General features: G+C 47.0%; 1 protein-coding gene across 1 annotated transcript; it reads left to right on the forward strand.

Moving 5' to 3' along the window:
- The first annotated feature begins 18,178 nt into the window (after positions 1–18,178).
- On the forward strand, positions 18,179–46,973 carry LOC138295256 (zinc finger protein 420-like). Its single transcript, XM_069233449.1, has 2 exons — positions 18,179–18,543; positions 38,178–46,973. The coding sequence occupies exon 2, from the start codon at positions 38,584–38,586 to the stop codon at positions 40,258–40,260; it is 1,677 nt and encodes a 558-aa protein (XP_069089550.1). The 5' UTR covers positions 18,179–18,543; positions 38,178–38,583; the 3' UTR covers positions 40,261–46,973.
- Positions 46,974–72,089: the final 25,116 nt, after the last annotated feature.

Here is a 72,089-nt window from a genome sequence, read left to right on the forward strand (position 1 = left end):
TCCACAGGATCACATACATTGCATGCAGGTCTGTGGGTGGTCAGGTGGCTTGGCACACCAGGCATTGTGCAGAATTCAGCACTGACTTGTTCCCATGTACTGGGGTCCACAGGATCACATACATTGCATGCAGTTCTGTGGGTGGTCAGGTGGCTTGGCACACCAGGCATTGCTGGACCTACTTTTACACCACAGTATTATTTCTGGGGAGCCACCCCTTAGCTGGGAGTTTAAATGTTCTTTGACTTTCCCTTATGCCCACTGTGTGCAAGTGGGAGTATCTGCTGCCTCTGCTCCACTGCTCTGGTAACTACTATCGGCATCACCAAGGTGGTGGGTCCTGACACATCCGCAATCACCACTGGTTGTGAGGGTGTGATCTGATGGTCATGATGGTAGCTACATGACCTTGCGCCTCCACCGCAGTCCCCACCATCAAGGATCATCCTAACCATTGCGGGCCCGGGACAGCAGAAATGTTCAGCTCCCCTCCTCCTGAGGGGAGATGAGCACTTGGTGGTTTTCTGCCCAAGAAGGGAGAGGTGAAACGAAAGCCATCCTGGGTGCTCCGTCTGAGCGCACATGCACATCACGATGGTTGTGGAGAGAAGGAGTCCTGGGGCGGACCTCCTGTGGATGCCAGTGAGGATCTCCCCTCCAGGTCATGGAGAGAGGGTGTGCCCTGAGGAGCTTGTCTAGGAGCAGTGGTCTGGGCCTCATGTTTCACCTTCTCTCAACAACTGGGACTTCACAGGTCGCCGGGCTGGCTTCGGTGCAGAGGAGATGCCCTGGGGAGATGGAGGCTAGAAGGACCCCTGAAAAGGAAAGACCTGGGCGAGTGCTGCTGCTTGACACACTAATGAGCTCAAACCCCACTACTCACAGGGAGAATTGGACCCATCCTGAGTACAAGACAAAGCCACAGACTGTGCCAGCGTTGCAAGGAACAAACCACAAACTCCTTCTCTGTCTGATCGTAGCAATGTGGAAACTTCGGGTGACTGACCAGACTGCAAGAGCAATAAGCAGCTGGATTACAGAAGATTGTCAGTGTGAGATGGCAGTGAAGAGCCCCCTCTCGCAGATTCAGAGTATCGGCGAGATGAAGGGGGTTGGTCCAATTTCAACTTGAACTCACCCTCATTCACACCCCCAAAGAACACTGAGGTATTAGGTGACAGGTAAAGTCCTAATTGCAACGCGGTCCACACGGACAAAGGTTGTAACACTTGAGCTGACCACAGAGAGACATTAAGAGACAGTGTTCCCGGTGTAGTGGACAGTGAGTGTCCCGGTAGTCAAACCGATTCTGATAAACTGAGGGGCTAATGGTTCAACTGAGCCCCCAGACAATCCAGACGCAGGGAAGGACAAAGGTACTCAATCATAGGAAAAATGGAAAGTTATATGAAAACTCAGCAGAGTGGAAGCACACATCATCTCCATTGGCAGAAACCAAAGAGCATTTTGCTTCAGCAAACCTGAACCTACAAGCCATCAAGGACTCCAGGTCAGCACTGGAGAGCAAAATGGATGAAATCAAAATGGATGCCTCCGTAATTTGCCAAGGTTTGTGCCAAGCAACAGAGGCGCACTGTAGCATGGACAACAGTGTCATATATTGAGGTGAAATCTGACCTGATCTGCCTTACTGAAACCCTTAGATGCCAGGGAGAAAGGGTGGAGAAGGCCAGGGGAGAGCACACAGAAGTGGCCTAGAAGAACATGCACATGGTAGGGATGTTCAAGGGTTTAAAGGGCTCTTCAAGGTCTTAATTTCTATTGGCATGGCAGAAAACGTGGATTCCAGCAGATACTCTCTCAATGTTTCCCTTTTGAGGGGCCGAGTCATAATGTTTTCATGGAAAGAAAATGCAGCAAGATACCTTGCTATGCTGCATGAAAAGGAGAGGGCAGGAATGCAGCATATCTATCAAGATATGGCACATTCCTGTCCTGTCCTTGTGCTGGTGCACTCAGTGCAACCTAGCACCAATGTATGCAGCCTTGCACATGGTGCCTGTGTTACAGGCAGGATTGTTTTTGTGCAAAAAGGACACCTTCCTGAAAAAACAAATCACAGAATGAGGGAACAAGAAGAAGAAATAAAGATATTTCTTGTTGTTGTGCCTTTAGTGGGAAGGTATACAATTCTAATGCATTCCCACGCCTACCAATGTTGGTAAATCTGGGAATGCATCAGAGTGCATGGGTGGATGCGTGGGAACACCCATGGCCCACCCATGTAATGCTTCCACCATGCAGAGTAAAGCAAGAAAGCAACTTCTGCTGTCCTGCGTTATACCAGATGTATTAATGCCACAAGGGCTTCACAAAACATTGATAAATCTGCCCATGAATGTGCATATAGAGCCTTGGTGGTCAGGCCCCACTCAGACCCATCATTGCTTGTTTTCTTAAATATGCAGACAGACATGTTCTTTGGAGAAGCGCGTTCCAGAGACTCCATAATGATTGCTCCTTCACTGTCAAGGAAAAATTCCTCGCTATGCACCTGAATTACATGATCATGTTTCCAGCCAAGCTTTGGATCAGACAAATCAAGACAAAGGCAGCATGGGACTTGGTAGAGGAGCGATCCCCACCCAGTCACCCAGCAGAAGGGAAGGGATCCACCCACCCCCAGAGGCACAGGTCTAGACAATGTGCCAGAGGTTAGGAGAAGCAGACATTTCCAACAAGTCGCGATGAAGAGTTAGAGAGCACCTCAAGTGTGGGGGGAGGAAACGCTGACTGGCTACACATGAGGTCACCATCTGCCTCAACATAAGCTGTGGTTCAACTGAAAATATGGGTGTAATTAGTATCCGATATACATTTGTGACACTGAGATTCTAGTTGAACCTAACTTGCAAGTCTGAAATATGAGGCAAACTCCGGGAGACTGAAGTCTAATGTCAAAGGAGAGAGATGACTCACACTGCCTTGACTGGTAAAGTTATTCTAGTATCTAGGGGAAGTGGAAGACGACTGCCAAGTAAGTCCCAAAGACAATTTTGGTTAAAAGTCCCTACGCGTTTTAGGAAAGAGGGACAGATGCTTCTTGCTGGACGGATTGGGGCGTGGGGGACTAGGGGTAGCCAAGGGCTTTCTGCGAACAGATGGGTGGGGGGTTGGAGCCAACAGCCTTTTCCAGTTTAAAGGGGGTGGGTAGCGGGTAGCTCTAGCCCTGCACAGAGGAAGAGAAGGGAGGGAGAGATGTAAGATGTTTTTAAGGTCTAACTGTTAAACATGCATTTCCTGGAGGTTCAAACAGAGCAGAAAGTGTGAGAGGATCAGACAGCTGCGATGAAAAGGATAGATTATACTCACCCTCTACCCATCCATGAAATGCTGGAGCCACAAAAGTCACTAAATGAACCTCTGCTCAACCCTCTGGGAGATTGGCACCAAGCAGTCAGGTTTAACAACGTGAAGTATTTATGCAGCACACAAACAATAATAAAGGAAAGACACAACACAAGAAAAATCTCAAACCAATATAGAAAAATATATAGTACCTTTCACCAAACACAATGATACCAGAACCATACAAATCCAATGAGTAGAGCCAGAGATATGCAATTTCAACGTTTTAAGTAAAATAGCACCTAGAAGCATAAAATGCCAGCTGCGATTATCAGAAGCAGGCAGCACCCGCAGAAACACCTGAACAGGCACTTAGAAGATATGAGGACAGCAGTCAACTCAGAGTCACAAAGGAGGGTACCGCGAAGTCAGAGTCCAACTCAGCCAGTTGGGCAATGCAGGACGGAGTGCTGGGGACCTGGGCTAGGCTGTGCACGAAGGAAGTCTTGCAAAAGTGCACAGAAGCCCGAGCAGCTGCAGTTCAGGCAGTGCACAGGATTACTGTCTGGCGTGGGGAGGCAAGGACTTACCTCCACCAAATTTGGACAGAAGGGCCACTGGACTGTCGAAGACACTTGGACCCAGCTCCTGTGTTCCAGGGACCACGCTTGTCAGGATGAGAGGGGACCCAGAGGACCGGTGATGCAGAAGTTTGGTGCCTGCGTTAGCAGGGGGAAGATTCCGTTGACCCACTGGAGATTTCTTTTTGGCTTCCAGTGCACGGTGAAGGCAGACAGCCCTCAGAGCATGCACCACCAGGAAACAGTCAAGAAAGCCAGGAGGATGAGGTGCTACAATGTTGCTGGTAGTCTTCTTGCTACTTTGTTGCGGTTATGCAGGCGTCTTGGAGCAGTCATCGATTGATCCTTGGCAGAAGTCGAAGAGTGAAGTTCAGAGGAACTCTGGTGAGCTCTTGCATTCGTTATCTGGTGAGATGCCCACAGGGGAAACCCTAAATAGCCTACAGAGGAGGATTGGCTACTGAGAAAGGTAAGAACCTATCAGGAGGGGTCTCTGACGTCACCTGCTGGCACTGGTCACTCAGAGCTGTCCATTGTGCCCTCACACCTCTGCATTCAAGATGGCAGAGGTCTGGGACACACTGGAGGAGCTTTGGGCACCTCACCTGGGAGGTACTGGTCAGGGGAGTGGTCACTCCCCTTTCCTTTGTCCAGTTTCGTGCCAGAGCAGGGCTGGGGGATCCCTGAACCGGCGTAGACTGGCTTATGCAGAGAGGGCACCATCTGTGCCTTTCAAAGCATTTCCAGAGGTCAGGAGATGTCACGATTCACCCTGGGCTTACCGTCGATACTGGAGAGGGATGGTGAGCGGCCCCGGTTCCTGCAAGTCCTGCTCTGGCCGAGGTAGGGGCGACCCCTTCCGGTAGCCACGGTGCTGCTTGACAATAGTAAGCCACTACAGTCCGTGCCCTCCAGAAAGAGTCCCAGAGGAAAAACCCCAAGGGGGAAAAAACCTTCAACAGGAACTCCCTGAAACAGATGGAGGACACAAGGATTAGAACTCAAGATCCTGGAAATCTGGAAGACTGAAGACAGAACAAGAACGACTGGCGTTCCAAAAGAAAACCAGCCGGAGCGTGACCACCACCGTTGGAGTGTTGCAATGCAATGAGAAGAAGAAAAGGTTCCCCTTATATACCCCTAGACAGGAAGTGATAAACAGGAAGAAGTAACACCACCATCTTGGTTTGGGAAGGAGCCATAACTAAAGATAGAAGACATGTCCCTGTGTAAGAGGAACAAATGCATGCAGGGAAGACGGGAAGTGCACAGCATGCTGGGAAGGAGAAAGAATGCTTTAAAAACTAGGCATGTATACTCAGGAAGGTCTCAAGCGTGTGGCAGGTGAGTGGTGCTATGGAGGGGGGCCCAGGCACCCTAAGACAGAATTAACCTCGCGCGCTGAGTGCAGCAAGGCCCGCAACACAATTCTGGGTCTCCGGCCCTGCCGCGCTTTAAATACCGTGCCGCGACCCTTGACCCGGACCGCGGCTTCCCCCGTGGTTTTGCTGGGTTGCGCCGCAGCGGCTCGCAGCGCAACAGTAGGTCCCCCCCGAGGCCCCGGGTTTGTGAGAAAAAAGACAGAAAAAACAACGGATCAAAAGAGGGGCATGAACCGAAGGTGCATCTTCCCAGGAGCATTCACTCATAGGGTAGCCCTTCCAATGAATGAGGTATTGGAGACGACCATGGAATACCCGAGAGTCACAGATTTCCTGGACCTCGTATTCAGGCACGTTATCAATCAACAGAGGAGGAGGGAAGGTGAATTGTCTGTGAATAGGATCAGGGATGTAAGGTTTGAGTTGTGAGACATGGAATACAGGATGTACTTTCCAAGTCAGAGGCAGGCGAAGACGAACAGACACAGGGTTGATCTTTTGAAGAATCAGGAATGGACCATAATATCGAGGTTTAAATTTATTTTGGGTTAGTCGGAGAGGTAAGAATTTAGAGGAAAGCCAGACCTTATCGTGGACCTGATAGCTCGGGGCCTCACAATGTCTCTTATCAGCCATCCTTTTCATGCGTGTTTTAGTGGCTACAAGATTTGAATGTATGACACGTTGGATACCCCGTAGTTGCCGGACATATGAGGTAATGGCAGGAAGATTGGAAGTTTCTTTCAGAGGAATGGGAAAGGCCCTTGGATGGAATCCATAAGAACAATAGAAAGGGGAGGCTTTCGAGGCACTGTGTCCTTAGTTGTTGTAGTAGAATTCTGCAAGTGGTAAATAGGTAGACCAATTACTCTGCGTAGCATTACAGAAGCTGCGTAAATATTGTTCGAGGCCTTGATTCATCCGTTCTGTCTGTCCATTTGTTTGAGGATGGAACCCTGACGATAAGGCCACCTCTATTCCTAGTGTCTTACAGAATTGTCTCCAAAACCGGGAGATATATTGAGGACCCCGATCAGAGATAATGACTTGTGGTAGGCCATGAAGCCAAAAGATCTCCTGGATAAAGATTTGGCTTAGTTCCTTAGCCGTAGATAGTTTTCTTAATGCCGTGAAATGTGCTATCTTTGTGAAGGAATCAATGGTTACCATTATTACTCGATATCCAACCGAAGAGGGCAACGAGCATATAAAATCAGTGGATATAGTGTGCCATGGACCTGGTGGAACAGATAATGGACGGAGTAATCCTACTGGTTTAGTACGAGGTGTCTTGGCTTGTGCACATATGGGACAGGAAGACACATAATCCTCAGTATCAGCCTTGATGGTGGGCCACCAGAACGAGCGAAGCAGGAGCTCTTGGGTAGCTTTCATTCCGCGATGACCTGCGATGGGGGAGTCGTGGCACATACGTAGGGCTTCCGTCTGGACTATCTTTTTAGGTAGGAACAGGGCTTTGTTGTGATAATAGTATTCCTGGTCTTTATGAAGCTGCGGTCGTAAATTGTTCATCTCCGTTGTTTCAAGGTTGGATTATTCAGACTTAACCTTGTCTAAGAATGTCTGTACTAGGCCAATAATCTTATTTTTTTCAAATAGGGTTTGTACAGGAGAATCGCTACACTCAGGGTAACGACGGGACAGGGCATCTGCCAAGATATTCTGAGAACCAGGGATATATGTAATGTAAAAATCATACTGACTAAAAAAGAAAGCCCATCGAGCCTGTCGGCTATTTTGGCACTGAAAGTTTCTCAAGCATTGTAAATTCCGGTGATCTGTCCGGGCCTCAAAGGGTTCTTTCGAGCCCATAAGAAAGTGCCTCCATTCTGTGCAAGCTGTCTTCAAGGCGAGTAGTTCTCGTTATAACACCGAATAGTTCAGTTCGGAGTCGGATAATATGTGTGAAAGATAGAATACAGGATGCTCTAACCCATCATCATCTTGTTTTTGTAGCAAGGCAGCCCCTATGGCTCTTTCTGAGGCACTGCGACAACAATGAACTGTTTGGTGGTGTCTGGGTGCCGTAGAATGGGGGCTTGAATGAAGGCCTTTTTTAATTCTTGAAAGGCAAACTCAGCGTTTTGGGTCCAGCAAAAACCTTTCCTTAGATTGTCTTTCTTAAGGGTTTGTGTGATATAACTGGTTCTCTGGGCAAAGTCAGCTATAAACTGTCGATAGAAATTGGCCAATCCCAAAAAACACTGAGTTTCTTTGATGGAAGAGGGGGATGGCCAATCCAGAATAGCTTGAATCTTATCTGAATCCATGGCAACACCTACTTGGTTAATGCAATATCCCAAGTATTTTACCTCAGTTTGGACAAATTCGCATTTTTATGGCTTGCAGAATAGATGATGATGTCTAAGTCTATCTAATACTTGGAGTACATGTTTAGTGTGTTGTTCTGGGTGGACAGAGAATATTAGAATGTCGTCCAGATAAACGACCACAGTTTGGTGTAGAAGATCAGAAAAAATAGCGTCCATGAATCTTTGAGATGGAGGGAGCATTGGTTAGTCCAAAAGGCATCACCCGGTATTCATAATGGCCGAAAGGTGTTCTGAAGGCGGTCTTCCATTCATCACCTTCCTTTATCCTTAAAAGATGGTATGCTCCTCTAAGATCTAACTTGGTGAATTTCTTTGCCCCTCTGACGGCTTCTAAGATGTCCTTAATAAGAGGCAGAGGGTATCGATCCTTAGTAGTAATCTTATTTAATCCTCTAAAGTCTATGCAAGGACGCAAGTCTTTCGTCTTTTTTGGTACGAAAAAGAGAGGAGCCCCTGCAGGTGAGGAGGAAGGGGCAATCAAACCACTCTGTACATTTTCCTCTAGATATTCCTTGAGGGTCTTCTTCTCAGGCTCTGTTAGAGAGTACATTCGCCCAAACGGAACCACGGCATCTGGTTCCAAAGGAATGGCGCAATCGTATTCTCTATGGGGTGGCAGTTCAGGTCTTTCTGGTTTCTGGACTACATCTGCATATTCTAGATAATGCCTGGGTACTCCTTGTAGAACGTTAATGGAACATCCCACCTTAGGTGGTGTAAATAAGAGACTCTTCGGGGACCAATAGTTTCCTGCTAAATAACAGTGGTGTAGGCAAAAGTGAGAGGAAAGAGAAATGGTTCTAGTTTCCCAATTAATGTAGGGATTATGCTGAGTTAGCCATGGAATCCCCAGGAATCTTAACGTGATGCGGTGAGGATATTAAATCGAAAGAAATGTTTTCTTGATGTTTCCCGAATTGTAGACATAGGGTAGGAGTGGTATACTGGACAGGTCCCGAGGCCAAGAGTGAACCATCCACCGTGTGGACTTGTTCTGGTAATTCCTTAGGGATTTGCAGAATCTGTCTTTCCCTGGCCCAGGTCTCGTCTAGGTAGATACCACTGGCTCCACAATCCAGCAAGACCAGTGCTCTTTCTTCACGGCCGTCTGTTAAGTGTAGGGTAACAGGTAAGAGGAAAAGAGCAGTTCCTTCTTCCCTTGAGGAACAGATGGAAGGTATCTCGAAATATCCCGTCCTCACCCTTCTCACAGAGGACAGGAGTTGGCGTTTCCCAAGGGCTTGGCTGGACGGACGGGACAGGTACGAAGTAGATGACCAGCAGCACCACAATAAAGGCAAAGTCCTTTTCTTCGTCTGTTTTCCTGCTCACTAGATGATAATGGCCCTCGTGCCATGACAATTTGCATAGGCTCTTCACCAGTAGCACCCTTAGGTTCAGAACGAGTCTCCTCGGAACGATGAGGAAGGGTGCGGGACGTCATCGAGTGTGATGGTATACTACTTCTCTTCTTCTCCACCCTTCGCTCATTTAAACGATATTCTATTGCTAAGGTCTGATCCATTAAACCCTTGAGATTCTCCACTCTGGCGGAGTGCACTAGTTCGTCCTTAATGTCATCCCTGAGACCCCTGCGAAACAGGGTCACCGAAGTACGCTCCACCCAGGAAGTTTCAGCTGTCAACTGTCTAAATCGTGCGATGTATTGTAAGACGTCCTGATTGCCTTGTTGAATATCGCATAGAGCTTCCTCTTCTGAAGACTCCAGTCCAGGACGCTCAAACATTTGTTTAAAGGCAGCGACAAAGCTTGAATAATTAAACAGGCTAGGGTCGTTGCTTGTCACCAAAGGGGATGCCCATGCCAAGGCTGGTCCAGATAGGGCGCTGATCAAATACCCAACCTTGGTCTTGTCTTGCATGAACTGTGAAGGACGTAATGCGAAGTAGACTGTCAAGGCATCCAGGAACTCTCGCAATTTGTTAGGGTCCCCAGAGAAGCGAGGCGTGGTTGCGGAGACAGTAGGAACATCAGTGGCTCTAGAGGTGAAGGCTTGTCGAAAGGCCGTATTCTCGGTACATAGCTGTTGAAGTTCTTGGGCCTGTTGTTGGATCGTCAGGAGCAAGGTTTGACTTGTTGGTTCTGTACTCATCACGGGATTCTCCATGGTTCCGGACAGCGACTGGAGTTTTGGGCGTTGCAATCTGTCACGATTCACCCTGTGTTTACCGTCGATACTGGAGAGGGATGGTGAGCGGCCCCGGTTCCTGCAAGTCCTGCTCTGGCCGAGGTAGGGGCGACCCCTTCCGGTAGCCACAGTACTGCTTGACAATAGTAAGCCACTACAGTCCGTGCCCTCCAGAAGGAGTCCCATAGGCCACAAACCTATGAGCACTGGGTTCCTGGCTAGCAGGATCCCAGTGACACATATCAAACACACTGACAACATAGGGTTTCCACTATGAGCACTGGGCCCTGGCTAGCAGGATCCCAGTGAGACAGTAAAAACACCCTGAGATATACTCACAAACAGGCGAAAAGTGGGGTAACAAGGCTAGAAAGAGGCTACCTTCATACACCCTCTAGACACTACACTAGGCCAGGGGTCCCTAAGTGGTTCGCATTCCACTTTCTTAGTATATGGTTTGTGTTACCCCTAGGCATATTGCATCCTACAGCGTTTGCACTACTTTTCTAACTGTTTACTTACCTGATTTTGGTTTGTGTGTATATTTTGTGTATTTTACTTACCTCCTAAGGAAGTATATCCTCTGAGATATTTTTTGGCACATTGTCACTAAAATAAAGTACCTTTATTTTTAGTAACACTGAGTATTGTGATTCTTGTGATATAGTACTATATGATATAGGTGGTATAGTAGGAGCTTTGCATGTCTCCTAGTTCAGCCTAAGCTGCTCTGCTATAGCTACCACTATCAGCCTAAGCTGCTAGAACACTAATAATCTACTAATAATGGATAACTGGACCTGGCCCAAGGTGTAAGTACCATCAGGTACCCACTATAAGCCAGGCCAGCCTCCTACAGTGTGGTACCTCTGTTCGCTGCCTTCTCATCTGGTTCTTGGCCAACTATGTGTAAATATTTCAGTGAAGCTTTACCTGAAAATGCTTCTCACTGGCTGGAGTTGCGTTGAGACTCCACATACGCCACAGCTAATGCTAATTCTGAACTTCGACTGAGGCACGAGCACAAGCAGTGTGCTGGACCACGGCAAACTATCTGGGAGAGCACTGACGATCTTCAGGTTATTAATCCCCTATCTCATCATCAATTGAAGCTTCCTCCCCAGGCCGGCCATTCACCTAAAAGCAGGATGTCTACAGGGGCGATGGTATTCCCCCGACCTCCTGGAACACCTCTTGGTGCTTCCTGGTGGACACAGAAACCCCGGCAGGTGTCCCAAAAGGAGGGGGGGTGGAAGAGAAAGAGACAAAACACTGCCACGTCTTGCCGGTCCAGCCAGGCACCCTGTATCTTTGGGGGGGGGGGAGGTCGTTGTTGACAGAGTGATAGTAGAGTTAGGGCACTCAACTTCCTTGAAACTAAATCTCTCTTTCTGATATGGGCACGGGAGCGGTAGAAGAACACCAGGATGCTCCAGCACTTTTCTTGGATAATAATAACTGTTGGCACAATTACTAACAGTGCATTACCAAAAACCCAAACTGAGTACCATAACAATAAGTACTGCAACACTAGGGCTGGCTTCACAGAGATTCACTGTTGCACACTACAATTAGAACTGTGGTTGCACTTATCATGCACAAGAAAGACAAACAAGGGCATTAATTATATCACATATAACTTTCCTGAACGCATAGGGTTAAACTAAAAGGAACAAAAACAATCCAAGAAATACAAATGTCCACTCTGGGTTCAAACAGTTAGGGTGGTTTCACTGGGTGTGTGAAAAACCCTTCAAAAAGCTAATTCCTCAAACCTGAAACACAGGCATGAATAACACATTTTAAATACAAGAGTTATGCTGTTAGAGAAAGAAAAGTCACGTAAATGCTCTTTTAAAATTGCACTGTCACTTTTTGTAGTACTTGAGCTCAAGCAGATTTCCTGAAGAGCTCAAGCAGATTTCCTGAAGCACATTTAGGCAAGTAACTACAATAATAATGTAGAATGTTCAGAAATGCATTTGTCTCTTCAAGATAAGCAATCTGCCAAAATACGAGGTCTGAAATACACCAGCTGTTCTAGGAAAGCGCGGCGCTCAAAGAACAAACTCCCTGGAGAATACTAGTCACTTAGCTGCAGTCTTTTCCGGTGTGCTGGAGGAATGCCTGGTGTCAGCTGGTACAGGAACGAAGAAAAGGATTGCCTCAAAAGTCCTGAATACGAGGATGACAGCAGGGGCTGGACTGCCAAGTCAGATGCTGAGATCAGGAAGCAAAACAAAGCCAAGCAGGGAGGCAGGCTTCACTCTGCTATTTATGGCCAATCAGGAAAGCATTTGAGAGGAGTCACCACGCCCAATTAGAAGCACATGTCTATACCTGCTCACACTAGCAAACAAGCATTGGTAAAAGAAGCATTGATAAAACCAATTGTGTAACACATCACATTATGTTTACTTAGAAACATGAAGGTTTAAGCAAGGACAGAGATATGATTTAACCCTAATCCCTGGGGATGCTGACAGATAACACAGGAGGCACCTTGGGGATTCCTGACACTCACCAATAACTACGCCACACACAGAGAGTAGTTTTACACGTCTTTATTCATCAGCGTTTAAAAGTGAACCCAACATCTAAACCTGCATTCACTTCACTATGTTCTAATGCATACCACACAGGTCTACTGAGTTCATTAGGAGCCAAAAGGGTTTTGTAATTTCTAACTCACACCACACTACACCTAGCAAGTAAGACAGGATAGAGCAGACGCTCAGGGGAAGCAGAATAAGTACACTGCCATGGCAGTTTGTCCAGACCTCACATACATCAGCCTGAAGGTGTTTAGGCCGCCCTGCCAGATCAAAAAAACAAATTTGTAAGTGACGATCCACCAGAGTGCCTGCTCCATCAATAGGGGATGATAGAGGCTCTGTGCTGACTCAAATTTCTCCATACTGGTAGGACCTCGCACCAGCACAATGGACCAGAGGAAGGGATTCCCCATCGTGAATGTTGTCACTAACATGCTGCAGGCTTCACCTGCCCAAAACAGTGAGAAAAAGGTGGGCCATTTAAACTTCAGTCACTGCATCTGTGATTGCTCACTCAGAGAGGACAAAAGCTGCAATCATATGGTAAGAAACCCAGAGTGTACACCACGAACAGGTAAATACCAGTGCCTGAGAGAGACTGACGTTTACATGGGTTAAATAGTACAGCAGCACAATTTAGGCTAAACCCTTACACGTCACAGAAGCACAATATTTTGTATGCCTAACTTTCTTAACATGAAGTATTTAAACATACTACTGACGTTCATTCACTGTAGAAAGTAGAGATGCAGATGTGCGTATATTAGTGTTTAGTTTAAACATGGAGACTTATAGTTCTTGTTCATTTACACTTGCTTCAGATTATACTGCATTTATTTGAAAGCACATTTATTCACTTTTTGCAGTTATTCTGAAGTTATATATGCACATAGAATCATGTATTTGAACTGCACATTGAAATGCTTGACTAAAGTTAACAAGACTAAAGGCCTTAATTTTGAAATGCAATTTGCTTGCTTTGTGTATTCTTTCTTTTGCAGGTGCGTGTAGGAAAGTACCATCTTGCCTGGCATGTTACCCCCATTTTTCACTGTATATATGTTGTTTTAGTTGTATGTGTCACTGGGACCCTGGTAACCCAGGGCCCCAGTGCTCATAAGTGTGCCTGTATGTGTTACCTGTGTAGTGACTAACTGTCTCACTGAGGCTCTGCTAATCAGAACCTCAGTGGTTATGCTCTCTCATTTCTTTCCAAATTGTCACTGACAGGCTAGTGACCATTTTTTCCAATTTACATTGGCTTACTGGAACACCCTTATAATCCCCTAGTATATGGTACTGAGGTACCCAGGGTATTGGGGTTCCAGGAGATCCCTATGGGCTGCAGCATTTCTTTTGCCACCCATAGGGAGCTCTGACAATTCTTACACAGGCCTGCCACTGCAGCCTGAGTGAAATAACGTCCACGTTATTTCACAGCCATTTTACACTGCACTTAAGTAACTTATAAGTCACCTATATGTCTAACCTTTACCTGGTAAAGGTTAGGTGCAAAGTTACTTAGTGTGAGGGCACCCTGGCACTAGCCAAGGTGCCCCCACATTGTTCAGAGCCAATTCACTGAACTTTGTGAGTGCGGGGACACCATTACACGCGTGCACTACATATAGGTCACTACCTATATGTAGCTTCACCATGGTAACTCCGAATATGGTCATGTAACATGTCTATGATCATGGAATTGCCCCCTCTATGCCATCCTGGCATTGTTGGTACAATTCCATGATCCCAGTGGTCTGTAGCACAGACCCTGGTACTGCCAGACTGCCCTTCCTGGGGTTTCTCTGCAGCTGCTGCTGCTGCCAACCCCTCAGACAGGCATCTGCCCTCCTGGGGTCCAGCCAGGCCTGGCCCAGGATGGCAGAACAAAGAACTTCCTCTGAGAGAGGGTGTGACACCCTCTCCCTTTGGAAAATGGTGTGAAGGCAGGGGAGGAGTAGCCTCCCCCAGCCTCTGGAAATGCTTTGTTGGGCACAGAGGTGCCCAATTCTGCATAAGCCAGTCTACACCGGTTCAGGGACCCCTTAGCCCCTGCTCTGGCGCGAAACTGGACAAAGGAAAGGGGAGTGACCACTCCCCTGACCTGCACCTCCCCTGGGAGGTGTCCAGAGCTCCTCCAGTGTGCTCCAGACCTCTGCCATCTTGGAAACAGAGGTGCTGCTGGCACACTGGACTGCTCTGAGTGGCCAGTGCCACCAGGTGACGTCAGAGACTCCTTGTGATAGGCTCCTTCAGGTGTTAGTAGCCTTTCCTCTCTCCTAGGTAGCCAAACCCTCTTTTCTGGCTATTTAGGGTCTCTGTCTCTGGGGAAACTTTAGATAACGAATGCATGAGCTCAGCCGAGTTCCTCTGCATCTCCCTCTTCACCTTCTGATAAGGAATCGACCGCTGACCGCGCTGGAAGCCTGCAAACCTGCAACATAGTAGCAAAGACGACTACTGCAACTCTGTAACGCTGATCCTGCCGCCTTCTCGACTGTTTTCCTGCTTGTGCATGCTGTGGGGGTAGTCTGCCTCCTCTCTGCACCAGAAGCTCCGAAGAAATCTCCCGTGGGTCGACGGAATCTTCCCCCTGCAACCGCAGGCACCAAAAAGCTGCATTTCCGGTCCCTTGGGTCTCCTCTCAGCACGACGAGCGAGGTCCCTCGAATCCAGCGACACCGTCCAAGTGACCCCCACAGTCCAGTGACTCTTCAGCCCAAGTTTGGTGGAGGTAAGTCCTTGCCTCACCTCGCTGGGCTGCATTGCTGGGAACCGCGACTTTGCAAGCTACTCCGGCCCCTGTGCACTTCCGGCGGAAATCCTTCGTGCACAGCCAAGCCTGGGTCCACGGCACTCTAACCTGCATTGCACGACTTTCTAAGTTGGTCTCCGGCGACGTGGGACTCCTTTGTGCAACTTCGGCGAGCACCGTTTCACGCATCCTCGTAGTGCCTGTTTCTGGCACTTCTCCGGGTGCTACCTGCTTCAGTGAGGGCTCTTTGTCTTGCTCGACGTCCCCTCTCTCTTCAGGTCCAATTTGCGACCTCCTGGTCCCTCCTGGGCCCCAGCAGCGTCCAAAAACGCCAAACGCACGATTTGCGTGTAGCAAGGCTTGTTGGCGTCCATCCGGCGGGAAAATACTTCTGCACGACTCTCCAAGGCGTGGGGGATCCATCCTCCAAAGGGGAAGTCTCTAGCCCTTGTCGTTCCTGCAGTATTCACAGTTCTTCAGCCTAGTAAGAGCTTCTTTGCACCAACCGCTGGCATTTCTTGGGCATCTGCCCCTCTCCGAGCTGCTTGTGACTTTTGGACTTGGTCCCCTTGTTCCACAGGTACCTTCAGACAGGAATCCATCGTTGTTGCATTGCTGATTTGTGTTTTCCTTGCATTCTCCCTCTAACACGACTATTTTGTCCTTAGGGGAACTTTGGTGCACTTTGCACTCACTTTTCAGGGTCTTGGGGTGGGTTATTTTGCTAACTCTCACTATTTTCTAATAGTCCCAGCGACCCTCTACAAGGTCACATAGGTTTGGGGTCCATTCGTGGTTCGCATTCCACTTCTGGAGTATATGGTTTGTGTTGCCCCTATCCCTATGTTTCCCCATTGCATCCTATTGTAACTATACATTGTTTGCACTGTTTTCTAAGACTATACTGCATATTTTTGCTATTGTGTATATATATCTTGTGTATATTTCCTATCCTCTCACTGAGGGTACACTCTAAGATACTTTGGCATATTGTCATAAAAATAAAGTACCTTTATTTTTAGTATAACTGTGTATTGTGTTTTCTTATGATATTGTGCATATGACACTAAGTGGTACTGTAGTAGCTTCACACGTCTCCTAGTTCAGCCTGAGCTGCTTTGCTAAGCTACCATTATCTATCAGCCTAAGCTGCTAGACACCCTATACACTAATAAGGGATAACTGGGCCTGGTGCAAGGTGCAAGTACCCCTTGGTACTCACTACAAGCCAGTCCAGCCTCCTACAGTGCGTTCTCATGATTTCATAGCTAGGAAAGGAAAATTGTTAAATAATTGATAGTAAGGCTTGAGAAGAGAAATATTGGCAAGACTGTGCAGATGTAATCAGCTGAAGAATGGTTCTATTTATTGTATATCAGCAACAAAGGGATGTTCAAGGTTACAGCAGCTGCCCAACTTCTGTGAGATGGAAAGGTCCTGGTGATGTGGCCATTGCACAATTTGTAACACCATTGGTCACTGGATGGGTGGAGAAGAGTTACAGATATTGTTGAAGTATCTATGCGTTTTAATTAATGCATACAAATCACATTATTAATGTATAATATTGCCTCTGAGTCCTTAATAGAATTGAAAAATTGTGACGCAACAGATCGAAATTTTGATATTCTTTGCTATTCACTAAGGGATTTCCGAGTAGTATCTTTACGAGTGCGGAGTCTCCGGTTATAAAAAGATAGGTCTATGTGCAGAGACCCTGCACTCATAAAGATTGTAAGGTTAAATAAGAGTTCAAGGGCCAGATGTAGGTATATCCTGAATTGTTGCTCGCAGATAGCGGGTCAGAGCGACTCGCAGTTTGCGAGTTGCAATTCAGGATGCTGTCCCTGACACCATCTGCGACTTGCAAGGGGGTCTCAAAGGCCCACCTCATAATATTAATAAGGAGGGTTGCAATTTGCGACCCCCTTGCGACTCACAGGGATGGTGGTCTGCTGGAGACAGCAGACCACCATGTCCATGAATACTTTTAAATAAAGCTTTTTTTTTTTTCTAATGCAGCCCATATTCTTTAAAGGAAAACGAGATGCATTACAAAATGAATTTCAGTTTCATTTTTTCAGAGCAGGCAGTGGTCCACAGGACCACTGCCTGCTCTGAAAAAGTGTTTTCCAGGCCATTCACAAAGGGGAAGGGGTCGCCTGGGGACCCCGTCCGTTTTGCGAATGGGTTACCACCAGTGTGACACTGGTGGTAACTGTGATTGCTTTGGGATCACGTTCGCTGTCACAAAGCAATGCAGCATCGTGCTGCGACTCGCAAATAGGAAGGGGAACACCCCTTCCTTTTTGCGACTCGCAGTCCCGTTTTGCGAGTCGGTAACCAGGTTACTGACTCGCAAAATGGGAATAGAGCATCGCGATGTGGGTTTTGAACGTCGCAAACAGCGAAATTCACTGTTTGCAACGTGAAAAACCGTTGCTACATCTGGCCCCAAGTTTACATTCGTGAGTCAGGCTTTCCTGAAGCATCCCAGATGTTCTACGTGTTCTGTATGTACTGCGTTGTGGTTTAATGTGATTAAGCTTTTTTAAGTTTTGTTTTCATAAAAATGAAACCTGCGGGATGGACATTCAGTTCTTGTGGAATTGTTGGGCTCTGGGCTCCGCCTCCCCACACTCCCTCCTGGAGATGCCTTGGACTCCCTGCCCTCACTCCCCAGAGCTTCCAGCCTGCCATGGCGGCCCCTTTCATAATAAGACTCACCTCAGGACTCCGGGGTACAAGGCCCCAACCACCCCCGCTGTGCACCAGTAATACCTGCTCTCCCCAGGACAGCCTGAGTCGGTTCGGACAATTCCCAGTTTAAAAAACATAGAGCTGCAAGGCAGAAAGGAGAGATAAAAAGAGGAATTTTCCAAATTGAAACGTACATTTAGAATGCGGATTTATACTTAAATTATTTTATTAATTAATTGATATAAAAGAACAAAAATACTATAAACAGTGCACACAGGAAGAGGACGCGCACACTATCCCTTCCAATCACATCCTCCCAGAACCAGGGCAGCCATGTGCTGAAACCGGAAGTGAAGTCACTGAGGGAGGCGGGCGGCGGCAGTGTCACGTGACTACAGCAGTAACAGAGCGTTGATGTACTAAGCCTGGAAGTGAAGTCACTGAGGGAGGCGGGTGGCGGCAGTGTCACTGACTGCAACAGAGCATTGATGTGCTGAGACCGGAAGTGAAGTCACTCTGCGAGGGGAGGGCGGCGGCACTCACGTGACTGCAACAGTACCTGGGCGTCCACGTGCTGAGACCGAAAGTCAGGTGCGCCTGAGAGGGGCGGGCCGCGGCGCCAGTGGGCGGAAGTTCTGTTCCTTTTGATTGGAAGCCGGAAGTGAAGGGCCCCATTTGCCGAGACCGGAAGTGAAGTCCCATGCAGCAGGCTTTATCCTCCCAGCTCTGAGAGACTTGGGGAGTCACAGATGAGGCTGGTGAGTAATGCTCCCACTCATTCATTGGTTGCTGATGCTGCTGCCCCTCCTGTTCATTGGTTGCTGGTCTTCGTGCGCCTCCTGTTCATTGGTCGCTCATCCTGTCTGTAGCCAGTGGGTGTGACTCCTCAGATAGTGTCAGTCCCAAGCAGCAGGCTTTACTCTCCCAGCTTTGTGAGGCTTGGGGAGTCACGGATGAGGCTGGTGAGTGATGTTCCTGCTGCCCGTTCATTGGTTGCTGGACCTGTTGCGCCTCCCGTTCATTGGTTGCTGGTCCTGCTGTGCCTCCCGTTCATTGGTCGCTCATCCTGACTGTAGCCAGTGGGGTTGACTCCTCAGATAGTGTCAGTACCAAGCAGCAGGCTTTACTCTCCCTGCTCAGTGAGGTTTGGAGAGTCTCAGATGCAGAGGGTTAATGTGCCTCCTGCAAATAAAGTCTAGCAGCTTATTTCAGAACAGTATATTATGTGGATAGCTCAGTGGGCTGCTGCTTATATCATAGAGATTTCTCTGTTACTTGTGGTCCCGTCGCATCCAGGGCTGAGGTTGGGGTGGAGGCTGTCGATCATTTAGAAATCATTATTTTAAAATCACCTGCTGCCGAGTTCGAGCTTCTTGGGGCTCAAATGACTGTAATTTTGCATATGCATCTGTTTCCATGGATTTTAGTTGCAAAAAAGTGTCAATCTAAGTGCCACACATTTAGCAGGTGCATCTCACTTATACGTACACTGAAACTATGGAAATGTCACACACAAGCAATCTGAAACCTTGCAAGATATGTTTGGGGGCCTTCTGCCCTGCAGGTGTAATGGGGGTCTCTGTTATGGCCATGGACCATGGTGTATTAGGCACCCTTACCACTGATGGAAACATCTGAGGAGGCAGAGGCCTCTGTTCGTTCCCGTGACAGGAAGCACAGTAGGAAGGCACTCGGTCCAGCTCTGCAGCCTCGTGGCAACCAGACAGCACTTTGTGTGTCTGTATTTCTTTTTCCACTCTCTGGCTCTCTTCCATGTTTCCTCCATCTCTGTGTTCAAACCCTTCTCCTATGAGCATTGATCCCCACTCACCCTGTATTTTGACAACTCCTGATGTGCTCCTCTGAAGCCCTTGGCTTTTACTAGAGCCCAAGTCCGAAAAACAAAGTGGGGGCAGAGATTAACCAAATGCAACCCAGATCCCTCAATTTATACATGTATTTTTTAAAGCTCTGCAACAAAGGAATTGGCAACAACAAGAAATGTGGCAGTAAATCTGTTCTGCTTAGTTGGTTGCAGAGTGTGCATTATAAAATCTTATGTGATTAAGGCGACTATTGCAGAGATCTTTATGTGCCAACTAAATCTCAGGTAATAATATCAGTGATCAGATAACTCTAGAGGTAAAGTAATTGCTGGTGATCTGTGTTTTTTTTCTAGTCCCTGTTTTGAATCAAAGTATCATAGAGCGTTAATATGTCTCCTTCCAAGCACATTATGTAACAAACAAATTACAGATTTTTATTTCACCGGTAAGTGTGTTACTGCTTTTAACACAGAGATCCTATTGTTACTTGCAGTTTATAAATTGTAATACTTCTAATATAGTGAACTGAGCTATGAAGGACATATGGCTCCTACAACTTGTAACCCTCACTGTCTTATGTAACACATCCCACACATTGATTTACTCACATATGATTTATTATTAATGTATAATTTGTACGTATTATGTAAAGCTCTCTGACACCCTGCATTGGGATGAGTAGCACTATAAAAGAAATACAACAAAACAGTGGTATTTAAACAGTTATGTGTGTAGCTACTGGAACAGACCAAAACACCTGCCATTCTTACAGTACATGTATATGTCTTGTGTAGAGGGACTGAAAAAAGTCGAAAGCATGCCTCATAACTACCTTAGAAGTGAGAATCTGTGGGCCTTTGTCTCCTCTCCATTGCATTAGCTGTGAGGCTCCTGATAGCTCACAGCCAGAATACTCCAGCAAAAATAAGAAGCCTGATTAACTTTGCCCTTTGTTATGGGCCGAGCTGGAATCTGATAAGCCCACTGCCTGCACGTTGCTGCTATAAGCTAATAAAAGACAATGTGCAGGTGTTGCTGATTGTGTCCCAGTGACTGAAAATTACACTAGGACATGTTTGCGTATTTCTCCGGGGCCCAATCTCTTGGCAGGGTGGACGCCATCCACCTGTGAAAAAAGTGGATAGACACCATCTACCCACGTGTACTCTCGACTTGTGCCCAGTGTGTACTTATATATGCACTATTTGTATGACGCAGACATAGCCAAAAGGTTTTGGAGCCCAGTGCAGGATTAAAGGCAAAAATGCAATCAGTGAGTGATTGAAGGGAAGCTGGGTTCTGAGAGAGTAGGCGGACTGTTATTTTGTTGTAATAACAACATGTAATGGCTGAGGGTGAGTGTTAAATTTGCTAGCAGTCGCGCCAAGAGTTTTCAATTCTATTAAGGACACGGAGGCGAGGATTATGCTTCTCTTCCTTTACTACTCAAATTTCAGCAGCCAATCAAAATACAGAAAAAGTTAACTATATTTCCCATCATGCTTTACACAACATGATCACCAATCATCAGCCTCCCACCCTATTAGAGTCCATAATACTAAGGAGAACTCCTCTTTCTTTGCTTCATGAAACTGCATCATAAACCAAGAACTTGGAAAAACATCCACAAAGGAAAATCAACTGCCTGAAGGCGATCGTTCACCACAGATAGTATGTCCCACCATGATTCACTGGAAAGGATTTCCCTGTTGCTCCGATCCTAGGAAAAAATGGAGAAATAATAATAATAGCATGGTCATCCTAAACATCAGCTTTATAACTCGGAAGGGCACATTAAAACATATCCAAATATAGTCTGCAATTAACATATTGCCACTTGAAACAGCAAATAAATCCTTGGGAGGGATAATCCTTGCCTCCGTGTCCTTAATAAAATTGAAAATTCTTGGCGCGACTGCTAGCAAATTTAACATTCTATGGCAAGACCGGAGGCTCAGATTATGCTAGTTCAAAGCTGCCTGAAACACTCTAGATGCAAAATCACCTACTGGCTTGTAATAAAACTGCTTTAAAGTAGAGTCCGAGGCCCAGTCAGCTGATTAATATCCTGCACAGACACATCCAACTGTACAGATTTTGATGCCATCGCACCCCGAACTGAGTGCCCTCCAAATAAATGCGTATCAATACAAGCTTCAACCATTACAAGGCGCAACCACCTAGCAATGGTAGCTGCAGAGACAGGTTTAAAAGGCTTACGGAGTGAAATCAGCAATTGACCCGTCAGATTCGACCTGAGTAATCTAGTACACTTTTCATATTCTTTTAAACAATTGACAACACACAACTTTTAAAAAAATGGGAATGCAAAGTATCCTATACTTGTAGACATTGTCTTAGTCCTTCTAAAGATCGAAAAAGAAACACCTTCCGGTGTAAAAACTCTACCTGCAAGATCCAGAGCCTTCACGTCCGAAGATCTTCGACAGGCTGCCAAGCATAAAAGCATTGCTAACTTTGCTGACAATTGCTTCCTTGACAAAGCTGAATTGTCTGGCCATCTCTCAAACAAGTTAAGAACTAAGTTCACGTCCCAAAAGAACGTATACTTGGGAGAAGGAGGATTGGAAACTCTCACACCCCTAAGAAGCTTAGTCACCACGGGGTGCATGCCTGCTGGAATGCCTTCGACCTTGACATGGCCAGCAGAAATGGCTGACCTAAAAGTATTTACCGACCTGTACGACCATCCTTCCTCTGCTTTCTGCGACAAAAAAATCATGATTTGGACAATCCCGGCTGTCACGGGATCCAAATGTTGTTCCAGGCACCAACCCGTCCAAACTCTCTAAGCAGAGAAATACGCCTTCCTAGTGGAGGGCGCCCAAGCCCTATTGATACATTTTTCAGCAGACCGCGAAATGCCTGCCAAGTGCCACTGTTGCCTGAAAGCCTCCAAGCCATCAGCTGCAACTGCCTCTCCAGTACTAGAGGATGCCTCTCGCCCTGTGTACCCAGAAGCATGTCTGGAGACCAAGGAAGGTATAGGGGAGAGTCGCACGCCAGTTCCAGAAGTAACGGGAACCAAGGCTGAGCTCTCCAAATCGAAGTGATCAGGATTACATCTGCTCTCTGCCGCTTGATCTGAGTCAACACCCTCGGAATCCTGGCGAAGGGAGGAAAAGCATAATTGAGGGACCCGGCCCAATTCCTGAAGGAAAGCATCCATGGGTCTAGGCAACGGATCCGGCCTCCAACTGAAAAAATCTTCGATCTGGTTGTTCAGACATGAGGCAAAGAGATCTATCTTGCATGGGCCCCACAGTTGCTGCATCAAAAGGAATAATTGGGGCAGGAGCTTCCAGTCGCTGTAATCTCTGAGGTACCTGGAATTCCAATCCGCTACGACATTGATCTGACCCGGAAGATATTCCACGGTTACCAGAAGTCTGTGTTTCAAACAGTAATGCCAAAAATCTTTGGCTATCTCGGCCTGGGCAAGTGACCTGGTGCCCCCCAATTTGTTGATGTACCTGACTGCTGAGATATTGTCCTTCCGCAGAAGAATGGAACACAAAACCTTCTTGGGCGATAGAGTCTTTATTGCAAAAGACCCCGCTAACAACTCCAGGCAATTGATGTGCAACTGATTTCCTGCTGAGGCCATCTCCCCCTGTCGAGATGTCCCCGCATCTTGCCCATCAGCCCCAAAGGGTGTCATCCGATTCTATCACCGTCTCCGGCTGGGGGCTGAATATAGCTCTGCTATTCCACGCATCGACGTGCGTTAACCACCAATTGAGCTCCAAGCAAACTTTGTCCGTCAGAGGAACCAAATCTGAATAGGTCAAGCCTCTCGGAAGATGGCGGATCTTGAGTCTCTGTAACGTTCTGTAGTGAAGAGGCCCTGGAAAAATTGCCTGAATTGAAGAGGCCAGCAGACCCACAATCTGAGCGATTTTCCTCAGGGACAATGAGGTTTTGGCTAATGCCACCTGAAGCTCCTTCTTGATGTGCCGAAGCTTGGACTTGGGAAGGACCAATAGTGACCTCTCTGAATCGATCACCAAACCTAAGAATTCTACAGTCCTGGATGGAATAAGCATCGATTTCTTTTCGTTTATGACAAAACCCAGGCCTTGAAGGGAGATCCTCGTGAGCCCGTGTTGCTTGAGGAACTCCTGGGATTGCGCCATGATCAGAATATCGTCCAGATAAATGATCAAGCAGGTCCCTTTCTCCCTCAGGTGTGCAACCACAGGCTTGAGCAGCTTGGTGAAACACCAAGGCGCAGAAGAGAGCCTGAAAGGCAGGACCCAATACTCCATCCAACTGCCCCTCCACGTGAACTAGAGGAAACAAATGTGAGGGTGCCAAATGGGAACAGTCAGATATGCATCCTCAGGGATGTGGAATTCCTATCGCCCGACGCCCGGGACATCTTGTTTGGGGTCAAGGGCAACAAGATTTTATGTTTACTTTGTCCTTGGGACAAGTAGACCCAACCCTCTGCAGCACAAACCCTTTGGCCGCCTGTTTACAGAGAGTGGAACTCTTTGCAGTTGAGGTAATGTGTTTCCAAAAGATAATGCTATTCGAACTTGTATTTATGGTTCATTATTTGAAAACCTTCATTATTAGGGTGAGTGCTGTAAATAAATGTTTTAATGTCACACTTCACTACTGACGTTGGTTCAAGTACAAAAAAAAAAAAACGTGTATACACATGTTTGAAAAGTTTAGGCTATGAGGCTAAGTATAATGCTCCCAGAATGCTCTCTGATTATATGCAAATGAAGTGTCATTTAGTAAAATGTTTTGATGCATGCTAGTATTTCCCAAAAATATTTCTAATGGAAAATCAGCGTAACCATTTTCAACACGATTATGGGAAGCATGAAAATAAACAAACACTGACAAAGCCAACTGATCTGACATATTTTTATAAGTCTTTTAGTTTCATCAATGCGTGTCTTGTTTTGACATGGCTTTTGTAACACTTTATTGTTGTGGGAGCTACCAGGTCCTCAACATTGTAACAAACACTGGCAAAAACCCCCCAAAACGTTTTTGAACTCTAAAAGCACATGTTGCCACCAGTGGCATAACAAAGGCCCCGCAGCCGCCCTCCAGGGGGCCCCTTCAGCACAGCACCTGCCCTGAGTGAGTCTGGAGAGGGGGCTCCTCCATGTTCTTTGCAAAGGGGCACCCTCCAGTTTCATTACGTCACTGATTGCCACTGTAGTTCCTGACACTGAACAAAACTACTTTGTGTGCCAATATGCTCCTTGTGGAAGAGAAGAATGCGATCACTCACAGTAAAGCCAGCTGAAAGAGAGAGAAATAGAAGTTTAATAAAAACAAAATGTCTTTGTTAACACCAGACCTAATTAGGGACCAAGACCCACATGTAGGTAGCTTTTTGCATGTCGCAAACAGCGACTTTCGCTGTTTGCAACGTGCAAAAAGCACATTGCGATGCACAAACCCAGTTTTGCGATTCGGTAACCTGGTTACCGAATCACAAAACGGGTTTGTGACTCGCAATTAGGAAGGGGTGTTCCCTTCCTAATTGCGACTCGCAGTGCAATGTAGGATTGTTTTGCGAATGCGGGCGCAAACCAATCTCAGTTTGCACCCATTTCAAATGGGTGCTAATACTTTCACAAAAGGGAAGGGGTCCCTCTGGGACCCCTTCCCCATTGTGAATGTCACTGTAAACATTTTTACAGAGCAGGCAGTGGTCCTGCGGACCACTGCCTGCTCTGAAAAAATGAAACGAAAACGTTTCATTTTTCGTTTTTGTAATGCATCTCGTTTTCCTTTAAGGAAAACGGGCTGCATTACAAAAAAAAAACTGCTTTATTGAAAAGCAGTCACAGACATGGTGGTCTGCTGTCTCCAGCAGGCCACCATCCCTGTGAGGCCGCCATTCGCAAGGAGGTCGCAAATTGCGACCCACCTCATGATTATTCATGAGGTGAGCATTTGCGAAGCCCTTGCGAATCACGGATGGTGTCAGGGACACCATCCTACATTCGGATTTGCGACTCGCAATTTGCGGGTCACAAATCTGAACCTACCTACATGTGGCCCCAAATTCTTAAAGAAAGTCACAAAAGTGCACCCATGGTATATGTCGTACCCCTATAAAATATTTGTGAACTGTATTTTAGCATGGGTAAATACGCATGTGTAGATTTGCTCATGTGAAAATCTATTGAGCATTTGCAAGTTCATTTTCCCTCCAGCCACTTTCTTCCCAACCATGGAAGAAGTTCTAATTCTGCCATTGTCAGGAGTAAATGTCCAACCTTTCTTATTATGGGAAAATTTTAGAGAGAAGCTGGTGAAAATCTTTAAAACATGCAGGTTAGTAGGTTTGCAGACTCAAAGGCATTCCAGCCCTGGAACTATTGCTTACTGCTTCCTCCAGCCCCAGTATGCAGATCTGCAGAAAGGTGGAAAAATAAGGAAATTGCTACAGTAGGGATTGAAACTGCTAGTATTCAAGCCCTACTATGGTAGTAGCCATGGCATAATCAGAGAGGCTATTATCAGAGCTCTTACATAATGAGATTGCTGCTATAATTTGGCGCCACACTACATGGCACCAAAGGGACAAGTAGATCTTTTTACAGGACAAGTAGATTTGAGAAGCAACCTGTCCCGTGGACAAGTAGATATTTTAATAAATTCCACACCCCTGATCCTTGAGATCTAATCGCATCAACCAGTCTCCCGTCTGAAGAAGATCTGGTAACAGATGAAGACCCTCCATTTTGAAGTGCCTGTAGACGATGAATGAGTTGAATTCACGTAGGTTTAATACCAACCGATGCCCTCCTCCTCTTTTTTGGACCAGAAAGATGTTGCTGCAGAACCCAGAAAGTTGGGGTTCGCAGAAAGCAATCGCTCTTTTCTGAAACAAAGCCTGAATCTCGGAGTCGATCACGCTGGTGTCTTGTAGGAAAACATTGAGAGGAGGAATACTCTCCTGCTGTGGAGTCTGAAAGAACTCCAAATGGAAACTCTGAACGGTCTGCAACACCCATGCATCCTGAGTCACACAACACCAGTTGTGGAGGAAATACTGCACACGATCCCCCAACTGAATGAGAGAACAATCTTGAAGTCTCACCTGCGGACAAACTTGACTGGATGTTGGCTCTTGAACCACCTCTCTGTCCACATCGACGAAGGAAACAAGAGTGAGAGGGGAAGAAAGCGCCTCCTGTGGCATAATCATGGCCTCGACTGAAGGAGCCTCGCTGGGATCCTTGGAAATTCAAACGACCTGACGAGCAGCCCCTGCCTCACCCGTCCCGTCCAAAAAGGGCCGAATGGAAAACCTTTTTCAGGTTTGCCAGCGCCTTATCTAGGGTAGTAAAAGTGGTCACATACTTGGCGATGTCCTTGACAAACGTGTCGCCAAAAAGACGACCTTCCGCCAGGGGACCTGCATCCGCAGCCGCTAACTCCGTCAAGGCGGAATCAATTCTTATAAGGAGAGACTTGCGTCTTTCTGTTGATATGGCGCAGTTAGCATTACCTAACAAACAAATCGCACTCTGCGCCCACTCAGCCAGAGTACGAGGGTCAATCGGAGCGCCAGTCTCCTTAGCTCATTTCCCAAATCTTGGCCAGAGCACCTGAAAGGTCCAAAAGTTTGTCTTGACACAAGCACCAAGCCCTGTCAATGCCTTTTTTGGGATCCTTGGCAAATTTCTTAAGGAAAGTAAGCATGCTGGGATCAATGTCCAGCGTCTCCGCCACCTTGTCCGGATTTTCCGGCCTAGGGCACTCAGCCCGCAACCTATTACGCACCTCCTTGTCGAAGCCTTTCCTTAATTTATCATGGAGATAATCTGCCACGGCCTGCTCCGGGGCCCAATCAGCAGAGTGAGGATGAATAATATCCTCTGGGTTAAACTGAAACAGATTGGAAGGAGACTTAGGCCTTTCCTTGGTGTGAGAAGAACCCGACTTCCTAGCCCTCTTGCGCTTATGCAAGGAGCTAATGGACTGAGAGGAGTTGGAAGTGGCTGTGTCTGAAACAGACGAAACTTCAACCTCAAGAGGCGATCCTTTGGAAGAAGACGGAAGGGAGCAGTACACGCGATCTGAAGAAGACTGGGTCAGAGCCGATATGGCTCCATCATGAGACCCCGATGTGGTTTTGAGATTTCGGTTTAGCTGCAACTGAAGTGCCTTCGTCCGTCAACTTGTCATCTGTCAAGGGAACCAACCCCTGCTTCTTGACAAAGCACTCAAATTGCTGCGTGAGGGGCTTTAAAGCTGCCAAAACAGCTTGGTTGATTTTTTTGCCATATGGAAACTGCCAAAGCCCTGCTAAGAGACTGCTGCACTGAGGCATTAATAACCTCAGACAGGCCTTCTCCCAACTGAATACCGAGGGCTTCCTCATAACCTTGCCCAAATTCCTCCTCCTCAAAAGGCAGCCACTCGGTCATTGTAACCCAATGCACTGCGTAAACAGGCAAATATCAACCCATGTCGGACACTGAACTAAACAAGGGGGGAGCCACCACAGGTGCAAGAGGAAAAAATTCCTAACAGGGCTCCTCAGCCACCGCTGTTACAAATTATTGCAGCCCCCCAAATAAGCTATGAGGGCGTCAAGGAGAGCCTCTATCTGTCAAAATGAACTTTCCCGTAAATGTGCACACCGCTAGGAATGCAGGGCTTGCTCCATTATTTCAGCCAGAGCCAGGCGTCTACACCGATCACGGGCACGTCAGGAATGCGCAAAACAAGCGAATCCGACGTGCTGTCAACGTCCGGGAGGAGGAGAAACGGACAACGGAATGCACGTAGCCCAATCAGTAGATCTAGTAGGATTTGGGCTACACTCTCCGAACCGGACCGCACTAGGGAAGGCACGGTCACGCGCTGAAGCGTGAACTAAAATTTAGCAGGGGGCCCAGAGGACCAGGGAACCCAAAATAACCAAGGCAAACTCACCTGCAAGATCCGGGGAACCAGGCGCGTCAAGGGACGCGGAACCCCGCCCACTATGGAGAAACCTGAGGGAAATGGATACAAAGCCAAGAAATAAATCACAAAGGGCGCCGCAGCAACCAAACCGCGTGCGCCGCTGAAACCAAGATCCCCAATACAGGAATCCCACAAACAAGAACGAGTTATAAAGAGATACAAAAAGTGAGTACTTACCTCGCCGAAGAGCAGCAAAGAAAGAGGAGTTCTCCTTAGTATTATGGATTCTAATAGGGTCGGAGGCGGATGATTGGTGGACATGTTGTGTAAAGCATGGTGGGGAATGTAGTTAACTTTTTCTGTATTTTGATTGGCTACTGAAATTTGAGTAGTAAAGGAAGAGAAGCATAATCTGAGCCTCCGGTCCTGCCACAGAATTAAGAGCCACTGGAAGTGATGAACCTGGCAAGCAGATATGTGCATGTGTTGGTTTTTATGGCTTTGTAGATGCAGCTGGTTTTGAAGATGGTGGAGGCGGTGCTGTTGGGTAGCCTGTGACAAGTTGAAATTATTTGATTCAAACAAATGTAATTTAGATCTAGTGGTTAAAAAAAAAAAAGAATTAGTGAGACAGCAAATAGAAAGAGAAACAGGTTTGAAAAAGCATAGCAGATAGAGAAACCAAGCACAACAAGCATTCACAATGCCAATAGGTCTGGTTTTACAAGAATGTTGTATGGCAGTATAAAGCATTACAAGTATATAGCATGTGAATGAATGTGTACATGTATGGAATCTAAGAACTGTAGGATAATATTGGAGCAGGTTAAAAGGTACCATTGCACTGTCACGCCAGCCCTAAGAATACATGTGGGTTAATGAAGTTAGCAGACACACAGGCACACCGAGTGGCTCCCCCTCTGCCTCCCACTGCCCCGTCCCTCCCTGCTGCCTCCCTCTCTCCCACACTCTTCATCTTTCTCTCTGTTTCTGCCACTTCCCCTTTTGTTTCTTCCATCTTTATCTTTCATAACAAAGGTAGAATCATTCTTCAAACCAATCCGAGTGTTGAGGTCTGTGAGTTGTAATGGACACAAGGACGTATCAAGTGACAGGCAGTGAACAGACCCCCTGGGTGCTAGACATGGGGACACAAGATAGGTGTGTGTGCAGGAAATTGAGACACAAGAGGTGTGGGTGCAAGAGATAGGGACACGAGGTGTGGTGCAAAAGATGGGGACAGGAGAGAAGTGTGGGTGTAAGATGGGGATATGAGAGAGGTGTAGGTGCAAGAGATGGGGTCACAAGAGAGGCATGGGTGTAAGATGTGGACACAAGTGATCTGTGGGTGCAAGAAATAGGGACAGGAGAGGTGTGGGTGTAAGAGAGGAGGACATGAGAGAGGCACTAGACAGAAGTCACAGGCACCTCTGCGGGTCCCTTGTTCTCTGCTGTGACTCACCTCTAGCAGACCGGGGGACATTTGACCCCCAGAAGCATATAGGGCACATATATTATACACTGCATGTAAGAAAAATCTCTCTGCTGTGAAGCCAAAGCTATAAAAAGTCCAGGTCTCGCACTTAATTGTGTCACATTCTCTGAAAAATGCAACAATGTGTGGCATCATAGCAAATTATAATACGTGGCACCTCACTCATGGTGTCATAAAAGCACAACACAGCCCCTGAATCAGATATCATCCCTGAAATGACAAAATAAGACCTGTAATTTGCAGTTACAGTAGTTAATTTTACTTGGTGACTCAGACTTTTGTTTACAGCACCGTCAGCGTTGTGTCTGTTAATTGTTTGGATCAGGCCTTCTTTACTCTTCCATTACTAATAATGCTGAGATGACCCTGCGTTCTTGTTAGTCAGTGTCTTGATTAATCCTGTTTCTGATGACATTCAAAGTTACTTGGTTAATGAGAACACCCAGCAGATATATTATTGATAGCGCCTAGACAATGCAACAGCCTTTCTCCCAATAACAGCCGTCCTATTAAAGCAGTATAGTCCATACACTGCCTCATTAATATTATTGACAGTCTCTCTGTTCTGAATTCTATAAATATAAAACTTTATTTTGGCATCCAATGCCATAAAAGTCACATAACACACAATGAATAATACATTAAGAATCATACATTGTGCTTTAAAATAAATCAAAACAATGCACAAGGAGCAATACAATCAAAAGGAAAACAGTCCCAAAATCCAATATGGGGGCTGGAAAGTGCAAGTAGGACTACAGGGGCATAGGAGCTAGGCAATCTTGACCAGTTTCCTTCTGATGCTCCACATTCCTCCTAGGAATTTGGCAACTGCAAAGGCAATGTACAGACACGAGTCTGATTTTAAAATTCTCATGGCTGCTGCATGATCTCGGGTCCCCAGCTGTTTGCAGGTTGGAGCAAGCCATTTCCTGCGTATGTGAGTGTAAGATGGACATACGAAGAAGACATGGGCGATTGACTCATGGGACATGACTTATTGCTAGGGGCCCTACTCTGCCATCTATTAGTAAAAGTTTTAATAGGGAGGGATCCAAATCTAAATTGCATATAAATCTTCCTGTCAGTCAGATCTAGAATGCTATCCAAGTAAGGTTCTAGCAGCCAGGTAGACTTAAAGTCCAGAAACTCACTAGTTAGTTGCCCTGATGAGAGCGAGCGGTATTCAGAATGGATTACCCACTCCCAATAACTAGATTTCACTCTTTCTTTAGTCTGTGGTGATCCTGTGTATGAGGAGTTCAATGAGTCTCCCATCCCAATGGCAATCAATGATGACTTGACTAGGTTGATCCACTTGTTCTTGTTGGATGTATCCAAAGAATACACTTCCCTGAACGCGGTGGCATAAGAGGAAAGTTCAAGAGTTGCCATGATTCTCCTCCAAAACAACAGCGGTTTAAGAGCAACTAATGGTTTACAGGCCAGATCCAAGTGCAAAGGAAGAAGCGGGGTACTAGGGAGCAGGGAGGTGAGCTTTCTCATAAATGTGTTTTCTAAAAGGGTAAGCTCCTTTACATCCTCGAAGCCCCAGGGTTTAGTCCCGTAAAGTGCAGCGCTGACAGACTTCATCTTCTAGATCTGGAGAGCAGCAGCCATTGGTCGTGTAGTGGATGCATGGTGCTCCCTGTTTTGGTTTTCATTAATGACCGAGCTGACAAAAATCTCTGGAATGCACTTTTTAGGCCAAAGAAGGCACTATGCAAAGTTCCTAAAATGGGAGATTAGCATGTTGAAAGCACACGTTTAAAAATAGTCAAAATCAATGAAATGAAAATGTACCAAAACGATTCTCCACTGCAATATACACAGCAAATATATGTATCTATATTATAGTGCAAAGCAAATAACTAATAAAAAATGCATCACTGTAGGACCTGTCAGGTGCTTCATCTTTCTCCTGCCAGCAAGCCGATGGCCCCGTTCGACTGCGAAAGAGAAAGAGAGATCTCTACCCTCACGGGAAACCTATGTCAGGCATCTGACGTCTGAATCCTGACTGAGGTCTCTGAATCCCTCACTGTCGCACTGGGTCTCTTTTATATCTTAAAAAACCAAAGAAGGAGCTATATGGAAAAACCCCTCCTGTTGCACAAGAAGTATTCAAACATGCTAGCTAGTTTAGGTATGCTTTGAAAATAACACATTGGGATTTGGGCACAATCCCATGATGTCAAGTAAAAACAAGGCCATTCCCTGCCGTCTGAGTACATTCTTATCAGCCAAAGCCCTTGGTGAGAAAAAGCACGAAAACAGACAAACAACGTGGAAAATCACTGGCAGCCTTTAACATGGCAGTGTCTAATGCTACAATAAAGTCAATAGGCAGAATTAAGTTAAGGCTAAACTGAACACAAAATGGAGTCTGTAACTGGTGAACACTAGACAGCTAGGCCAGGTGCAAAGTGGTGCAACATGCATCAGTGGTCAAAACACCCATTTCACTACACTCCCTCAGAATGATGCCCACCATCTGGCTAAATGTTAATGATATAGAATTAATATGAGTTTTCCTGAACATTGAGTCTGATATGTTGATCCCCAGATATTCGAAGGTGTTAACTCGTTCTAATTCAGATCCACCCAGGTAAAGGTTCCCCCTATATGATCTGTGTGGGTTAATAACCATTAACTTGGTTTTGGAGGTGTTAATTTCTAAGCCTCTCTTGGAGCAGAAATCGTCAAATCGATTCAGCAAGGATTGGAGGCCCATCAGGGTTTTAGATACTATCAGGTTATCATCTGTGAACAGAAGTGTCACATTCTTTTTGTTGCCTAGGGCTGTTGCATCAGAGGGCTGCGATGTGAGGTTTTGGACGACCTGGTTCAAGTATAGGGAGAAGAGGGTTGGAGCTAGTACACAACACTGCCGAACTCCCCTGACCACCTTGATCGGATCGGTGAGGTCACCCTGGTTCCACCAACATACTTTTGCAAAGTTGGCTTCATGTAATCAAATGATTATGGTCAGGAGTCCTGGAGGCATTCCCATCTCGTTGAGGACCTCCCAGAGTTTATCTCTAGGGTCCAGGTCATTGGATATAAGGAGGATGTACTCAGCCCATTTCTCGATGTCGTGGAGAAAAAGGTCGCCGGGAATGCCATCAGGTGCCAGCAGCTCTCAAATGTACTGTTATTTATTGCATCTCGGATGTCTCCCAGGGTAAACAAACCATCCCAATGGATGGTATTCGGCTGGGGTGGAAGTAAAGGGGTAGAGGTGGTTGCAGATTGGCTTTCGACATTATAGAAGGAGTCAAAATGTTGGAACCAGTCTGAGGGCTGGATATTATTGCCAATTGTGGGAACTCCCCTTTGGTTTCTTTTGCTTACCATAAGCCAAAAGGATTTAGAGTCCCTGCGTTCATAAGCGGCCCTCTTTCCTCCTCCCAGTTCTTCCTGGCCTTGTTCTGCATCTGCCTATACTGGTTCCACAGAGTCCTAACTCAGGCAACATCTTATTGCTTAATTGCACTAATTAGGTTTGTTCGGGCCAACCGACAGTCTCGATTGAACCAGCTATCTCCCTTGCGGGTAGAGCGCTACGAGTATTGTGGGCAGCTGGCATGGTTAGTAGCAGTTCCAGTCTTTTGAAGAACCCATGTACATCTAGTAGAGAGGAACAGTTTCCCTCTTCCATCGTGGATATCAATGCTACAGAGTGTGTCAGAGTTTGATTGATGGTAAAGAGAATGTCGTCTCGCAGGACAACCTTGCTCCATCTTAGTCGCCGTCTTCTGTTCTCAGCCTGAGCCACCTTAGTTACTTTGGTGGTAGTTGTCGCCTTTCCCCAAGGGGGTTCTAAACTGAAACAGAGTGGATTGTGGTCACTGTCCATTTGGGTCCGGACTACCATGTCATCTACCAAATGCCAGTGTCTGAGGTCCATCAGAATATAGTTGCTGTGACTCTTCCCCTGTGTGCCAATTAACGTGTGGGCGGCATGTCTGTCGGATTTAGTTCTTCCATTGACTGCCCTCAGGCCTTGGCTGAGGGTCAAGGCATTTAGTTGCAGGGAAGCCTGGTGCCACTTCTTAATGGGGGGAGCTCAAGCCTAGGTATGTGCCATAGGTTATCTTCTTCCAGGAAATCGCCCATATTATCCAGACCGAGGGGTTCGAAAGTGACATTGAAGTTCCCCGCTGCGATGGCATGTTTGGAGGGTCTCTCATCCAATTGGGTCTCAAGAGACTGCAAGGTGGCAGAGTGGTCTGGCCCCCTTGTCCCCCTAGCATAGATGTTGAATATGTTAGTGACAGTGGTCCCAGATCCCTTGAGACTGATACAAAGAATGTCAGAGATGCCAATAGGTAGCAATTTCACTACACACTGTAGTGCGATTCTTACCCATATTAGGAGGCCCCCCGATAAACAACCCACCTTACTGGAAATAGCAGGTATATGGTAGTTTGCATAACCAAGTTTATAGGCAGGTTCGATTAGCCAGGTTTCCTGAAAAATACATATGTCATATTGATCAATAAAAGTATTCCAGTGAGGCAATGGAAGTTTGGATTTAATACCTGCCACATTCCAAGAAACAATGTTTGCTTTCCGCCCGGTAGTCATAGAATTAAGCAGTGGGGGAAGATTTGCCTAGAAATCTAGGGAACCTGTGGAAAGTCGACAGGCTTCCTTGGTGGCTGGTGCAACAACATTAGGTGGGGCAGTGGGGGCCTTCCTGTCTCTCTGGTCGGGCATGTCCGCTGTGTAACTGATAGTGCAGAGACAGTTGTCGGAGCTTACACAGCTATTGAGTCATCGTAGGAGGCCTGTGCCTCTGGCTCTAGGGGTCAATCAATCTTAGAACAAACAGTGCCATCGTCTAGAACATCATGAAGGGGTGACACACAAAAAGAAATGGGTGGATCGAGTTTAAACTGTACAGTAGACCCATCCGGGGGATTGGTTCTTTGATCTAGGGCCACTAAGTCATAAGCTAGCTGCCCATTTTTTTAAAAGAAGCTCAATACAGTCGGACTGTGAACTCAGACCTATACCATCTGGCCCTAAGGATACCTTTTCTAATTACTGAGAGACATCCTCTACTATGTTGAATCCAATGGGTGACTTTGTTAATCAAGAAGTCTCCCCTTTCTCTCCCCCGAGAGATAAGTTTAGGTACATTAGTCATAAAAAAATTCCGAGGAGGGGGGGTGGTGGTCCTGGCAACGTGTATTCCACTAAAAGACGAACCCTGCTTAGTTTAGGGAGTGTCGTGTTGGGACCTTTGGAAATTAATTTGACACACCTGCAAGTGTTTTGGAACCCATGGTGTGGGCTCCGACTGCATGCTCGAATCTCAACTTTAGGAGGACGCTACCAAAAAAACAATGATACTCGGGTGTGGAAAGCGAATGCTTAGCAAATAGAAGAGATGCCGAAGGGTCAGACAGACTGGAGTGAAAGTCAACCATCCTAGAAACCAAAAAGCGAGCGTACTCACATATTCTGAGCGGTCTGACTCCGGAGACCTACCCGACGGCCGCACTCCTGGAAGTGACAGGATGGCAGCGGTCGTCGGCCAAAAAGGTCTTAGCAAAGGGTGTCGGCTAATCGAGGCGTTAAATCAGGGCACGTCAAAGATAGTCCCACCCCTAAATATTCAATTGAGAAGGATCATTGTGTGTATAAAAGGGGACGTCAAGGGCTGAAATGCCGGTACAGTTCGTCACATACACAGAAGCGCAATAGTCAATACTACAACGTAAAACTGAAGGGAAGAGTTACAAATTGTGATTCAATATCGGCATTATCAGAAATGTCAAAAAAATAATCAGTTCTGCCCCTAAAGATTCAAATGGGAAGGATATTTATATGTGTGAAAAAGGGGGCGTCAAGGGCTGAAATGCCAGTGTGGCTTGTCATATATACGAAAGTGCAACAATCAATACTACAGCGTAAAACTGGAGGGAAAGAGCTACAAATTGTGGTTCAATATTAGCACTATCAGGAGTGTCAAAATGCAAGGTGTTTCGAAGATAATATCGATAGAGAAATGTTAACGGGTAGGTCAATAAGGAACAAGCAGGTGAGTGGGTATTAAAGGGAAAAAAAACATAAACAATGATTATCAACGCTCCTCCAAAGTATGTCATTATTTTGCCCCTTAGTGTATCCTTTAGATGGGTAAAGGAACAAGCAGAGGAGGTGGGTATAAAAGGAAAAATAACATCATGGCTGGTAACAATGTTGAGGAACTAGGAGCAATTAAAGAAGCTCATCAATGGTATATCATCGTTTAACCCCTTAATGTGGGTCTCTGATTTGAAAACCCATTGTTGCTCTCTATCAAATAAACTTTTAGAGCCATTAGGTAAGCGAGCCGGGGCCTCAAGTATCACCCACCATAAGTCATTGGGGCTATATTTGGTTTCAAGAGAGTGAACACTCAATTTTGTTGTTGACCTGCCACATCTTATATTACTACAATTCTCGTTGATTCTGATCGTGACTGGTCGTGTGGGCATTCCTACATAACGCAACTGGCAAGAACATGTGATCACATAAATGCAATTATGTGTGTTACAATTGCTATGTTTGAAAAGATGCCATCTGCCAAAAGGGTGTAAATCTTGGGATTCTATACGAGTGGTCAGTGAACAAACATTACAGTTCCCACATGGGTGGTGACCTTGTACCGGTAGGAGTTGCCACAATGTCGTCTGTCTAGATTCTGATGTAGATGTCCTAGGACGAGTATGGATTACTATGTCTCTAATATTTTGCATCCTTTTGAACGCAAACAGGAGTTTTGGAATGACCTCAATGGTCTGCATTTCCCCAAGGAGCCCTGTCCTAAACTTAGGAGGGTAAGGAATTTTTATTGAGGTTTTTGTTATACCTAGCATGACAGCACATTTACACAGTGTCACAACACTATTTTGTGTCTATTGCACTTTGATTACACATACTATAGAGATATTTTATTGTTGTGTTTGTTTCTTTTTTGTCCACAGGTTCTCACCTATTTAGGCCTTGAGCTGTGTAGCTTTTGAAGTAAGTTACACTTGCTCTTTAAAATGTAGTTTAGGGCTTTTAATAGAGCTTAGGAGTTATGTGTTTTGGTCCTAATGAAGCGCCATATGATCCGTTTGGACCCTCAAGGCGTGAAACATATTGACCCTATATTCTATCTAGTAGGAAAGTGTCCCTGTTAGTTCCCTCTTTTTTGGATGATTAGAGTGGTGGAGCATTATTCCTTACCCACTCTTTTGTGGTTTTTAATCTTAACCAAGATCCTCAAATTCTAAATTAAACTATTTTTGTTGAGGTCCTTGAGACAATTTTATCTTATTCTTTTCCTCTCCTTCATTTCTAACAGTGGGTTTACCTTACTCCTACTGTATCTGTCACATCACACACTCTAAATTTAAGATCCCTGGCAAAGAGCCCCCCTGTGGGGCCCGTCAGATATTGCAGCACCAGTCTGACTAGAGCTAGCCCTATGATGAAGCATGACATCCATTGGATGTGTGAGGGCTCTTGCTTCTAATTTTAGAAGCATCTTGAGGACCCGTGTTCTTGTTCTTCTCTCTTTTAGGAACACTGTACCTTATTGGTTTTCATTATAATTAGGGTGGCTGTACACAGGACCTTGTTAAAACTCCCCGTCCCCCCATTGTTTGACTGGCTCATTTTTCCTGTCCTGGTCCTGCCCCAGGCTCCCTGATAGTATAAAGGAGTTTTTTGCAGCAGTTGCTTATGTTCCTTGTCATGACTGTGATGTTCTGTATTGCATGGTCCATTTACTGGAAAAGGCTCCATGTTGTATTATTTGTAAGGCTGTGTGATAATAGAAAGCATTCCCTGGATAAGAAGGGAGACGTCTTCTCTCCATGGATTTAGCACTGTAGTGTGTCATGGGAAGAGGGTCTCATTCACTGAACAAGGAACCCTCTCTGGCATTTTGGTTACTCCTTGAGCCCACACCCCTCGATAGAAGGAGATCACAGAAGTTTAGGATGCACTTACTCTGCCTGTTGCATCTTTGCAATGAAAGTGTAATCTAAACTTTCTTCAGCGCACTTATCTGTATGGACAATTAAATGTCTCTTTAAATGCCAATAGATTTTTGTAATGGACTATCCCTTTCACCTGATTCACTGTTTTCTTTTTCTTAATTTAACAGGTGAAATAAATGCAGTAATAAAAAAAAGTTAAAGCCATTAAACATCACTCGTGTAGGAAGTGATGTAAAAAAAAGTATACTTGGAAATCTCTTCCTTTGAAGGCTAATGCCTCTCCAAAGCAAAACAGCAGAAAACCCAAACTGGCCAATGAGGTCTGTACTTGGCTCTTAGGCATTAGATGATATACATTGAATACATAACACACTGACATTACGGAAGCAAGTCTGATGAGGTGCTCATTACGATGAAGAGCTAACATGGTATCAGGAAGAACACACAGGAGAGAACCTGTATGATTATCAAGAATGTGGCAAAACATTTATTAGACAGAGCAAGAGCGAGTGCCACTTCAGAAACATCATACTGGCGAAAAGCAATATTGATGGACTGAAAGTGTTCTTTGCAATGAAAGACGTAATGCAGCATCAGAGTGTCCACGTAGAGGAGAAACCATATAAATGTACAGAATGTAATAAAGTGTTCCAAAGGAAGAAGAATCTAAAACTGCATCATCAAATCCACGTTGGTGAGAAGCCATATGAATGTACAGAATGTGACAAGGCGTTTGTTACCAATCGACACCTAATGCAACATCAGAAAGTCCACACCGGGGAAAAACCATATGAATGCACAGAATGTGGAAAAGCGTTTATAACAAATGTAGAGTTGAAGCGACATCAAAAATTCCACACTGGAGAGAGACCTTTCAAGTGCACTGAATGTGAGAAGGCATTTTTTATAAAGTCACATCTAACACGACATCAGAAAGTCCACACCGGGGAGAAACCCTATGAATGTACAGAATGCAACAAGGCATTTTCTACCCATGGAAGCCTAACACAGCATCAGAAAGTCCACACTGGAGAGAAACCATATAAATGTACTGAATGTAACAAGGGATTCATTACTCATAGAAACCTAGCGCATCATCAGAAAGTCCACACTGGAGAGAAACCGTATGAATGCACTGAATGCGACAAGGCATTTATTACCCGTGGAAACCTAATGCAACATCAGAAAGTCCACACTGGAGAGAAACCGTATAAATGCACTGAATGTGAAAAGGGATTTATTACAAAGCAACAATTAATACACCACCTGATAGTTCACACTGGAAAGAAACCATATCAATGTGCTGAATGTGACAAAGCATTTATAACAAATGGAGAGCTGAAGCGACATAAAAAAGTCCACAGTGGCGAGAGACCATACCCATGTATGGACTGTGACCAATCATTTATAACAAATGGAGAGCTGAAGCAGCATCAAAAAGTCCACACTGGAGAGAGACCATGCCAATGTACAGAATGTGACCAAGCATTTATAACAAATGGAGCACTGAAGCGACATCAAAAAGTTCACACGGGAGAGAGACCATATCAATGTACAGAATGCGACAAAGCATTTATAACAAATGAAGAGCTGAAGCGACATCAAATAGTCCACACTGGGGAAAGGCCATTCAACTGCACTGATTGTGAGAAGGCATTTACTAGAAAGTCATATCTAGCCCAACATCAGAAAGTCCACACAGGGGAGAAACCATATGAATGTACTGAATGTAACATGGCATTTATTACAAGGCAAAGGTTAATATTACATCAGAAACTCCACACTGGGGAGAAACCGTATGAATGCACTGAATGTGACAAATCATTTAGAACAAATAGTGCTCTAAAACGACATCAGAAAATCCACACTGGGGAGAAACCATATGGCTGTACTGAATGTGACAAAACATTTATTGAAAAGAAAAGTTTAAAAATACATCAGAGAGTCCACACTGGGGAGAAGCCATATGGCTGTACTGAATGTGACAAAGCATTTACTGAAAAGAAAACTTTAAAAATACATCAGAAAGTCCACACTGGAGAGAAACCATATAAATGCACTGAATGTGACAAAGCATTTATAAGACGTGGAGAGCTGAAACGACATCAGAAAATCCACACTGGGGAGAAACCATATAGCTGTACAGAATGTGACAAAGCATTTATTGAAAAGAAAAGTTTAAAAATACATCTGAATGTCCACACTGGGGTGAGGCCATATGAATGTGACAAGGCATTTATTACAAGGTGACTTTTTATAATACATAAAAAATCCACGTGTGGGTGAAAAGCCATATGTATGTACAGAATGTGACAAGGCATTTATTACAAGACAATGTTTAATAATTTATCAGAAAATTCACACGGGAGAGAAACCCTATGAATGTACACAGTGTGACAAAGAATTTGTTAGAAAGCAAAATTTAATGCAACATCAGAAAGTTCATACAGGAGAGAAACATATTGATGTATTGAATACCACAATTCACTCATAACAAATGGAAAACTGAAGCATCATCAGAAAATCCACATGGAGAGAAATCCTATGTGCGTATTGAATGTAATAAAGTCTTCCACAGGAAGAATAAACTAATGCAGCATCAACAAGTCTACACGAGGGGGAAACCATATTAATGTACAAAATGCACCAAGGGATTTATTGCAAAGGAAATTTTTAAATGACATCAGAATGTTCAACAGAAGAGCGGCTATATAAATGTATTGAATGTGACAATGCATTCATAAGAAATGGAGAGCTAAGGCAACATCGAAAGTCCACACTGAAGACTGCACTGAACGTGGCAAGGCATTTATTAGCAAGGGAGAGTTAAAACAACATCAGAAAGCCCCCACTGGGAACAACCTGTATGAATGTATAGAATGTGACAAGGCATTTAACCGAAGGGAACGATCAATGTTTGATCAGAAAGTCCACACCGGGGAGAAACCGTATTACTGCACTTACTGTGACAAGACAATTGTTAAAAAAGCACTGTAACACGAACTCAGAAAGTTCACCCAGGATAGAAATGATATGACTGTACTGAATGCAACAAAACAGTTATTAGAAAGGCACAGCTAATGTGCCATCAAATACCCTCCCCAACCTGTTGATAAAGCTGTAAAAAGTCTGGGGGTGTGGCTTGATAAAACATTTACAGCGGAAACTGGGCCATTAAACTCTTGGCCGGTGGTTTTGGGATCTTGCGCGTGCTGCGTAAGATTTTTCCGCTACTTTCTCAGATGGCGAGGAGGCTGGTAGTCCAGGCTCTGATTCTTTCTCACCTTGAATACTGCAATTCACTTTACCTGGGCACGACTAGGGCAGCCACTCGGAAATTACAAGTGGTGCACAATGCTGTGGCATGCATCTGACTTGCATTTCTCAGGCTTGAGTCAGCCAGAAATGGTCTAACAACTCTTCACTGGGTACCGGTCATCCAGAGAATTGAAGTTAAATCATTCTGTACTGCCCTAGAGCTCTACGTGCTTGCAGTCCAACCAATCCTGCTTCAGTTGGCTAAACCCCTATACGACAAACAGGCCACTCAGATCTTCAAATTCACACTTGGACACTGTTCCTTCTGTTAAAAGAGCCAGAAGCGGCGGACTGTCTTTTAGTTCTAATGTAACAAAGCTTTAGAACTCTCTTCCCCTGGCCATCCGATCCATTGATAATGATTTGGAGTTTCTGAAGGTTCTCAAGACCTTCCTCATTAAAAACTGAATTCCAATAGGTTTCTCTGATCTTGGCGGGGCATTTCTTTTCCTCAGCCCGTGCTGGGATGCCTACGGGTCGCCACACGCTCTATTAATCCTGTAACATAACATGTAAGTCCACACAGGGGAGAAAGTCATGACATGAAGTACGCATATCACAGCAAATGTGTCCAGGCATTAGTCAAAACAGAAAGACCTAACACAACATCAAAAAGCCCATGCTAGAGAGAAGCTAAATACCTGTACTGAAAGTGACAATTGTTTGTCAGGGGCCAGCTAATACACTAACAGTAATTCAAAAGAGAGGAGAAAGTCCTCACGGTGGAGAATGCATATCACTGCACTCATTGTAGCAAGGTTTCCTTTACAGAGGCAAAACAAATGCAACATTAAACAGTCATTACTACTGGAATACCTGTCCTCCACACAGGAACGACACATAGGAATATACTGAATGTGACAAAGGGTTGTATGACGCAGCCACACATGCCTTTGCAACGCATCCTCAACACATATGCCTTTACATTGCATGTCTTTACCATGCAAAATGAAGAAAATGTATGTATGTCACAGGTAAGTATAGAACTTAAAATATAGTGTGTGTGTATATCTATATCCATAATGTATATATATATATGAAATGAAATCTATATACATAATCTATAAATATATATATGAAATGAAATGTAGATTTATATAGCGTGGCTTATCACCCGCCAGGGGCACAAGGTGATTAAGTGATTTGCCCAGAATCACAGGACATTTCACTGACGCCAGGGCTCGATCCCGGATCTTCAGCTCGGGGGGGGGGGAGGGCGGTTGCTCGGACTGCTGTGCTACATCCTCAAGGTAGTTATAGTTAGGACCTAGTTTCTGTAGGAAAATCATTTTTTTACATGGTTGTTGTATCTTGGGCGCCATTTGACAAATCTTCATGACATTTTCCAAAATAAGGTGTCCTCTAGGGTCTTGTACATGGAAGGTTTCGGGGAGATTCATCAAGCGGGGGTCATAAAAAAGGGTGGGGGGCTAATACGTGTGTTTGCTGTGTTAATTCCTATAGGTATTTTGAACACGACTACAGCCCAAACTTATAGACTGAATTACACCACATTTGGCAGAAAGGTAGCTCTTGGTCCAGAAAGCAAACTTTTTGTTATTTAGTTTAAATCTGTCCAGTTGTTTTCAAGATATTAAAGGAAAAAGAAATGTGTATTTTTTAGAAGAGCTAAGCACAGATCTCATGGTGAGATCAACCAGGAAGTGCTGGGACCCAAACTGGGACCTATGTACACAATAGCACATATTGAATTGTATTGTAGTGAATGACCACTTTTGAGGGTCACAAAAAGGAGAACATATAAAGGGTGATTATAGATTTTTGTTACGATCATTCATTGGCCATATCATATTAATTTTAGGAATTGTGGTGTGTTCTAAGTTCATTTTTTCCATATGAAAAGGCCTTCTGGGATTTCATGAATCATGTTTGATTAAAAAGAAAAACAGTTTCTCATGATTCTTCCATAGAGGTTATGGAAGGTGCTCCAGAAACTAAAACAAGAGCATATTTTCTGTAAATTCACACTATCTTTTGCAGCCATATGAGTTTGAAGTCAGACATTCTCTGTAAAACATGTACTTCCAATAGTAGCAGCCTGCCATTTGGTTCCTCTGTGTTCTACTGCAGCCTTCCAGAGTGTTCAAAAGAACAACTAAAGCTAAATTTATTTCTTATAAAAAAAGAATGGCACACCTTAAGCCATCTTGATCGAATCAAACTGGTAAAACGTAAAACACTTAATTTAGAAATAAATAAAATGACAGGCTTCTTTTTGTCATAGAACATATGATACTGTAGAAAGAAAAATTAGGACACATTTTACTTAAGTTCTCAAATATCTTTCTCTTCCGTTTCATTAAAACATTGTGACATGCAGACCGAAACATGCACTTTCAACACTAGCAGCAGACTGCCAGTTAACTCCCTCGTGATCAGCAGCTTTACTGCAGTGTTCTGATGAGCAACTAGAGTGCTAACTTTCTGAATTTATGTGAAAAGAGTGGCATGGGCTGAAATCCATCTTGATGGAAACGAAGTGGAAAACTAGAATCATTTTCGACCGAAGGAACTTTAGTAACTGAGGAAATTGGGGAGCTTCACAACAAATAAGTCTCCAAAGATGCCCTTCAGAGAAAAAAGAGCACAAATGTACCCCAAGAATAGCCCAATGACAGAAGTGTGCAACAAACTTAATTTGTTTTTTTTAACAGTTTTATGTAGAGCAAACATGACCTGAAGGTATTGGAGTTCTTTACAAGTGCATCAGTTACTTTACACAAAAACACATTGATTTTGGTTTTAGGCATGGGGAGATTAAAGCCCTCATTATAACAATGGCGGTAAAAAACGCCTACCGCCGCGGCAACAGTCACCAAAAGACCGTCGGTGTGGCTACCAGCCATCTACCATAATATGACCACAGCTGGATTTCCGCCAGAAGGATTGCGGCAATCCGGCTGTGGCCATGCCGGCGGATAGCGTTAAGGTAGACCACCGCGGGCCGTATTATGAGAATAAATATTGCCTGGCGGTGTTCTGCTGGCATACCCTGCTGTTGGCAGCAGCGCCCCGTCCCTTCTCCTGCCGGAGGACCACCTGGACACAGGTAAGTGGGTGCTCCGACAGGGGAGGGGGGGTATTGTGTGTGTGTATGCCTGTGCATGTGTGTATGCGGGTGTGTGTTGCATGTTGTATGTGTGCGCATATTTTGGGGTGTGAGTGCGTGTATGTTGAGTTGTGTGAATGCATGTCTGTGTGTACATATGTAGTGTGTGTGTGTGTGTGTGCATGGATGAATGTGGGAATGGGTGTGTGTATGCGTGTGTGCATATGTGAAGGGAGGGGCAGGTATGAAGGGGATCTGGAGAGGAAGGGGGGTAACCTGTGGAGGGGGAGAGGGTTGGGAAAGACCCCTATAAGTGATGGGGAATGGATTCCCTGTCACTGATAGGCGGGGTCATAATCCTGCAGGCGGGCAAGTGACGGCCGGTGGGCTGGAGATTGAAGTCTCCAGCCCAGTGGCCGTTACCTCCATGGCGGTCGGTGTGGTACATTGGCGGTCTGGCTTCAGCCAAACCGCCAATGTTATAATATAGAGGAAAGTACCGCCAGCCTGTTGGCAGCACTTTCCTCCATATTACCGCCGACCGCCGGGGTCATAATGATACCCCTAAGCGATTTTCCCAGAATCACAGGATGTTGAGCTGATGCCGAAACTTGAACATTTTTCCCCCATTGCAAAGTCTGCGCCTCTGGACATAATGCCACTTCCTCTCCCCTAAGTGTACCATATAATCAAGTGATAACTGGATAAAAAAAACACAACGATAGCAAATAGTTTAAAAGTGCTTTGTTGCTATTTGAGATCTCAGAAAATGTCCTCATTTTAGTTTTTTAGAGCTCTAACCATAATTTGTATGGGAATAAGACCCTCTCATTTTTATAACTTGCTTTATGTATTAGTTTTGATTACATCAATATGACGCCAGACATGCCACACTTTTGTAATAATAAATACCACAAAATAAAGAATGTTAGCAATCTATTAGAATAATGTTGGGAGGCAGAGGTCAGGGGCACGGAGTTGAATAGAGGGCAGGGAGGAGGGTGCAGAGGAAAAAAAGGGGACTGCGCTAGACAGGCGGGAGGGGTAGTGACAGCACACTGAATCATGGAGGGCAGGGGCAAAAAAAACAACCACACAGGACAGGCAAGAGAGGCTGTGGCAATATAACAGACAACTGAGGACAGAAGGAAGAGGCAGTGGCAGTACAACCATAGATGCCAACATACCAAATTCAGGCAGGAGACTCCTGATGTTTTTAAGCCCAAAAGGGCTTTATTTTAACCTGCCTAAAATCTCTTCTTTTTCAATATGTCAATGAGGAAAATCAATTCCACGTGTACCTAGTCACTCTCAGTACAGCCATTTACACAACCAGGGTGTGTGAGTGGGTGTTTAAGTGGTTGTATTGGTGAGTTAGTGGCTCTCAGAGGCTGTATGGGTGAGTGACTGGGTGTGAGAGTGGTTGTATGGGTGAATAAGTGGGTGTGTGAGTGGCTGTGAGGAGGTTTATGGGAAGTGAGTGGCTGTGTGAGTGGCTGTATTGGCAAGTTGGGTGTGTGAGTGGCATGGATCAGTGAGTGTGTTTGTGAGTACTTGTATGTGTGTGTGAGTGGTTATGTGGGTGTGAGTGGATCCATAGATGTCATGAGTGATGCCATGAATTATGTCCCTGACCATGTCATGAGTGATGTAACACCCTAAAACCACCCTTGTCACACCAATACCCCTACCCACCCTAAACATATGAATGTCACCAAATACCCATGCCCACATCTAAATCCTAATATACTTACCTGCAAAATACTTACATTTTCATTGTGAAGACATATGCATGGGAAAGGCATATGCTCTGTTAAGGGTGTGTGGTAATTGTATTGTGTGGTAACTGGTGAGTTGTGAAGGTCAGTTCCTGTGACAGAGCAATTATTACAAATGGGCTAGTAATGCAACATCTGGAAAATCCACCGCGGGAAGAAACTGAAGCAATAAATGCGACCTGGTGCTGTTCACGTAGTCCATATTGGCAGAAACAACTTTTTCTTGCAAAGTGTTTTTTCACAGGCGGAACCTAATGTGTCAACATGCATTCCATGGTGAAACTGTCCTCAGTGCGACTAGACATTCATTACAAAGGAATAGCTAACGCTTGATCAGAAATGATCTGCCTATTTACTCAGTTATGTGAGATTTGACTGCAAGGCCTTTTAGGGCTCATCCACAGTTTTGGAGAAATTTGTAATAATAAAGTTCAGAGCGTTTCTTATCCAGGATCTTATCTTCAAGCTGTTTATGGTTAGCATTTTATTTCTCTCATTAACAATACTGCCCAGGAAAGGACAGGTGAAGTTTTGGTGTTGGTATGAAGTGAGATGCCACTGGACTTGGAGGTTTGCAGCCTTGAAGTATGTGTACATCAGGTTTATGCTTTAATGGTGGACAGGAGCTGCCACCATTATACAGACACTGCAGGACAGTTTGCTGGACAACCTGTGAATAAGAGGCCTCTAGCTAGAACAGTGATTACAATCTCATGTATCACATGTAGGCAACAATTGTATTATTTCTACTTCTGTACAGTGTATTTTATAACATGCTGATCTGTAATAAAATAAACTTCTGCTGAAAGTACAGACTCAATGATAATTGAACACTAAAATGTATTAATGTGAAGATCTTTTTATATGTCATATACAATATAGAAAAAGGAGAAAATAGTTACTTGTCATATAACAGTGAACAAGTAAATTACAGAAATAAGCATAAACATGGTAAACAAACTAAAATGAATGCACTGTCTGACAAATACAACCCAAAAAGTAGGAAATATCTGGAATAGTAATAAGCCCATTGAAGCACAAACCTTATGGTGTTAAGTAGTGTAAGAGCTTAACAAGCATCTTGAGCCCTCCATAAGGGCGGATGTATAATAAAAGGGTGAGAGAAAAGAAACCTCTATTGTAAGCAGGGGAACCAGAAAATGTAAGAGAAACTTATAACTTTAAGGGTAGCAAGGGGGAGGGTGCATGAATGGGAGCGAAAAGTGGTCATTCAGGAGAGATCGTGGGCTGGGGATACGGGGAGTACGGTGTGATCGAGTTGAGGCCTACAGGAGCTCTCAGGCCTACCATTCTTAACTTCAAGGAGAGGTGGGGAGATAACACCTCTGATCTGGCATGGGGACTTATGAGCAGCACAGTGGACCAGGGTGAAAGGGGGGAAGAGTTGTCTACAGTCAGCTCCTTAAACTGCTTTGGGGCTTCGGCAGAGTCGTTGGGCTTCCTCCCAATGTAGCGCAGTGCTTTCTGCTCCCCCCCCAAGCCCCAATGGATAAACGATCTGTGTCATTGGAGAGATGTCAGTGTATGGTGAGAAGTTGCTTAGCTAGCAGGAGAGCAAGATTGGCAAAGCATGCCCGCACTTTCTGATTCTTCCCCTTAGGGAAGATACCAAAGACTGTGGCGTCTCAAGAATTCAGCGTTGTGAGTTATGTAACAGTGTTCAGTGTGGTAATTATTGCATGCCAGTAGTTGGCTATGCTGGGACAGGACCAAAGCATGTTGGAGGTCGGCTGCGGGGGCCTGGCACGTACGACAGGTGAGACTGGCCCCACAGAGCATACAGCTCAACCGAGGGGGTGTGAGATACACTTAGTGCAACCCCATTTATTGAATATTTTTGAAGCATACATTTAATGAAATTGCTTGATGGGTGGTGACTTCAGTGCTCTAGCCTATTTGGTGTTGTGTAACAGTTGCTCCAAATCTTCTTCCCAGACCTGATGAAGATGCGTTGAAGGGATCCCTGTATGCTCCCTATGTGATTTATAGAGCAATGTTACTAGGTGACACCCCCTCATATAGTGTATAAAGTGTGTACCACAGTATGAGTGGGGGGGTGGTTGCCCACTGCACCCCCACTGAGTTCAGATCATTGCAAGGAGCTGCCCTTGTAATAGAAATTGGTCCGGGGGGATGGCATAATCCAATCGTAGCTGATCAGATGTCCTGAGATGGGCGTCTTGGAAGAAACCACCCACTGTATCAAGAGAGCGATTGTGTCACGCTGTCAGTTGGTTGGCTGTAAAGTGTCCCAGGGATCCTGGGAGATCCTGGAGAGTGATAACTGGGCAGTAGTGGAGTACCCATCTGGTGAGTTGGGTGACTCTTGTGAGGTACTTCCAGGCCGCCCACACATAAACGAGCCAGGGGCAGTGGAAGTTAACAGTAGGGAACTGTAGTTGGCAGAGAATATGCAGGGGAAGAGGCCCGTCTCAGCACTCATCTCATATAAGTTCACACCTGCCAAACACTGGGATACCCACTGAAGCTGTGTTGGCAGGTAGTAGGACTGAAAATATGGGCACCCAAATCTATCCTGTCCCACAGGTTACTAGTTTATTACTGGCCACCCTGTGTCATTTACTATCCCACAGTAAAGCCCCCAACATCTGATCTAGGACCTGAAAGAATTGTCTTTTGAGGGAATACCAGTACCTTGATGAACTAGAGAAGGCGGGAGAGGACAATCATCTGAAAAAGTGTGATGTTGCCTGTGAGGGCGAGTGGCAATCGCTTCAGAAGCATGTTTGGGACGTGAGGGCCGTAAACTCTCAGTGCAAGTTGCCCTCAAATAGATCCTGCTGCAGATGATATAATCTAATGCAAAAGTACCTGACCACCACAGTCATTCAGGTTAAAGGCTCTCCACCTAGGCTTATGGCCTTTGGGGGTGCATCACAAAGCACTGCACAACACCAGACCAGAATACCTCAACAGACGGCTCTCCTACACCCTGACCCGAAATCTCCGCTCTGCCAACCTCGCCCTTGCAACCGTCCGCAGAACTACAACCGGTGATAGATCATTCTCGCACCTTGCCGCCAAAACGTGGAACACTCTTCCCACCCACCTGCGCCAGACCAAAGACCTCCTTACCTTCAGGAAACTTCTTAAGATCTGGCTATTCGAGCAGTAGCAGCACCCCTCTCACCTCTTCCTCCCCCCTTCCTCAGTGCCTTGAGACCCTCACAAGTCAGTAGTACGAGTTACAGGTTCCTGATTGATTGATTGATCCCGCCGGAAAGGAAAAACACATTGTAGGAAGTTGATTCTGTATATACTATCTCAAAGTGAGAGATAGTGTGCACAGAGTCCAAGGATTCCCCTTAGAGGTTGATAGTGTCAAAATTAGATAATACTAATGCTCTATTTTGTGGTAGTGTGGTCGAGCAGTAGGCTTATCAGAGGGTAGTGTTAAGCATTTGTTGTACACACACAGGCAATAAATGAGGAACACACACTCAAAGACTTAACTCCAGGCCAATAGGTTTTTATATAGAAAAATATATTTTCTTAATTTATTTTTGGAACCTCAAGATTCAAATTTGAGGTAAGTACATAAAATGCAAGGTACTTCACACAGGTAAGTATAGAACTTTGATTTAAAACAGTAGTACACACAGTTTGGGTTAAAATGGCAAATAGCTATTTTAAAAGTGGACACTGCAAAAAATCACCAGTTCCTGGGGGAGGGAAGTAAACGTTAGTTTCTCAGGTAAGTAAAGCACTTACACAGTGAGTCTCCTGGGCATAGGCAGCCCACCGTTGACTCTGTATATACTATCTCAAAGCGAGAGATAGTGTGCACAGAGTCCAAGGGTTCCCCTTAGAGGTTGATAGTGGCAAAATTAGATAATACTAATGCTCTATTTTGTGGTAGTGTGGTCGAGCAGTAGGCTTATCAGAGGATAGTATTAAGCATTTGTTGTACACACACAGGCAATAAATGAGGAACACACACTCAAAGACTTAACTCCAGGCCAATAGATTTTTATATAGAAAAATATCTTTTCTTAATTTATTTTTGGAACCACAAGATTCAAATTTGAGGAAAGTACATAAAATGCAAGGTACTTCACACAGGTAAGTATAGAACTTTGATTTAAAACAGTAGTACACACAGTTTGGGTTAAAATGGCAAATAGCTATTTTAAAAGTGGACACTGCAAAAAATCACCAGTTCCTGGGGGAGGGAAGTAAACGTTAGTTTCTCAGGTAAGTAAAGCACTTACACAGTCAGTCTCCTGGACATAGGCAGCCCAACGTTGGGGGGTTCAAGGCAACCCCAAAGCCACAACACCAGCAACACAGGGCCGGTCAGTTGCAGAGGTCAAAGGAGGGCCCAAACACAAAGGCGGCTATGGAGAACAGGGGTGCTCTGGTTCTTGTCTGCTAGCCGGTAAGTACCTGCGTCCTCGGGGAGCAGACCAGGGGGGTTTTGTAGAGCACTGGGGGGACACACACAAGCACACAAAACACACCCTCAGCGGCACAGGGGTGGCCGGGTGCAGTGTGCCAAGTAGGTGTCATATTAAGAACAATGGAGGGACCCAGGGGTCACTCTGGCGAAGCAGGCAGGGCACAGTGGGGCTTCTTAGGCCAGCCACCGACTGGGCTAGGATGAGGGCCACCTGCTGGTCACTCCTGCACTGGTAGGTGGTTCCTCTCGGTCCTGGGGGCTGCGGGTGCAGTGCTTGGTCCAGGCGTTGGGTTCCTTTGTTACCAGGCAGTCGCGGTCAGGGGGAGCCTCTGGATCCTCTCTGCAGGCGTTGTTGTGGGGGTGCAGGGAGGTCGACTCAGGGTGTCCACGTCATTGGATTCGCCTGGGAGTCCTCTCTGCAGTGTTTGTTTCTCCAAACTCGTGCCGGGGCGTCAGGTGCAGAGTGTGAAGACTGACGCTTCTGGCGGGAAGGGAGAGTCTCTTTAAAGTTGCTGTTTCTAGACAGAGCCGTTGTCCTCAGGATGTTCTTGATCCTTTAGGTGCAGGTTAGTCCTCTGAATCCTCAGAGGTTGCTGGTCCCGCTGGATGTGTTGCTGTGCAGGTTCTTTGAGTCTGGAGACTGGCCGGTAGGGCTGGGGCCAAGTCAGTTGTTGTCTCCGTCATCTTTGCGGGGCTTTCAGGTCAGCAGTCCTTCTTGTTGTAGGTTGCGGGAATCTCCTTTCCTGGGTTCAGGGTCGCCCCTAAATACTGAATTTAGGGTTGTGTTTAGGTCTAGGGGGCAGTAGCCAATGGCTACTGTTCTTGAGGGTGGGTACACCCTCTTTTTGCCTCCTCCCTGTGGGGAGTGAGGCACATCCCTAATCTTATTGGGCGGAGTCCTCCAAAACAAGATGGAGGATTTCCTAAGGAAGGGGTTACCTGAGCTCAGGACACCTTGGCTGTCCTGGCTGGAGGGTGACTCATTTTTTTTCTCATTATCTCCTCCGTGCTTGCCGCCAAAAGTGGGGCTTTATCCGGGGGCTGGGCTTCTATACTAGCTGGAGTGCTCTGGGGCATTGTAACATGAAGCCTGAGCCTTTGAGGCTCACTGCTAGGTGTTACAGTTCCTGCAGAGGGACGGTATGAAGCACCTCCACCCATTGCAGGCTTTGTTTCTGGCCTCAGAGAGCACGAAGGCTCTCACCCCATGGCGTCAGAAACTAGTCTCAATGGCAGGCTGGCACAGACCAGTCAGTCCTGCACTGAAGGATTGGGTAAAATACAGGGTGCATCTCTAAGATACTCTGTGTGTGCATTTTTTTAAATAAATGCAACACTGGCATCAGTGTGGGTTTATCATTCTGAGAAGTTTGATCCCAAACTTCCCAGTGTTCAATGTAGCCATTATGGAACTGTGGAGTTTGTTTTGACAAACTCCCAGACCATATACTTAATATGGCCACACTGTACATACAATGTCTAAGAATAGACTTAAACGCTGTAGGGGCATATTGCTCATGCAGCTATGCCCTCACCTGTGGTATAGTGCACCCTGCCTTAGGGCTTTAAGGCCTGCTAGAGGGGTGACTTACATATGCCACAGGCAGTATTTTGTGTGCATGGCATCCTGAGGGGGATGCCTTGTCGACGTTGCCTTTTTCTCCCAACCAACACACGCAATCTGCAATGGCTGTGTGCATGTGTTAGGTGAGGGGTCCCTTAGGGTGGCAGAACACATGCTGCAGCCCTTAGGGACCTTCCCTGGTCACAGGGCCCATGATACCACTGGTACTTTTTACAAGGGACTTATCTGTGTGCCAGGGGTGTGCCAATTGTGGAAACAATGGTACATTTTTAGTGAAAGAACACTGCAAAAACAGCCACAGCAGCAGAGAACTCTTCAGCATCGTCAAGGAGTTCTCCAATGCCAACGCCGTCACGCCCTCACAGGATTTGTGCGAATCCCTCGCCACCTTCTTCCACCGCAAGATCAGCGACCTTCACGACAGCTTCGGACACCAGACCCAACGAAACACCACCGAACCCGCACCCCCGACCATCACCCTCAACAACTGGACCCACATCAACACTGAAGAAACCAAATCCACCATGAACTCTATCCACTCCGGCGCCCCTTCGGACCCCTGCCCTCACTTCATCTTTAACAAAGCCGACGACATCATCGCCCGCACCTCCAGGCCGTCATCAACTCTTCTTTTTCTTCTGCTACCTTCCCCGAATGCTGGAAACACGCCGAAGTCAACGCCCTACTAAAGAAACCTACGGCTGACCCGAGCGACCTGAAAAACTTCCGCCCCATCGCTCTCCTGCCTTTCCCAGCCAAGGTAATAGAGTAGACCGTCAACAAACAGCTGACCACCTTCCTGGAAAACAACAACCTGCTCGACCCTTCACAAACCGGATTCCGAACCAACCACAGCACGGAAACCGCCCTCATCTCAGTCACAGACGACATCAGAACCCTGATGGACAATGGTGAAACAGTCACCCTCATTCTCCTCGACCTTTCGGCTATCTTCGACACCGTCTGTCACCGCACCCTAATCACCCGCCTCCGCTCCACCGGGATCCAAGGCCAGGCCCTGGACGGGATCGCCTCCTTACTCTCAAACCGTTCCCAAAGAGTTTACCTCCCTCCGTTTCGCTCAGTACCCACCGAGATCATCTGCGGCGTACCTCAAGGCTCATCACTCAGCCCGACACTCTTCAATGTCTACATGAGCCCCCTCGCCAACATCGTACGCAAGCACGACATCATCATCACCTCCTACGCCGACGACACCCAACTTATACTCTCCCTCACCAAGGACCCCGCCAGCTCCAAGACCAACCTACAAGAGGGTATGAAGGACGTCGCAGATTGGATGAGGCTCAGCCGCCTAAAGCTGAACTCTGAAAAAACGGAAGTCCTCATCCTCGGCAACACCCCGTCCGCCTGGGACGACTCCTGGTGGTCCATGGCCCTCGGCACCGCACCGGCCCCCGCAGACCACGCCCGCAACCTCGGCTTCATCTTGGACCTTCTTCTCACCATGACCAAGCAAGTCAACGCCGTGTCCTCCGCCTGCTTCCTCACCCTCCACATGCTCTGCAAGATCTTCCGCTGGATCCCCGCCGACACTAGAAAAACCGTGACCCACGCCCTCGTCACGAGCCGCCTGGACTACGGCAACACCCTCTACGCTGGGACCACAGCCAAACTCCAAAATCGCCTGCAACGCATTCAAAGCGCCTCGGCCCGCCTCATCCTCGACGTACCCCGCAACAGCCACATCTCCGCACACCTGCATTGGCTCCCAGTCAGCAAAAGGATCACCTTTCGACTTCTCACCCACGCACACAAAGCCCTCCACGACAAGGGACCGGAATACCTCAACCGACGCCTCAGCTTCTACGTCCCCACCCGCCTCCTCCGTTCCTCTGGCCTCGCACTCGCTTCCGTCCCTCGCATCTGCCGCTCCACGGCGGGTGGGAGATCTTTCTCCTTCCTGGCGGCCAGAACCTGGAACTCCCTCCCCATCAGCCTCAGGACCACCCAGGACCACTCCGCTTTCCGGAGACTCCTAAAGACCTGGCTTTTCGAGCAGCAGTAACCCCCTCTTTCCCCTAGCGCCTTGAGACCCGCACGGGTGAGTAGCGCGCTTTATAAATGTTAATGATTTGATTTGATTTGGTGCTTGGGCCTGGTTAGCAGGGTCCCAGCACACTTCTTAGTCAAGTCAGCATCAATATCAGGCAAAAAGAGGGGGGTAACTGCAACAGGGAGCCATTTTCCTGCACACATAACTCCACCCCCCCCTCCCCCCCCCCCCACACAATTGACCCTAAGACAGCTACCTCTTTGAAGCACTGGAAAAACTAAGAAATCAAGTCCACGTCGGTGGCCACATCATGAAGGTGTAATAACAGGTCGTCAGCATACCATGATACTGCCTGAATGGTATCATCTAGAGAGGCAACCCAATGATGGTCCTCTAGCTCAAGATGGTGAGCCAGTGGCTCCATAGCTATGATGAAATGGAAATGGGGCAGCCCTGTCGAGTTCCCCTGGTTGATGGAAAAGGGGGTGAGATCAGGCAGCCTACTCGTGCGCCTGTGGTTGTGTATGCCAGGAGATGCTGACAAAGACCTGCCACCCCAAGATAAAGAATCTTTGGCCTTCCATGAGACATGCCACTTGTGGATAACAGAGGGCGGCCGGATCCATGATGTGAAAGAGGCATCTGATATTGTTGGACGTGCTGCAGCCCGGGAGGAAACCATTTTGGACTAGCTATACAATGTTGGGTAATATCTGGACATAGCGTTCGGCCAGCCCCTTACCAAGTATCTTATAATCAATGCCCAAGATGGCTTCGGACCGATAAGAAGAGAAAAGAGTAGGATTTCTGTCAAGTTTCAAGGAGGATATTAGACATTCCTGTAGTGAAGCACGGAGTGTACCTGTAGTGAGTGCTTCATTCTAAAAATCGACAAGCCTGCAGGCAAGGTAAGCTGAGAAGCGGTTGTAGTACTCAGAAGGCCATTTCTTTCTTTCTTAAAACTTTATTTCGGCCACCAGGCACATGAAAGTACAACAATACACATACAAAAAATATAAATATGACAATAACAAACAAGCTAATTGCAAACAAATAAATTAAAACATAAATAAAATCTATGACGATGGTACACCCCCTATAGGCATGTTAACTTAAAAAAGTAAAACAGTAAGTTCAGGGGGCACCGTTGCGGTGTCCAGCCTCTGCAGGTGAAAGTAAAATGTTTGTCCTGAGAAGCCACATGGCTCCAAGAAACTTAGCAACGGAAACGGCTAAAGGCTGTTGGGTGTCCTTTCTAAGGATTGGGAGAGCGATTAAGTAGCTGTGAACACCTATGAAACTACAGGCAGGGGCAAGCCATTTCCTGCGAGGCACTGTGTAGGCTGGACAGGCAAATAAAACATGGGATAAGTTTTCAGGGGGAGCATTGCATGCTGGACAAGCAGTCGCTCGCCCAAATTGACCACTTACAAGTAAAGGATCTTAATGGCAGAAACCCCAGACGAAACGGAAATAAAGCTTTCTGCCATGAGGAGCCAGGATCACATCCCAAAATGCCTCATATCTACTCACATCTTTAAAATCATTAAAAATCACATTACAACTTAGAACGAACAGCACCACGCAACTCAACAGAATCTTCCACCATCCAGTAGCGCTTTTTTAAGTCGCTCTTAGAAGGAAATGGGACAACCTCTGGAGAGTTACAGAGCTCACGCAGACCAAGCAGTTACACGTGTCTTTGACACTTAAGCAAAGGGAACTAGAAAAGTGATCGCCTTTCAGCACAGCCTGGAGAGCTACAACATAGTGGGCTAGCTCCAGTGTAGTCCACAGCCGCCTCCAAAGGAGGTCGCAAATGCACTTTGGACTCTATCCCTTTAATCCCCAGGTCCTTAAAAAGAGGGATCAACCGGGTGCTCTGTGGAAGGGAGGCAAGATTCCTCACAAAATTATTTTCTATTGAGGATAATTCTTGAGCATTAGAATATCCCCAAAGCTACGCACCATTAAGGGCAGAACCCGTGGCCTCAGCCTCATAGACCTGAAGGGCCGGGCGAATGGGTTTGCTATACGAGGCAGCAAACTCCTTAATTAGTACCCGGTAATCTGCTTTTGTTTCAGTGCCACCTTAGATGTGTGTCTGGCTTCCAGGACATATTCTCCGAGATCGTTAATCCTAAATAGGTGAAAGATTTCACCATCTCAAGTGGAATGCCTCTTAGTACAGTGTTCCCTTTGAAAGATTTGAGAAGTTTAAATGACAACAAAATTTAGTTTTTTACGTGTTGAGCTTCAGCCCATGAGTAAAACAGAACTCTTCAAAATGTGTTTGGAGTTTCTGTAAACCACTCGGGGTCTTGGAGATCAGCAGAGTGTCATCCGCCAGTAAGAGGACCGGAAATGTATCTTTCCCTAAAGATGGACCATCTGTCTCTACCTTGTTAGAGGGAAATCTGTTAATAAAATAAAACAAATCATTTTGACACAATAATATAGGTTTAATCGATTTTCAGCTGGGAACAACAGGCAGTCTCACATAGAGGCCATGACTGAAGTTCAAAGTTCTGGTTCAAACACCAGTAGCATTTATACTGTAAAAACCACAAAAAACTGTGGTCAAGAGTTCAGCATTTACGTAAGCAACTACAAGCAGTACGGATAAGATAATGAGGTGCCTCTGGAAAGAAGCACTTGCACTTGTTGGCCTCATGGGTGGGCAAGTTACACTGACGTCATTCACCATATCTATCTTTCTGCACAACAAGAGATTATATGTTGCGTGCTGCTCATGGTAGCCCTCCCTTGCAAATACTTATCTGACCCTTTACACAGTTCCCCTTAACACGATATGAATGACTTGTGGTTTTTAGGACCCCTGTGCTAAGGAAGGATACACCCTTCTGTTCCACCCTGTTCATGCTAAGTGAACATTTTGAAAGCAACAGTTGGTGCAGCTTTAAAGAAAAACTCTCATTCTAATGTGGCTTGGGCCTCTTATGTGTTTCAGCACAGCTAACTTAACAATGCAGCATGTGTATATGTTTCCTAAGTAATAAGTGTTTGTTTGTCCTAAATATGACCTGCCTTTTCTATTGATCCCACAGTCTGTCTTTTTTTAAAATGTCATGTATTAAGCCTTTCACTACTTACATTGGTTTACAACTGTATAGCCTAAAATGTTTGTATTGGGATTTGGGAACTTATGTTTGTTTGTATGTGATGTATTCCTATTCTTCCTACATCAACCTGCGCCAGAAAAGGAACAATATCGTTGGTGAATAGTGAAAATAAGGTGGGTGCCAGTATGCAACCTTGACGTACTCCCCTGGACAGTGAGATCTTGTCAGTTAACTGACCCTGGTCACCCCACTTAATGCGTGCATAATTGCCCTCATGCAGACGTACAAGTAGCGAGAGAATATGGGAAGGCATTGCCTTAAGAATAAAAATTAAGGTGGTTACAATAGATTTAAGCTCAACCACCTTGGCTTTGGTTTGTGTATATGGGAAACATACTGCAACTGAGCCAGATTAAAAGAAACATTTGTATTAGTAATCACATCTGTAGGAGCCTCTATAACAGATTTGCTATGTTGTTCTGAGATAACAGTTAGAAGGCTGAAACAATTGCTGCAAGGCAAAACATTGATACTGGCGGACTGCACCACATCAGCCCTGGACGATGTTAAGCGGGCAGCAACTTGATCCACCCCAGCATCCCCATCTGGCACCGAACCCTGCATCTCCCACTTTTTAAACATATTGGGAATTTTCTTGTAGTTAACCACTGGGTTTTTGAAAGGACGCTCAGGAGAGGGAACATTTTCTAAGGGAGAAGTGAGTATTTCCTTGCATTGAACCAAAAGATTCAGTCCTTTCCAACACGCAATTATCCCCTGCATTCTTCAGGGTTTTGTGAGTTTTATTTTTAACAAAGCCTGCCCCACCCTTCCCTTTGCCCATATGCAATACCGTAAATACATTTTCCTTGGTTAGCCAAGTGAGGGCAATGTCACTCCAATCCCATAGGAGCGTACACAGGCCGTGAACAGTAGCTTTGATTTCCTCACAAAGGTGTTAGGAGGGTGGGCCAGCCCAGCCTCCGATGGGTGATGATGGGCCTGCCCTTGGCCCGGGCGCGTCACGTGCCACGGGGATGTTGCCAGCGCTATATAGCACTCCTGAATACCTCAAGTGCGAGCAGCTGGGTGAGTGAAGGCCCGCCTCCAAGGGCCAAGAGCAGTCTGGGATACTGAGTCTCTCTTCTAACAGCAAGCGTGTCCCATGCCGGAGGGATGTTGCCAGCGCTATGTAGTGCTCCCGAATGCCTCAATTGGCAATGGCTGGGCGAGTGAAAGGGCGCCTCCAGGGGCCAAGAGCAGTCTCCCATGGCTTGAAGTAGAGCTTACCTTCTGTTGGAAGTCTCAGGGATAGCAAAGACTTCAGGTTCATCTGCCTACAGCACTGGGGGCAGTGTGTTTTGTGCTGCAACAGAAGAAAAACCACCACACCGTAAAGGACACTGCTGACTGCACTTTGACCTGACGGTGACACACAGAGCCCCGCTTCACACCAAAACTCTGGTCTCACCGACACTTGATGCCATCACTGAACCTCTGCTAGCACTGTGACTTGTGGGCCTCGCACTCCACATCGTCTAGCTCTACACTGACACCAATGCTTCTGACTGCACCATGGACTGAGGACACCGCTTGTGTGGTTCACAAAACACCTTCTCGCACCGCAGCCCCGGTCCACTGACGCCAGTTCCATCAACTCCAGCATCGTTATTGGACACCCCTGTCTGCATCACGGCCTGTGAGCCCGCCCTGCGATGTACAGCCGCCTTGGGCCTACAGATGACAGAGTTTCAGCAATGACGACGCGGCCTGCACCACAACCTGTAGATACCGCACATCGCACCATCCTGCCTCACACCGCAGCCCTGTTCTCACTGACACTGCAGAACGCCATCACCGAGCGGCCTGTGGACACTGCACTACTCATTTTCCCACTTCGCACCGCATCCCTGACATTATCCATGCCAGCACCTCTGACTTCGTCATCGGCTTGGGGTTCGATCTGCAACGTATGTGACTTCTAGGGCCTGATGACCCCTGCACCAACATCTGCCGACGCCGCATGCTGGATCTCATCGTTAGGAACACGACTCCCTACATTTTCGAGGTACTGTTTGTGGGTCTTTCCGACACCGTAGCTGGCCCGTGATCCCATGGTCGGTCTGAACTGTTGGATTTGTTGTTCATGGTGCTGTGATAACCCCAGACGGAGCTATCGACTTCAAGGAACTGTATTTTTAAGTAATTCTTACAAAATACATATCTTTATTACTGTATGTTGGATTTTTCTCGTTTTGGTCTTGTTTTACACAGATACATATTTTCTATTTTTCTTAAACTGGTGTGGTGTCCTTTGGTAGTGTTTTCACTGTATTACGTGCAAACGTGTTATGTGCAAATGCTTTACACATTGCTTCTGAGATAAGCCTGACTCCTTCTGCCAAGCCACCAAGGGGGAGAGCAGGGGTTATCTGAGCTGAGTATCTCCCTTACCCTGACTAGAGTGAAGGTCCCTACTTGGACAGGGCGTAAACTGACTGCCAACTTGAGACCCAGTTTCCAACAACCCCTCTCCAACTTTTGCCACGCCAGTCTACACCGAAGTACACCAAGCTATCCTACTGTACATCACTCCACTCTATCACAATCTACCCCTTCCACTGTGCCCCAATCTACCCAACTCCATTCTACCACTCCACTCCATCAAACCCACTCAGTTCTACTACAATCTACCCCACTTCACTCCACTACATTCTGTACACTCCTCCCCACTCCAATCTAGTCCACTCAACTCTATACCAGTCGACTCACTCTACGCCAGTGTACCCCTCTCCAATCTACCCCACTTAACTACACGACAAACTACCCTACTCCAATCTACACCATTCCAATCTACGTACCCACTATTCCTCATTCCACCTCACTCTACCACCACCCGACTCTACCCTAGTCTACCCCACTCAACTACACTAAAAACTACCATACTCCAATCTACTCCACTTCAGTGTACAAGCTACCTTACTGTACTCCACCCCACCCCACCCCAATCTACCCCTCCACTCCATCCAAATCTAACCCACTCCACTCTATCTCAATCTACCACACTCCAATCAACCCCTTCAACTTAATTATACCCCACTCCAATCTACCCACTAAAATCTACTCACTGCAGTCTACACCAATCTATCCACCTCTGCCCCACTCCACTTTACCCCAGTATACTCCATTTCAGTCTACCCCACCCTTTCTACCCCATTCCACCTCACTCTACTCCATTCTACCTCAATCTACTCTACTCCATTCTACCCCATTAACCCACTTCACTCCACTACAGTCCACTCCAATCTACTGTACTCTACCGTAACCCACTGCCCTCCAATCCACCCCACTTTAGACTACACCACTCCTCTACCCCAATCTACCACACCCCCAATCTACCCCACGTCACCACAATCCAATCTACTCCACTCTACCACAATCTATCCCATTCTAATCTACCCTCTTCACTCCAATACAATCTACACCACTCTAATCTACCCCCATGCCCTGGCCTACTCCACTAAAGTCTATCCCAATGACCCCCAATCTACCCCATTCTATTCCACTCCACCTCAGTCTATCCCATTCCACTCTACCCCAATCTTCCCAACTCCACTCCACGCTAATCTACCCCACTCCACTGCAGTGTACCCCACAACACACTACCCCTGTCTTCCTCACTCCATTCTACCCTAATCTACCCCACTGCAGTGTATCCCACTGTATCCCTACTCCACTCTGTTCAACTCAATTACACACCAAACTACTCCACTCTACCCCATTCACCCCACTCTAATGTACCCCAGTCTACCCCGCTCTACTCTGCACTACTCCATTTGACTCTACCCAGTCTAGCCCACCTCGCTCTTCCCCAATTTACCCTACTCTCTTCTACCCAATCTACCCTACTCTCTTCTACCACATTTTACCCCAGTCCACTCCACCCCAATCTACCCCACTTCATTCCACTACAGTCTACACATATCTACCCCACTCCAGTCTACCCCATTCTACCCCAATATAATATACCTCACTCCACCCCAGTCTGCCCCTCTCCACTACAGTCTACCCCGCTCCATTACAAGTTACCCCACTCCACTCCAATCTACATGTACCACAAGCTACCCCACTGTACCCAAATCTACCCGACTTCACTTTACCCTACTCCATTCTACCCCCAGTCTCATGTGGTTCCTGCATATTTCCATGCACTTATCCACACCCAACACTCACTACACCTGCAACAACACCCCGCTCCCTTGCACTCACAAAGTCCATCCAACTATAATATACCACACTCTAGCCCACTCCCCTCTGCCTCCATCTACTCTACTCCTCCCTACCCCAGTTTACCCCTTTGACCCAATTCTACCCCACTCAAATATAGCACACTAAAATCCACTCCAGTAAAATTTACACTGATTTACTGCACTCCATTCTACACTTCTCTACACACTCTATGCCCGTCTACCCCACTCCAGTCCACTCCAATCTACCCCACTGTATTTCAATCTACCCCACTCCATTCTACACCAATCTACCCAACTCCACTCTACCACGCTCTACTCCACTCCTCTCTACCCCAACCTACCACACTGCACTGTATCCCACTGTATCCCACTCTACTGTACCGCAGTTTATCCCACTTCACTACCCCTCCCTACCATAATGTGCTGCACTCAAGCCTACCTCAATTTAATCTACCCTACTCCACTCTACCCCACTCCACTCTACCCCACTCCATTCTGCCTCAGTATACTCCTTTCCTATATTTCCCACTCCACTCCAATTTGTCCCACTTTACCACATTCAACCCTTCCCAATCTACCCCACTCTATTCTACCCCACTGAAGACCAATCTACCCCACTCCAGTCTTCCCTAATCTGCCCCATTCTAATCTACACCACTGTGCCACACTCCATTGTATCCCACTTTAACCCATTCACCCTGCACCACCCTACCCCGTTCCAATCTATCCCACTCCACTGCAATCTACCCCACTACAATCTACCCCACTCTATTCTACCCCACAACACCCACTCCACACTACCCCACTCTGCCCCATTCCACTCTAACCAATCTATCCAACTCCAATCTATCTCACTTCAGTCCAATACAATCTACACCAATCTATCCCACACCAGTATTTACCTCTCCATTCCACTCCAGTCTACCACAATTTACCCCACTCTACTCAATCTACCTCTCCCCAATCTATCACACTCTACCCCCACCCCAATCTACACCAATCTAGCCCACTCTGATCTACCACACTCTGCCACACTTCAATCTACCCCCTCTGACCCACTCCAAACTACCGTACCCTACCCCACTACAATCCACCCCATTCTAATGTACCCCACTCTACCCCATTCAACACCAGTCTACCTCACTCCACTCTACCCCAATCTCTCACCTCACTCTACCCCACTTTACACCACTCCACTCTCCCCCAATATACCCCAGTCCAATCTATCTCACTTCACCCTAATACAATCTACACCAGTCTACCCTGCCCAAATCTACTCCACTTCATTCCACCCCACACTACCCCAATCTCCCCACTCCAATCTGTCTTTCTCTGCCCCAATCCAGTCTACCCCAATCTTCCCGAATCCACTCTACCTCAATCTACCCCACTCCAAACGCTCCACTCCTATCAACCCCATCACACTCTTCCCCAGTCTACCCCACTCCAATCTACTCCTCTTAAATCTACCCCACTTTACTATAATCTATCATAGTCTACCCCCATGCAACCTCAATATACCACACTCAACTCTACCTCAGTCTACCCCAATCCAACCCACCCTGCTCCACCCCACTCTACCCCACTAACTTTTAATCATGCTGAACTGCAACCACACTGGTGGACAATATGGCTAAAAACATTCCCAAAGCCAATAGCTCTTGTATAGGTGAGACCTATTATCCATGCCACTGCTTGTTTTAAAATGTACATCACATACCTGAGAGGCCAACTAACTGTATAGAGAGATGCATTGTTATAGACTATGCTAAGAATTCCATATGTGTCTTCGTTGTAAACTGTCTTGCGACCTTGTGATTGGTACAGGAAGACTACTAACACAGCATAGCTCCACCATACGGAGCACAGCTCCTCTAAGCAAGGCATAGCTCCTCCATCCTATGACAGAGATCCCTCTCCACAGACCTGAACCCACCTGGTGATACTCCAACTCTCGTCCCTAATAATGTCTAACTTAAGGTCCTGTAGATATATAGCTCGTCCTCCACCCTTCCTCCTGCACCTCTCCACGCAGCTCACTGGTGTCTGCATCTCTTCATGACTTGTGGTGACATCGCTGGAAAATATCAGCAGAGCCTCCTAAAGCATCAGGGCACATTTAGCCTAGACTAGGGTTGACTCCTGCGGAACCCCACTGAATCACTACTGGAAGCCCGGGACCCCCAAACAATGTGTATAATTAAAATTTCAAACATTCAAAAAGTAATTCACAAAAAATACACAAACAAGGACACAACAAACAAATACTGGAATTACTTCAGATGTGTTGGAGCACTTTACAGGGGACTACAAGGTGTAGAATTCACATGTCATCTACACTGGTAGGCATTTTCTAAGAGTGCTTAGTCTGGAGAAGCACAAACCCAGGATTGAGGACATAATACAGTGGGTAGCAGTGACTTTAATAACAAGAATGTATTTCTAGGCAAGAAAGCCTTTTTTTTTTTTAGCTGCACAATGATAACAAAACACTGGAAAAAAAAAAAACTAATTTGTGCCATGCAGTTTGCATGCAGCTCTTTGATGTCATTTCATAGCTCACTGTGCTAAATTACAATTGTAACTTATGAACTGCATAGTAACAAAAATATTTCTGGGACAAATGCTATAATCCACTGTGCTGTGCGCATAAAATACTTTTCTTTGCAGGATACAAGTTCTTTGCAGCAGGCATAGTAACCTTCTGTGCTACTTTAGACGAGTCAAAAATGCTAATAGACAAAACTATCTCTCTCTAGCAGATACATTAATCACCAGAGTTATCTTGAGGCTTTTATTTTTGCCTGCAAGCTGATGGTTGTGCAGGGAACTTTGCAGTGCTTTTAAAACTGCTGCACAAAGTCTTAAATATAAAAACATGCACCTATTTCTGTGCAAAGGCCCCAGCTGGAGAAGTGCCTTCCTGCCGACCCAGGCCTGCGGACGCCCTGGGAATTTCACAAACCCCTGGGGGTCTGCGGACCACAGATTGGGAACCACTGGCCTAGACTGTTTTGTAGTTGCATAAATATAGCACTTAATACTACTGATTAGACTTTGAAGCGTTTTATGACAAGTAACAGGGTACTCCAGAAGGCAAAGATACGGTTAACCCACTAGTTATTGTTGTTGGTGATCAGAATTAGTCTTGTGCTCCCAGTAAACAATCTCATGCATTTACTCCAGTTTCTTTGTGGTAGATTAAATTAGAAGGAGGTAGATGTGATCATTAGTGGGGGTTAAGTGGGTTTTTGTAAATGATATGTGAGATGAAAGATTGGCTAGAGGAGATTAAGGTGGTCATTACAACCCTGGTGGTCGGTGTTAAAGCGGCGGTAAAACTGCCAACAGGCCGGCAGTAAAAAAAAATTGAATTACCACCGTGGCGGAAACCGCCAACATAGACAGCCACTTTAACACTCCGACCGCCACGGCGGTACAAACAAACACCGCAGCGGTAACCGCCAACACACAGGCGGAGGACAATGTACCGCCCACAGAATTACAACCCACCAATCCGCCACCTTTTCAGGGGCGGATTCACCGCGAACAAAAACACGGCGGAAACAGGGAAAACGCTCACCTCTACACACCCCTTGAGGAACCAGGACGCCATGGAACCGGAGCTCCAAATTCTGCCAGCCTTTATCTTCCTGCTCCTCTACCAGGAGCACGAACGCCGGCGGCGAAGACCACGGTGAGTACTGCACCTATGACACAGGGGAGGGGGGAGGGAAAAAACAGTGACACACACACGCAACACCCCCACCCTCACCCACTACAACACACACACAAGTACTTGTTGATACATCACAGTTACACCCCCCAACCCTCCTGGAAGAATGCAAGGACAAAAGGAAATTAGTTGAATAATTGGATGTATTCAAAGACATGAATCTAAAATATAAACAAATATATACATTTATATGATATACAATTATATACACCAAGAACACAAGTCCAAGAGATTCCACCATCATAGTCCGTGGATCACTGGGCCCAAAAGGCATGGGTGAGGCCCACACTCAATACCCGATCAAAACGGAGAGAACACTGCAGGGGCATCAGATAGAAATAAAACAGGCACCTCAGGGGGAAGGGAAGGGGGGGGCACCTCAGCCAGTTGAGTGCACAACGCCAGATCCACGAGGGGGCTCCATGCCCATTGATGTATCCTCTGGAGTGCAAAGCCACAGTCTCACAAGTCTCTACAGTGGGTAGTTTGCCCACTGTTCAATCCTGGGGAGTGCAAAGCCACAGACTCTCAAGTCTCTACGGTGGGTGGTTTGCCCACTGTTCAATCCTGGGAGTGCAAATCCACAGTCTCTCAAGTGGATAACCCTCTCCACTGGTTCTGGAGGGAGTGCTTCATCCTGCCAAGGACGAAGGTAGTGGATGTATCTCTCCACTGGTTCTGGAGGGGGCCTTGTGCCCAGATTGCTTCATCCTGCCAAGGACAGAGGTAGTGGATGTATCTCTCCACTGGTTCTGGAGGGGGCTTTGTGCCCAGAGTGCTTCATCCTGCCCGTGGCGGACTCAGTAGCGTCAGAATCATTTGTGCTGACTGGCCTGCGGGGCTGCTGGCGGCGGTGTCCTGGGCAGCGGTGCTTGTTGCGGTGTCCTTGGCAGCGGTGCTTGTGGCGGCGGTGTCAGCGGTGCTTGTGGCGGTGTCCTTGACAGCGCTGCTTGTGGCGGCGGTGTCCTGGACAGCAGTGCTTGTGGCGGTCTTGTTCTGCCCTGCGGGGCTGCTGGTGGCAGTGCCCTGGGCAGCAGTTCAGCTGTTGGTGGTCTTGTTCTGCCCTGTGGGGCTGCTGGCGGCGGTGTCCTGGGCAGCAGTTCAGCTGCTGGCGGTCCTGTCTGTGGCAGCGGGGCTGCTGCTGGCAGTCGCTTCCAGGGCAGCGTGGCTGCTGGCGGTCCTGTCTGTGGCAGCAGGGCTGCTGCTGGCAGTCGCTTCCTGGGCAGTGGGGCTGCTGGCGGTCCTGTCTGTGGCAGCGGGGCTGCTGCTGGCGGTCGCTTCCTGGGCAGCGGGGCTGGTGGCGGTCTTGTCCGCCGTGCTTCTTCCCAGACTTGCCGCTTTTACTGTGCCCCTTTCCCCCCTTGGATGGTGTCGCAGCTGTCTCCACACTCCCAACTGGACCCCTGGGAGCGGGTTTGGTGGCTGGTTTCTTTCCCCCTCCCGCCAGGCACTGTCCAACTTTTTATGTTTGACAGGTGGGGGACTGTCCGTGCTCTGGCTCCTTGCCACACTGCCTGCCCTGCTGCCTGGTGCACTCCATAATCCGGTGACTACTGGCACCACTGGTCCTGCCGATGTTGTGGCTGAGGTGCTAGGTTGGGACCTGGCGAGTCGGGACCTAGGAGACTGACGGGGTGGGGGAGGTGAGGGAAAGAGGTCAAGGCTGGCCAGGAAAAGTTTCTTAGGAACACTGGGACGGGTAGCTGGAGGGGGTTTGGGAGTGAAGGAAGAGGTAGTGGTTGTAGTCGGTGTACGTTTGGTGACTTTGGGTGAAGGTGCATGGGCTGGAGGCTGTCGTAAGGTGGATGGCTGTTGGGTAGGTGTGTGGCTGCATTTGTGTACCTTGAGAGGTGGCTTCACAGACACAATGGGAAAGGACACAGGGGAAGTGTGAATGGTAGTGGGGGTGATGAGTGCACGTGAGGGGGTGTGGTGGTGGGTGTGCTGGTGATGGACGTAGTGGCTGAGGATGCAGTGCATGCAGGTGTGAATGGAGATGAGACTGGGAGGGAGGGGGGAGACGAGGAGGAGGGGGACACAGTAGAGGCAGTGAATGTTGGTGTGTCTGCGTGAGTGGCTGTGGGATGTGTGGTGCTTATGTTTGCCAGAGCTTCCCTTGTGTGTTGACATGTGTGCATGCTGGTCTGATGGTGTGCTTGGGATAGGCTGAGGTACAGGGGTGTGGGTCTGGGTGGAGGAAGTTGGAGGGGGGAGGCTAGAGACAGGGACAATGGCTGCCATTGAGTGAATGCCCTCCAGGAATGCATTGGTTTGTTGCAACTGCCTCTCTACACCCTGGATGGCATTCAAAATGGTAGACTGCCCAAAAGTGAGGGACCTGAGGAGGTCAATGGCCTCCTCACTGAGGGCAGCAGGGGTGGCAGGGCCAGAGGTGCCTGGGGCGAAGGTAATGCCCACCCTCCTGGGTGAGCGGGCACGGGGCAAAGGCTGAGGGGCTGCTGGGAGGGCGGTGCTGGTAGGGGGGGTGACGGCTGTACCTGTAGATGCATTAGAGGAGGAGTCCTTCTCGCTGGTGTCAGCTCCTGTCCCCGCCGTGGAGCTCCCCTCGCCCTCCGTCCCACTGGTGAATTCGGAGTCCGTAGTCTCACCCTCCAGGGCCATGTGGGATGCAGCTCCCTCCTGCTCCGGTGCCACTGCTCCTCCACCTGATGATGCTAATGCACACAAGTACAGGGAGACCACAAAAAGGGGGGGGGGAGACAGAAGAAAGACATGTTTAGTGCATGCAATACCGCTACCGTTGGCGGACACGACAGACACAGAAGCCCCCTGCACTACGCCGCGCACTTGGGGTCCACTATTCAATCCCTGGGACATGGCTTACAAGGCTACGGCCGATTTCTGCACACATGGATGTCACAGGAGCCTGACTAGGTGTAGTTGGCACTGTACACAGGTGGGGTGGGGTGCCACACTGCCTGCCTGAAGTAGGGAACTTAACTAGCAAACTCGCCCTGGCCTAGGGGAACCCACAGCCCACCTCCCCCACCCAGACACCTAAAATGCGCGCTGAATCAGCAGAATGAGAGTGTACTCACCCCCTTGTGGCTGCTGTGATGCCCTCAAGCGCCCACCTAACTCTGGATACACCACCGCCAGGATTCTGAACATCAGGGGGGTCATGGTGCGATGGGCACCACTCCCACGTTGGGAGGCCATCGCCAGCTGGGCCTCCTCAGTCTTCTTGCTCCAGCGGCGAATGTCCTTCCATCTTTTTGGCAGTGGGTGCTCCGTCTGTGGTAGACCCCCAGGGTCCGGACTTCCTTGGCGATGGCATGCCAGATGTCCTTCTTCTGGTGGGCGCTGACGTACAGGAATTGTGTCGTTTCATGCATGCCTCATTCTCACCCCCCCATCTTTCATCCACCCCACTCCACACAGGCATTGCCCATAGAGCATGCTCACAGTGTACTTACCTGTTTGTCTGGAGGACCGTAGAGTAGCGTGTACTGGTGGAGGACCCCATCCACGAGTTTCTCCAACTCTTCCATGCTGAAGGCAGGGGCCCTTTCCCCAGACACACAAGCCATTGTCTCTTCCAGACTGAGGTCACAGCAGCAATTGCAGTGTAGGTCCTCTCCTGTCGAAGATCAGGTATCGAGTGATTGAACAGATAGAAAATGGATGTCACGTCCGCGGCGGAGCGTACTGTCACTGCCGGCGTACATCGTCATTGGCTCCTGGGACCCATAGGGCCCAATGTTATCCAATGCAGAATTGCGCTGCGGTCTTCGACCGCCTACTGTGACGGTGTAGAATACCAGCACAGTTACCTCATATCCCCCTGTTCCACTTCACAGGTCAGGCAGCCGCCATTTCAGGGGCCCACATGGCATTATTTTTGACTGCATCACACATACCTAGCCCTTGCCTAACCACTCATACAGGCAAATTTAGATTCATGAATATTTTCAGAGTAAGCTGTGTTTACGTACCTCAGAGTTGGTTGACTCTCTGCTCGCTGTTCTCCTCCATAGGCACCATCCGCTGGGGCATGTGAGGAGATGGCGGCATCCTCCGGTGTACAGACCGCTGGTGGACCTATCGACAATGGAGGAAAGACATGTGATCATCACCTACAGGCTTGATCGTGCCACAATCCAGTAACTGTGTGCCCAGTTGGAGCCAGACCTGATATCGGCTATCCGCCATCCCACGGGAATACCCCCTCAAGTGCAGGTGCTGTCAGTACTCCATTTCCTAGCAAGTGGGTAATTTCAAACAACAGTGGCCATAGCATCAGGGATGTCCCAGCCTATGTTTTCCAACGTGTTGTCCAGAGTGTTGTCTGCCCTGCTGAAACACATGCGGAGCTACATCGTTTTCCCTCAGGTGGAGGATTTGCCTACAGTGAAAGGTGACTTCTATGCCCTGGGACATATCCCCAACATCATAGGTGCCATTGATGGGCCACGTGGCCTTGGTACCCCAGGCAGGAGTGAACAAGTGTACAGAAACCGGAAGAGTTACCATTCGATGAATGTGCAGATGGTGTGTTTGGCAGACCAGTACATCTCCCATGTTAATGCAAAATTCCCTGGCTCAGTGCATGACGCTTGCATCCTGCGGAATAGCAGCATCCCTTCTGTGATGGGGCAACTCCAGAGGCACCGGTTGTGGCTATTAGGTGAGCACCTGGACCCAAATCAGTGGGAATAGTTGTCTGGGTCTGTGGATGTCCCTATGAGTCAGTGTGTGTCTAACAGTTGTCCCTCGCCATTTGCAGGTGACTCTGGTTACCCCAACCTGTCATGGCTACTGACCCCAGTGAGGAATCCCAGGACAAGGGCAGAGGAACGCTACAATGAGGCCCATGGGCGAACTAGGAGCATTATAGAGCGGACCTTTTGTCTCCTGAAGGCCAGGTTCCGGTGCCTCCATATGACAGGTGGTTCCCTATTCTAATCACCAAAGAAGGTATGCCAGATCATCGTGGCCTGCTGTATGCTTCACAACTTGGCTTTGCGACGGCAGGTGCCTTTTCTGCAGGAGGATGGTCCAGATGGAGGTGTTATGGCAGCTACAGACCCTGTGGACAGTGAAGACGAGGAAGCAGAAGAAGTGGACATCGACAACAGGAACACGATGATCATGAAATATTTCCAGTGAAACACAGGTAAGAAGACAACACTGCCTGCTACATCTGATTTTAATCCACTACCTCTCTACTGTCTGTCATTTTCACCCAGTGTATGGTCACTGAGTTGTCACTTTCCCTTACGATTTCACAGATGTGGGTTCCACAGTGTGACATCTGCTTTGTTTCCTCATGACTAGAGCTGTGTGACATAGGTATGTTGACATTACATTTGAAAGAGCATTTTGACACTGTAATTGCTAATACACTATTTCGAAATCACAGACCGACTCCTGATTGTTTTGTGCTTTAAGGGTGTTTATTTAAGTGCTCAATATTGGAGGGGGTTGTAAAATGGTGAGGGGTAATGGTGGAGGAATGTCCATGGCAGAGTCCAGTCTATTAGTCTCACAGGTGCATTGTCCAAAGGGGCATAGGAAGTGGAGCTGGGGCAGTTTAAGGATGGACACGGTGACAAGGTGGGACAAAAGGATGACAATCAGGGTGGTCTCATTTCTTGGTCTTGGCATTGTTCTCTGTCTTTGTCCTGGATCTCAGGGACCGCTTGCGGGGTGGCTCTCCATCTGCAGGGGGTGGGGTGCCAGTGTCGTGGTCCTGTGGCGGTGCCTCCTGTCCACTAGCGCCGGCGGAGGTGATGGGCAGTTCATTGTCCAGGCTAGTGTAATGGGCCCCTTGTTGTGCCACAGTGTCCCTCCTGGTGTTGAGGAGCTCCTTCAGCACCCCTACAATGATGCCCAGGGTGGAATTGATGGATCTGAGTTCCTCCCTAAACCCCAAATACTGTTCCTCCTGCAGCCGCTGGGTCTCCTGAAACTTGGCCAGTACCGTTGCTATCGTCTCCTGGGAATGGTGGTAGGCTCCCATGATGTTGGAGAGGGCCTCGTGGAGAGTGGGTTCCCTGGGCCTGTCCTCCCCTTGTCGCACAGCAGCCCTCCCAGTTCCCCTGTGTTCCCGGGCCTCTATCCCCTGAACCGTGTGCCCACTACCACTGCCCCTAGGTCCCTGGTGTTGTTGGGGTGGTGGGTTATCCTGGGTTCCCTGTAGTGGTGGACACACTGCTGCTTGAGGTGTCCTGGGGACAGAGGTATGGGCCCGCTGGGTGGGTGCTATGCTGGTGTTTCCAGAGGGAAAAACAACAAGTGATGGACGGAATGCTGAACATTGTCAAACATTCACCCCCAGTACAGTGATCTGGGCCTAAATCCATCGTTTTTTTGCTGCCCATGCCATTCCAGTTTGGACCCAGCCATATGCAAATCAGTCTTGACCCTGTTCCCCATGGGAACAATCCAGCCCGAACTGCTAGGCCAGGTCTTCCCTGGACTGGAAACAAGCATCCTGGGACCGGTTTCGGGGTTTCACCCCTCATTAGCCAGTCTAGCTTCAATCCAGTGGCATGGGAAGCACGGGACCGACGTCTGGGCATACCCTTCCCACTTAGGGCGACAAAGCAAAAACAACAAGTGATGGACGGAATGCTGAACATTGTCAAACATTCAACCCCAGTATAGTGATCTGGGCCTAAATCCATCGTTTTTTTGCTGCCCATGCCATTCCAGTTTGGACCCAGCCATATGCAAATCAGTCTTGACCCTGTTCCCCATGGGAACAATCCAGCCCGAACTGCTAGGCCAGGTCTTCCCTGGACTGGAAACAAGCATCCTGGGACCGGTTTCGGGGTT

This window comes from Pleurodeles waltl, chromosome 5 (genome assembly GCF_031143425.1).
Source record: "Pleurodeles waltl isolate 20211129_DDA chromosome 5, aPleWal1.hap1.20221129, whole genome shotgun sequence".
NCBI lineage: Eukaryota > Metazoa > Chordata > Amphibia > Caudata > Salamandridae > Pleurodeles > Pleurodeles waltl.

What these genes read in the sequence shown, in the direction of transcription:
- LOC138295256 (XM_069233449.1), top strand. Translation starts at nt 38,584, where the DNA reads ATGAAAGACGTAATGCAGCATCAGAGTGTCCACGTAGAGGAGAAACCA.